The following is a 72,089-nucleotide window of genomic DNA, read 5'->3' as shown; positions in this document are numbered from 1 at the left end:
GTTTGCTATAGGTTTGTCGTATATGGCCTTTATTATGTTGAGGTAGGTTCTCTCTGTGCCCACTTTCTGGAGAGTTTTTATCATAAATGGGTGTTGAATTTTGTCAAAAGCTTTTTTCTGCATCTACTGAGATTATCATATGTTTTTTCTTCTTCAGTTTGTTAATACAGTGTATCACATTGATTGATTTGTGTATAATGAAGAATCCTTGCATCTCTGGGATAAATCCCACTTCATCATGGTGTATGATCCTTTTAAAGTGTTGTTGGATTCTGTTTGCTAGTATTTTGTTGAGGATTTTTGCATCTATATTCATCAGTGATGTTCGTCTGTAATTTTCTTTTTTTGTGGTATGTTTGACTGGTTTTGGGGTCAGGCTGATGCTGGATTCGTATAATGAGTTTGTGAGTGTTCCTTTCTCTGCAATTTTTTGGAAGAGTTTGAGAAGAATGGGTGTTAGCTCTTCTCTAAATGTTTGATAAAAATTCACCTGTGAAGCCATCTAGTCCTGGGCTTTTGTTTGTTGGAAGATTTTTTTTTTTTTTTTTTTTTTTTTTTTTTGCGGTACGCGGGCCTCTCACTGTTGTGGCCTCTCCCGCTGCGGAGCACAGGCCCTGGACGCGCAGGCTCAGCGGCCATGGCTCACGGGCCCAGCCGCTCCGCGGCATGTGGGATCTTCCCAGACCGGGGCACGAACCGGCATCCCCTGCATCGGCAGGCGGACTCCCAACCACTGCGCCACCAGGGAAGCCCCTTGTTGGAAGATTTTTAATCACAGTTTCAATTTCATTACTTGTGATTGGTCTGTTTATATTTTCTATTTCTTCCTGGTTCAGTTTCGGAAGGTTGTGCTTTTCTAAGAATTTGTCCATTTCTTCCAAGTTATCCATTTTACTGGCATGGAGTTGCTTGTAGTAGTCTCTTAAGATGCTTTGTATTCCTGAGGTGTCCATTGTAGCTTCTTTTTCATTTCTAATTTTATTGATTTGAGTCCTCTGCCTCTTTTTCTTGATGAGTCTGACTAAAGGTTTATCACTTTTGTTTATCCTCTCAAGAACCAGTTTTTAGTTTTATTGATCTTTGCTATTGTTTGTTTTGTTTCTATTTCGTTTATTTCTGCTCTGACCTTATGGTTTCTTTCCTTCTACTAACTTTGGGTTTTCTTTGTTCTTCTTTCTCTAGTTCCTTTAGGTGTAAGGTTAGATTGTTTATTTGAGATTTTTCTTGTTTCTTGAGGTAGGATTGTATTGCTGTAAACTTGCTTCTTAGAACTGCTTTTGCTGCATGCCATAGGTTTTGGATCATTGTGTTTTCACTGTCATTTGTCTCTAGGTATTTTTTAATTTCCTCTTTGATTTCTTCAGTGATTTCTTGGTTATTTAGTAGTGTATTGTTTAGCCTCCATGTGTTTGTGTTTTTAAGTTTTTTTCCCTGTACTTGATTTCTAATCTCACAGCCTGTGGTCGGAAAAGAGGCTTGATATGATATCAATTTTCTTAAATTTACCCAGGCTTGATTTATCACCCAAGATGTGATCTATCCTGAAGAATGTTCCATGTGCACTTAAGAAAGTGTAATCTCCTGTTTTCAGATGGAATGTCTTATAAATATCAATTAACTCTGTCTGGTCTATTGTGTCATTTAAGGCTTGTGTTTCCTTATTAATTTTCTGTCTAGATGATCTGTCCATTGGTGTGAGGTGTTAAATTCCTCCACTATTATTGTATTCCTGTTGATTTCCTCTTTTATAGCTGTTAGCATTTGCCTTATGTATTGAGGTGCCCTTAAGTTGGGTGCATATATATTTATAATTGTTATATCTTCTTCTTGGATTGATCCCTTGATCATTATGTAGTGTCCTTCTTTGTCTGTTGTAACATTCTTTATTTTAAAGTCTATTTTGCCTCATATGAGTATTGCTAGTCCAGGTTTCTGTTGATTTCCATTTACATGGAATATCTTTTTCCATCCCCTTACTTTCAGTCTGTTTGTGTCCCTTGGTCTTAAGTTGATCTCTTGTAGACACGTATGTATGGGTCATGTTTTTGTATCCATTCAGTGAGCCTGTGTCTTTTGGTTGGAGCATTTAATCCTTTCACATTTAAGGTAATTATTGATATGTATGTTCCTATTACCATTTTCTTAACTGTTTTGGGTTTGTTTTTGTAGGTCCTTTTCTTTTGTGTTTCCCTCTTAGAGAAGTTCCTTTAGCATTTATTGTAGAGCTGGTTTGGTGGTGCTGTATTCTCTTAGCTTTTGCTTGTCTGTAAAGGGTTTAATTTCTCCATGGAATCTGAATGAGATCCTTGCTGGGCAATCTTGATTGTAAGTTTTTCTCTTTCATCACTTTAAGTATATCCTGCCACTCCCTATGGCCTGCAGAGTTTCTACTGAAAGATCATCTGATAACTTTATGGGGATTCCTTTGTATGTTATGTTTTGCTTTTCCCTTGGTGCTTTTAATATTTTTTCTTTGAATTTAATTTTTGTTAGTTTGATTAATATGTGTCTTGGCATGTTTCTCCTAGGGTTTATCCTGTATGGGACTCCCTGTGCTTCCTGGACTTGGGTGATTATTTCCTTTCCCATGTTACGGAAGTTTTCCACTACAATCTCTTCAAATATTTTCTCAGACCCTTTTTTTTTCTCTTCTTCTTTTGGGACCCCTATAATTTGAATATTGGTGCTTTTAACGTTGTCCCAGTGGTCTCTGAGATTGTCTTCAATTCTTTTCATCCTTTGTTCTTCATTCTGCTCCTCAGCAGCTATTCCCACCATTCTTTCAACTCATTTGTTCATTCTTCTGCCTCAGTTATTCTATTATTGTTTCCTTCTGGTGTATTTTTCATTTCAGTTATTGTTTTTGTTCATCTTTGTTTGTTCTTTAATTTTTCTAGGTCTTTGTTAAACATTTCTTGCATCTTTTCAATCTTTGCCTCCATTCTTTTCCTGAGGTCCTGGATCCTCTTCACTGTCATTATTCTGAATTCTTTTTCTGGAAGGTTGCCTATCTCCACTTCATTTAGTTGTTTTTCTGGTGTTTTATCTTGTTCCTTCATCTGAAAAATAGTCCTCTGCCTTTTCATCTTGTCTATCTTTCTGTGAATGTGGTTTTTGTCACAGGCTGCAGGATTGTAGTTCTTTTTGCTTCTGCTGTTTGCCCTCTGGCAGGTGGATTCTTAACCACTGCACCACCCAGGGAGTCCCTGTAAGGGACTTTTAGAAGTCTATCTGCATATTGATGTCATCTTTGTTCTTTGAATACGTGCTTTCCTTAAGCTTTGAATATTAGAGAAATCGAGTTCTTTCCTTAAGTAATAGAGCAATGAATTATTTGCTATTAGCATGTTGAAAGGGGTAACTGTATTTAGAAGACATTTTGCTACTTCCACCTTTCTCCATCATTTCCCATTGTAATTAAATGAGACAAGCTATTGGAAGAGTTCTTCATAAGGTGTAATGAGTTATTACAAATTCACCCATTTGTTTGCCCATTTAGTATATATCTATCAAGTATGGATGAGGTATCACGTATTCAGTTAAGGACTGGAACGGTTATTTAATGGTCTAGTCATAGGTTTTTCCATCATGCAACACCAATTCTAGTGACAGATTACAGACAAGGACACAGTTTTGTAATCTATTGTGCTGCCCTGAAGGAATGTACAAAGCAGTATGGAAATAGAAGAAAATGACAAATGATTTTATTGCTAAAATGCCTTTTCCTTCTTTCAGAATAATTGATCCTAAATCTAAATTTTACTCCAATTAAATTTCAAGGTCAGGATAAAGAGATTATTATCACTCTCTAAAATTATAATAATGTTTACAGCAGGAAACAAAATCTAGGTTTTCTCAATATCAAGATTTATTACCTGAGGTAAAATATTGGCTTAGGCTTTACTTGGGTCAATATTTACCCAGTGCAACTCTGTTTCATGGGTGTCATCACAAAAATGTCTGTTTTTTTAACCTCACATTAACAAACAGCTGTTACAGAAACTTGAATTCTCTCTTTGGAATTCGTTGAAGGGTAGTAAGTAGACCCCATTAGTTGTAGCACAAAGTTGGGAGTTCATACAGGAATCTTTGTAAAGCTCAGGTTTCCTCTGCCCCAGAGGGAGCTGTGTGAGTCAGAGCTGTGTGTGACTTGGTGCCCTACCTTCTCCTGACCTGTTCACACTGAGGCACACTGTGTCTGCCAGGGGGAGGACAAGGTCCTCACACCGAGCACAGAGTGGTGCAGCCAGAAAGGTCCATGGCCAGAAGATATTGGAGGCAGAGAAGTCCTGAGGATGTTTTCTTCCCTGTTGACTAGTCTACTTGCTGCCTAGAGTCTATGACTAATAGCACTAGGATCATGGATGCATTTTGAGAAAGATTTGCCAGCATTACACCTTTATGTTTTATTTAATAACTGTTTATTATACAAGAATATGTGCTCACTATGGAAAAGATAAACTATAGATGAATGAAAAGAATAACAAAAATTATCCAATTCCTACCAACGGTGGCCTCCCCTTTGCAGGCTTTTTCTATGCATATGTACACATATATATTATTCACATTGTTTTGTAACTCTCATATTATTAGGAACATTGAGGAAAGACTTAGAACTAGAACATTCTTAAATTATCAGTGTACCTAGTATGTTTGATGTTCTCAGATATCTTCAATATATATTATGTCAAATATGACATTGAATAATCTCATGGGGGAGATTTACACATAGAGTCTGTCTTCATTGAGTACTGTGAAGCATTATGGTAGAGTGAAAAGACTTGAATTTTGGAAGCAGACAGAAATTGTTCAAATTTTACTTTGTTCACTTAGTGGCTGTGCAACCTTGGCAAAATTATATAGGTTAAACATTATGAAACTGCCAACATTTGACCTTTTTTGACTTACAAGACTGGCAATTTCATATGGTTCAGTCTAATTCCTAAACTCTTCGAGTATAGCTTTTTCAAGTATTAAATGTAGGATAATACTCTCTAGCAGAGTTGATGTGGGAATTAATTTAAATTAGATAATATTTGTAAATTAGTTGGCATATACTTGATATTCAACAAATGTTAACTGCTTATCCTAAAATTTTCATTGGGAATACAGAATACGCTTGGTGGGTGAGTGAATGGGGGTCTTTCAAGAAGTGGATCCCAAGATGGAATAAATACATAAGAGACTTCTTAAGGAAAATGCTTCTCAGAGGAGATGGAGTGGGTACAGGCTGGTGGAACCATCAGACCATGATGGAGGTCTGACCTCAAAGAAGGAGAGAAGGAAGGAAGGAAGGAAGGCTGGATGGAAGAATTTTAGAACATCTTGCAGTTTTGAGGAAAGTTTGTTGGGGCTATCAAGAGCTGTGGAGCCAAGGTTGCCCATTTGAGGAGTCCCATGTCTCCTAGGAGCTGGTTTGCCTGAGTCTCCCTGCCAAGCTTTATTGTTGGCTGGGAGTAATGTGGGAAGCAGAGCCTTAGCGCCTGGGAAGGTGCGATTTTCAGAGGTCAACCCCTGGGGCCTCCCACTCAGAGATCAGAGTGGCACCTTCTTATAGCCACCACTTGTGAATATCAGGCATTAATCAGTGTAATGTGTTACTCATTAATCTTGGAAGATTGAAATGAGAATTTTGGGAATAATTAGTCTATAAGTTAAATTTTTCCAGCATCCTTTATGCCTTCTTTCCCGTATCTACCCCACATTCCACTCCCAGTTAAATCTTTACTGACTTGACCCTTAGTCCGCTCTTAGTCATGCCCTGAATCTCTTTTCTTCTGGCCTCTCTTCCCACTTAAATGCCTTGAGTTCTATTAATCCCTTAGAATAACATTAGGTTTTTCATAACCATTGACAAACTATCTCTTCTGTTTTTGTTTTCTTTGGTTCTTCTACTGATAATATAAGATTCCTGACATGAGATAATCATCCTTTTGTCTCTGAGTAAGGGAGTCCCAGAAAAAGAAACCAGGAGAGAGCTGATGGGGATGTTATCCAGGGACAAGAATCATCGTGACTCTTTCATTTTTGCCAAAAATATTCTTGCCTGTAGTTATGATAATAATGTTGTAGGTTCTGAGTATTAATAAGCTGATGAGATGGTATGATGTTTCAAGATGTAGCCACTGGGCTTTTTTTTTTTTTTTTTGGTCATTATAGAAAGACACAGGAAGAACATATAAAGAGTCACAGAATGTTTTAGTGTGGGGCCATTATGAAACATTATACTGTCATTTTTCTAGTTAACAAAAATCACATGCTAATGTCACATAACCAGAGCAAAAGATGATTGACAAACCTGTCACGCGTACACATTTTTCTACCTTCTTTGTAGATTTAATACATTTCAGCAGTCATTGTAATTGTGAGAATTTATTCTTTGCAAAACCGTCAGAGTCAATGAGCTAATAATATCAAAGTTTATATTAACAACTCAAAATAGTTCCAACCTTTAAATTGTTGACATGGAAACACATCTTTCTTCACCTTATCAGAACTCTGCACATGTGCTGATGTGGACTGGGCCCTGGATTAATCAGAAATATACTATTCGATTGTGCCTTCAAGTCAGAAAGTTAAGAAGGAAAGCATTATTATTCATATATTCCGTGTATCTACAGAAAACAATCAGTCTAATGGTGCCGCCATGTTGGCTGTTTTTCAGTCCTGTTTTATTAAACTGGAACAATCTTCACACAATCTGAATTTTTTCAGCTCCAGCACCAGAGTAATTAACAGATGTTTACTTTGAAGAAGAGATGCAAAGCTTTTTCTGTCAAAGTTATTCCTGAAAGTTGAAAATGTTTTTTGAATTCAGTTTACAGTATTATAAAGAAAGTAAGATGAGGAAAAAACTATATTCCAAACAGCTGATTCTTAATCCATGTTAGAGAAAGGCAGTTAAGGGGTTGGGGTTAACCATGTAGCATCAAGAACACAAACATCCTGAACCATTGTGGTTCATTTTGCTTTGTTTGAACTGTTAGACCGGTCATTTGGGAGAAGGTGAATCAGTTCATCTGGTTGGGTGCTTGGCTCTGATGGCCAGAGCGAGGATCCTAATGCCCATATGTTACTCACCTGGATTGCTTCATCAAGATAATATTTTGGTACAAAACCATGTTTGAGAAATAATCTGATATAACTCAGTTGTACCAGTGTTTGGCCGTTTCCAGATACCAATAAAGAAAGATAGGATACCTTCCCCCAAAGGAGAAGGGCAGATCAGGGTTGGCTAATCTATTTACATATATCAAAATTCATTTTTCTCTTTAGTACTGCACCCAGGTGAGTATGAAATTTAAAACAGCATGGAGGAAACTTCTGGCATACTGCAGTGAAAAATAAACGAATTAATATTGTCCCCTTTGCAGATTTTTAGAAATTTTGAATATTAGACTCACTGTGAGTCTAACTCTAAGAATCTCATTTTTTTTCAGAACAGAATGTAATTTTTCTTTCTTTGAATTCATAATACCATCAGGGGATTAGGTATTATGGTGCCGACAATCCAAGTCAATGAACAAAAGAAAAGAGGATGGATGATTTTACACAGGGTCCTAGGTGGGAGTGTGGTCCAGGACAACCTGTTTGAGCCTTGGGGTAAAGCATGTCACAGGGCCTGCCAATTGCATCATTAATCCCCTTGGGTTTCAATCTTTACTCATAAGTAAAAAGCTTCCTCATCTGTATTTTGGTAGCATGTAGTTTCACAGTCATTCATTTATTCATTCACACGTCCATCTCTCCATTCACTCCTTCGGTCAACCAATGCATAGTTATGGAGCAGTTGCTATGTGTCAGGCACTATGTATACACTGGGGGTGCAACCGTTCCTGCTTTCATGGATCATAGATGCTAATGGTAAGGGATCTAGGGACAAGAGAGTGATGAATCTCTCTGTCCCCTCTAACTGTATTGCCTCGTTTTAGAAGACAAGGTTCATGTGTCCTCGGTGCCTGGCATAGGGGTAGGCATAGCAAAACCGTTGACTGGGAGGTACTTGAAGCACTGCCATCTGTAGGTACTATTCCTTTCATTTGGAGCATGGAAAGTCTATTTATTTAGATTCTTGCTAGCAGTCATAAGACAATCAATGTTATAGTATTGATGGGGTATTTACACACTTCCCCCGTCACATTCCATCAACTCCTTCACACATCCACAGAGCTGGTGGCTAATTCAGAATTCATTCCTTATAAGCCCTTCTGCGTGAGCCCAAAGAGTCAAATATACCCATGATGTGCTCCCACCAGCATTTTAGCAACTGGAACAAATCTGAGACGTTATTGTCAACTCTGGTAACAGCTCCTAGATTTTAATTAATTACATTAAGAATAAATCCCCATATAATTATCTTGATTCCCACGGCATTTATTAAATTTGGGGGAAAGTGTGTAAATACCCCATCTTAGGCACATTTTCCCCCACTGGATTTGTGTCATAATTTCATACTAATTAGTTCTCTCTTTGTGGTAAATTTTGTTTTTGACATCAGAATTGTTGCTGGCCAACTAAAATATGGCTGTCTGATTTTGTATTGTGGGGTAGAACTGAAGAAGTAAAAGCATGTGAAGCGTCAAAGTAGAAGTCATTTTGTATTTGATGCTGGCTTTAAACCCTTCTGATGATTATTGCTGATAAGTAATATGGGTGAATATGGTTATATCTGTTCTATCAGAGATGCAATGCCATGAAAATCACCTTCTTTAGCAGGATGGCATGACTCACAGGTCCTATTCCCTTAGCTAAGTCATCTCCATTTTCCTGGATATACCTTCTTTGAGTTTGTTCCTAAATGGCTTTAGTTCTGAGCTAGGAGGAGCAATGTGCATCAGAGAACTGTTAGTGCACCTGGGCAGAGAAGGGCTCAGGGAAAGGAGTAAATGTACATGTAAGAGAAGATTTTTAGTGCTTCAGATATTCCTGAAGATATGTGCACACATCCAGGTGATAGAATATTATGCCTTGTGAGATGAGTTAAGGTCCAAGTACAGCTCAGGGGCCCTTCATACTTTGATGCTCAGGGATTCAGTCTCCTGGCTTCCCATCCAGGAGCACATGGATTTCAATGAGCCAGACAGGGAAGCCTGAGAGTTGAATGGCCTGACATTGCTACAGATAGTTCCCATCACTTTGGAGCAACTTACGGCGAACTCAGAAGTCACAGAAGGGTCAGGGCTTGGTAAGTCAAATGGCTATAGCTATAGCAAATGAGTGAGTGGAGCCTGAGAATGAGTATTGTGGTACCTGGGACCCAGATACCAATGTTCATTTATAGTAGAGTATTGTCCACCATATTGGCAACGAGATTGAGGGTTGCTAGGTCTGATTTTTCAGGATGTAAGAAATTCCGATTTTTATGTGAATCTCTGTTATTAGATGTTGGCCATAATTTTTAAAAACACACTGTTGTGGCACAAATAAAATACATATTTGAAATACCAGGTTACAGACTTGGTTTAAGAATTCACATATATTTATAACCTTAGTGGTGTTGGCTCTTTGTTTTCTGGGAACATATATTTGATGGAACCAAGTACCTGGACCTCAATGATTATCTGAAGGGCAAAGACCACTCTTTCCTTTGGCAAAGGGAAAGCCAGATGCTGGTGCCAAAGATTCACATCCTACTTGAAGTAAAGCTACATTAGATTCCTAAAATATAATCGAATTTAACATGAAATCTTTTTAATCTCTGAGAAATTGGGGATCACAGAATTGTCTGAACCTGAACTTGGCAGATCACAGGTGACTGTAGACTGCCAGTCTTCCACTGAGATGCCAGTTAGCCACCTACCCATGCATGGCCTTAATAGTTCATAAAATCCTTCCGTATGTGTCATTTTATTAGTTTCTCATCTACAAGGGTAAACATTTTTTCTTTACTACAAATAAGTAAACTGAAGCTCACAAAAGTGAAGTGATGAAGTAAGTTGATATGGCTGGTAAGTAACAACTTGGAAAGCCAAGGGGCTTTCCATCAAAGCAACCAACCTCTTCCTGCAGGGCCATACTTACGTGGTTTAGTTCTCTTCTGCCAAATCCCTACTAGGTTTTGCAAAGGAAAACCATGCAGTGACATAGCTCCAGAGACCCTGACTTATGAAACATGAGTATTTCTCCTAGCCAAATTACTATTTTTGACAACTATTACCATATGTGTCCATTGGCAGAGTATAAAATTAAGTTAGATTATTAATAAAAAGCAAAGTCAGTCAATGACAGACCCTAATTTTACTAATGTTTCACAGAATATATGATGTTGAAATTACACTGATATAAACACTGATATTAATATCATCATTAATTAGGGAGCCATTTCATAGTTGTCAATATATCATTTTGGCAAAAAGGTAATTAAATGATAAGATCTTCTACTAGAGAAATTTCTTACTTTATATCTTTTAAGTTTCTTCAAGATTCCAAAGGCATATTAGCACTACCATTTTCTTCTAGCTGTTTTCAAACCTTAACGTGCGTGTATATCAACAAGGGATCTTGTTGAAATAAAGAATCTGATGAGTAGATCTGAGGTGGGACCTGAGAGGCTACATTTCTTTCTTTTTTAAATTTTAATTTAAAACATTTTTTTAGATTTAATTTTTACTTTATATTGGGGTATAGTTGATTTACAATATAGTGTTAGTTTCAGGTGTACAGCAAAGTCATTCAGTTATATATCTATATATATCTATATACATATATCTATTCTTTTTCAGATTTTTTCCCATATAGGTTATTACAGAATATTGAGTAGAGTTCCTTCTGCTATACAGTAGGTCCTTGTTTATCTATTTTACATATAGTAGTGTGTATAAGTTAATCCCAAGCTCGTAATTTATTCCCCCCCCCACCTTTCCCCTTTGGTAACCATAAGTTCGTTTTCAAAGTCTGTGATTCTATTTCTGTTTTGTAAATACGTTCATTTGTACCATTTTTTTTTTAGATTACACATATAAGTGATATCATATGATATTTGTCTTTCTCTGACTTACTTCACTCAGCATGAAAATCTCTAGGTCCATCCATGTTGCCGCAAATGGCATTATTTCATTCTTTCTTATGGCTGACTAATATTCCATTGTATATATGTACTGCATCTTCTTTATCCATTCCTCTGCCAGTAGACATTTAGGTTGCTTCCATGCCTTGGCTATCGTAAATCATGATGCAATGAACATTGGGATACATGTGTCTTTTCATAGTATGGTGTTCTCTGGATATGTGCTCAGGAGTGGGATTGCTGGATCATATTTTAGCTCTTTTTTAATTAACTTCCATACTGTTCTCCATAGTGGTTGTACCAATTTACATCCCCACATATAGGAGGGAACATATAGGAGGGTTCCCTTTTGAGAGGCTTCATTTCTAATAAGCCTCTGAGTATTGCTACTGCTGCCACTGGAAAGACCACACCAGGAATGACAGAGTGTCATAGCTTTCTAGGGCAGGCTTATAACTTTTGAGGTACCTTCTCTCACATTGCATGTGGAAATTTACCACCTCTTTTAAGTAAATGGTTGAAAATGAAGTCCTCTCAAGGGTTTTTGTTTTGTTTTGTTTGCATGTTTATTGTAATAATGCATAACTTCAATGAAAATGTGTTTGTAGCATTTATACTTGTTATACACCAAATCAGCTGACAGCTCATCTCACCATTTCTATGAATGTCTTAAGTGGCATGTGACTCACATTCTCTAAGTCACATTCCTGGCTTCTTAGTGGCCAGAGGTATAGGTCATGGCAACAGGTAAAACCATGAAACCGGAGATGTTTCTCAGACCTTAGTCACCTTTGTATAATCGTCATGATTTTTAAAAGTCTACATGCCATTACTATTTATTTCCAAATACATTATCTTTCCAGTTTGGGCAACATGGCAGATTGAGGTATTGTGGAACATCATCTCACTAAAAAAGTTCAAAATTACATTGAAAAATAACCAGATTTGAAAGAAACAAAGGGTTTCATGGCCTGAGCATCGAGCATGTGACTTGATGCTGGGGAAGTTCAGAGTACACTAACTCTAACTATGAGTTCTACGAGCAAGAGACTGAGGACTTATCCTTAGAGGGACAGCAGATGTGGTTTTGGATTGGCAGGAGGCAGAAAGCTTGACTGAGACCCTTTTCTAAAGATGGAATCCTAGAAGAGCTGCCCATTTAGTATAAGAAAAAGGTCTCCAACAGGCTAAGGGAAGGAACAAGAAAGCTGCAGGAAAAAAAGATGGAGAAAAAAAATCTCCCACGGGAAATCAAAACTCAAGCTCTTTGTTACATATAGACATGGAGTTCAAACGTATATATTTCACACGATACGACCAGTGTAAAATCTGGTCCCACATTGATGAAATGTGGAACATGGTGAAAGCAAAGACAGAACCACTCTGGAAGGACACTTTTACAACACAGGGCACACAGGAATTTTCTGGTGGGAGTGTGAGTCCGGGAGCACATAACAATGAAGATGACCTCACAATGGGAACAAAAGGTACATACAAGCCATGTGAGGAATGCATGCTATGAAGAAGATTCAGAAGACAAAACATCCCAAGAGCTTGAGTAAAGCAATCTAACACTTCAAAATAAGTTAAATTGATTACAGAGATAAAAGTAGGAATACAAACCATATTGAAAAGAACTATAGACTGTTGGGGGAAAAACAGGTTTGTGAAAGATATGTAAAGAACTCCCAGAAACTAAAAACGGGCATTAAAATTACTGGGTAATTAAAAGTTGCCAAGATTTTAATGTTCCAGTGGTTTTCCTGTGTAGAGTGGGGATATTTACTACTACTTTTTTCTTGTTTAATGTTCAAAATACGATTGTAAATCAGTCACGCACCGAAACCTAAATATTTAAACTCTGCTAATGATCGAAATGGGGACATTTGAAAAATTCTTAGACATGCAAACATCAGTTTCAATCAAATTTTGCAAACCTTAAAAAAAAATTCACAAATGAAATATGTCACGTTCCCTTCGGTGCTTCAGACACTTTATAAACAACACATAGACATACTCTTGACTAATGATTACAGAACATAGTGAGTATCTTGGAACTTCAGTCGCGTGATTAAGTTATGTTATATGACAAAGGTGAAGGGCTTTTGCAGTTGTAATTGGGCCCTAAATCAGTTGCTTTTGAGTTAATGAAAAAAGAGTTTATCCTGGGTGGGCTAGACTTAATTAAGTGAAAGCCCATAAAAGAGGAACAGTGCCCTTCCTGAAGAGCGAGAAATTTTCCTGCTAGAGGCAAATGGCTAAGTTGTGAACTCTCTGCATTTGTCATGGAAATATGAACAGCCTTGGGACCTACAGGTGGACTCTAGCTGAAAGCTAGTAAGAAAATGAGGACTCAGCTATATAGCTGTAGGAGAGGAATTCTAGCAACCAACGGAGCGAGCTTGGGAGTAGATCTTCCCATCAAGCCTTTAAGGAGACCTGAGTCAGTCACACCTGGATTGCAGCCTGGAAAGAACCCAGTAAAGCCATGCCTGGACTCCTGAACCAGAGAAACTGTAGGATAATAAAAATATGCTGTTTTAAGCCACTGAACTTGTGACAGTGTGTTACACAACAGTGGTAAACTAATACACCCTCAGTGATAGTGTTTATGTCAGTCAGATGGGCACAGTGGGACATCCCCTCTAAAGTAAACAACAAGTTGTTAGGTCTTCTACCTTTTGGCACTCTTTGGGTGTTGGAGTCAGCATATTGCCGTACTTGAGATTGCTGCTCTAATCCATTCCTGTGTGACTCTCAAGGCTAACAGATTAGAGTAGGGGTCAAGGTGCAAGTTGATTGCTCTGCTGCTCAGTTTGTATCACCCAGCAGATCTAATGGCATGGAAGTTCAAGGTATGCACTATGCATAAAAATGCCATGAGGCATCTCTGGAAAATGTCCATAGAAAAATTCTGGAGCACGTTCGTGCCTTCTGCAGAAAATAAGTACTCTGGGTTAAAAACACTGTTCCTGGGCTTCCCTGGTGGCGCAGTGGTTGAGAGTCCGCCTGCTGATGCAGGGGACACGGGTTCGTGCCCCGGCCTGGGAGGATCCCACATGCCGCGGAGCGGCTGGGCCTGTGAGCCATGGCCGCTGAGCCTGTGCGTCCAGAGCCTGTGCTCCACAACGGGAGAGGCCACAACAGTGAGAGGCCTGCATACCGCAAAAAAAAAAAAAAAAACACTGTTCCTGGTATGCTTCACCCTAGTAGAGACTGAGAGCCTGACTAGAGGGCACCCATTGTCTATGCAACCAGAACTACCCATCAGGAACTGTGTATTATCAGATGCACCACGTCATGAGATCAGGCAAGGCAATGGCAATCCAATGCATGATGAAAATGGCATACTTGGGATCAAGCCTGGGTAGAATCAGAAGATACTAACAAGCCCCATAAATAGCTGAGCCAGAGCTGTATGTTCCCCACTTCTATTAGACCAACCCCTCTTTATCAGCCCACAATATGGCTTTATAAGGGTTTTTCTATAACCAACTCATAAAGGGGAAACCTCAGGACTGGTGCCAGCCTGGAATGAACCACTGCTGCATCCAGTTCCTCCTTAAGGCCAGTGCCGTAGGACAGTGTAAATGAAAATCGCTGTTTTTTCTTTTTTCTTTTGCCCTACCCAGGTACGTGGGGAGTTTCTTGCCTTTTGGGAGGTCTGAGGTCTTCTGCCAGCTTTCAGTGGGTGTTCTGTAGGAGTTGTTCCATGTGTAGATGTATTTCTGATGTATTTGTGGGGAGGAAGGTGATCTCCACATCTTACTCTTCTGCCATCTTACCACAGCTTCTTTATCCATTCATCTATTCATGGCGACTTAGGTTGCTTCCATACCTTGACTATTGTAAATAATGCTGCTATGCACATTGGAATGCATATATCTTTTCAAATTACTGTTTTAATTTTTTTTAGATATGTACTCAATAGTAGACTTGCTGGATCATATGGTAGTTTTTTTTTTGTTTTTTTTTTTGCTGTACGTGGGCCTCTCACTGTTGTGGCCTCCCCCGTTGCGGAGCACAGGCTCCGGACGCACAGGCCCAGTGGCCATGGCTCACGGGCCCAGCCGCTCCGCGGCATGTGGGATCTTCCCGGACCGGGGCACGAACCCGCGTCCCATGCATCGGCAGGTGGACTCTCAGCCACTGCACCACCAGGGGAGCCCCATATGGTAGTTTTATTTTCACTTTTTTGAGAAACCTGAATATAGTTTTCCATAGTAGGCTATAAAAATTTACATTCATAAGAACAGTATACTAGGATTTTCATTTCTCCACATCCTGGCCAACATTTATTATTTGTTGTCTTTTGATGATAGCACCTTACACCTGTCAGAATGGCTATCTCATTGCAGTTTTGATTTGCATTTCCCTGATGATTAGTGATGGACAGCATTTTTCTTAGGCCTGCTGGTCATCTGTATGTCTTCTTTGGAAAAATGTCTATTCAGATTTTCTTTCCATTTTTTCATCATGTTGTTGGTTTTTTTCTGTCTTGACTTGTATCAGCTCTTTATATATTTTGGGTATTAATGCTTTATCATTTTCAAATGTCTTCTTCCATTCAGTAGGTTGACTTTTCGTTTTGTCTGTGTTTTCCTTTGCTGTGTAAAAGCTTTTAAGTTTAATTAAGTCCCATTTGTTTATTTTTCCTTTTGTTTTCATTGCCTGAGGAGATAGATTTAAAAAAATATATTGCTAAGACTTAAGTCAAAGAGTGTACTGCTTATGTTTTCATCTAGAAGTTTTGTTGTTTCAGGTCTTATATGTAAGTCTGTAATCCAATTTGAGTTTTTTTTTAATGTGGTGTAAAAAATGTTTTGATTTCATTCCTTTACATGTAGCTGTCCACTTTTCCCAGCACTACTTATTGAAGAGACTGTCTTTTCCCCATTGTGTATTTTTGCCCTGTTATCTGAGATTACTTGACCATTTGTGCCTAGGTTTATTTCTGGGTTCTCCATTCTGTTCTGTTGATCTATGTGTCTATTTTTGTGCCAGTACGCTAGTGTTTTGATGACTGTAGTATAGTCTGAAGGCAGAAAGCATGATGCCTCCAGCTTTCTTCTTTTTTTCTTAGTATTTCTTTGGCTATTCAGAATCTTTTGTGTTTCATACAGATTTTAGGATTACTTGTTCTAGTTCCTGGAAAATGTCATGGGTAGTTGATAGGGCTTCCATTAAATCTGTACATTGCTTTGGGAAGTATGGCCTAAAATTTTAACAGTATTAATTCTTCCAATCCATGAATGGGTGTTGAATTTTGTCAAATGCTTTTTCTTTCTTTTCTTTTTTTTTTGTGGTACACGGGCCTCTCACTGTTGTGGCCTCTCCCGTTTTGGTGCACAGGCTCCAGACGCACAGGCTCAGTGGCCATGGCTCACGGGCCCAGCCGCTCCGTGGCATGTGGGATCTTCCCGGACCGGGGCACGAACCCGTGTCCCCTGCATCGGCAGGCGGACTCTCAACCACTGTGCCACCAGGGAAGCCCCAAATGCTTTTTCTTGTGTCTATATTGAAATGATCATGTGATTTTTATTCTTCATTTTATTAATATGGTGTATCACATTGATTGATTTGCATATATTGAACCATCTTTGCACCCTGGAATAAATCCCACTTTATCATGGTGTCTGATCCTTTAGATGTATTATTAAATTCAGTTGATAATATTTTATCAGGACTTTGTGTCTGCATTCATTAGATTCATTAGATTTGTTTTTTTTTTTTTTTTGTAGTGTCTTTGTCTGGTTTTGTTATCAGAGTAATGGTGGCCTCATACCATGAATATGGTAATGTTCCCTCCTCTTAAATTTTTTGGAATAGTTTGAGAAGCATAGGTATTAACTCTTCTTTATATATTTGGTAGAATTCCCCCACGAAGCCATCTGGTACTGAACTTTGGTTTATTGGAAGTTCCTTAATTACTGATTCAATTTCAATAGTAATAATCAGTCTGTTCAATTTATTTCTTCCTGATTCCCTTTTGGAAGATGGTATCTTTCTAGGAATTTATCCATTTTTTTCTAGCTTGTCCAATTTGTTTTCATATAACTGTTCATCATATTCTCTTATCATGGTTTGTATTTTTGTGATATTGGTTGTGATTTTCCTTCTTCATTTCTTAGTTGGTTTATTTGGGTCCTCTCTCTTGTGTTCTTGATGAGGTTGGCTAAAGGCTTACAAATTTTGTGTATCTTTTCAAAAAACCAGCTTGTGGTTTTTTTGATCTTTTCTACAGTTGTGTTTTTTTTTTTTTTTTGACTTTGTTTTATTTTTTTCTCTCTCATCTTTATTGTTTCCTTCCTTTTCCTGATTTTGGACTTGTTTTTTTCTTCTTTTTCTGCTTCCTATAGATGGTAAGTTAGGCTGTTTGAAATTTTTCTTATTTCTTGAGGTAGGCCTGTATTGCTATTAACTTCCCTCTTAGAACTGCTTTTGCTTCATCCCATACATTTTGGAAAGGTGTGTTTTTATTTTCATTTGTCTTGAGTTATTTTCTGATTTCTTCTTTGATTTCTTTGTTGACCCATTGTTTTTTTAGTAGCATGTTGTTTAATCTCTCCTTGTTTGTGTTTTTCCCATTTTTCTTCCTATAATTGATGTCTAGTTTTGTACCCTTGTGGTCAGAAAAGATTCTTGATTTAATTCCTGTTCTCTTGAATATGCTGAGACTTGTTTTGTGTCCTAGCATGTGATCTATACTGGAGGATGTTCCATGCTCACTTGAAAAGATTGTTCATTCTACTGTTTGGGTATGGAAAGTCCTGTAGATATCTAATAAATCCAACTGATCTAATGTGTCATTTAAGATTACTGTTTCCATACTGATTTTCTGTCTAGATGATCTGTCCATTGATGTAAGTGGGGTGTACTATTATTATTGTACTACTATCCTGTACTATTATTGTAATTCTGTCAATTGTTCCCTTTATGTCTGTTAGTATTTGCTTTATATATTTAGGCAATCATATATTAAGTGCATATATGTTTACAAATGTTATATCCTCTTCTTCTATTGATCCCTTTATCATTATATGATGTCCTTATTTGTCTTTTATTATATACTCTGTTTTAAAGCCTACTGTGTCTGATATGAGTATTTCTACCCCTGCTTTCTTTTCATTTCCTTTTGTATGGAATATCTTTTGCCATCCCTTTACTTTCAGTCTGTCTGTATATTTAGCTCTGAAGTGAATATCTTGCAGGCAGCATACAGATGGGTCTTCTTTTCTTATCCAATCAGCTACCTATGTATTTTGACTGGAACATTATTCCATTGACATTTGAAGTGATTACTGATAGGTATGTACTTATTGCCATTTTATTATTGGTTTTCTGGTTGTTTTTGTAGTTTGTCTCTGTTCTTCATGTTTTAGTTTTTTCCTGTGTAGTTTGATGTTTTTCTTTGGTCTTATATTTGTGTTCCTTACTGACTAGTTTTTGTATATATATTGTAGGTTTTTGATTTGTGGTTACCATTTAGTTCATACATGTTGAGTTATAACTATATCTACTTAACTTTAAACTGTATTCATTTTACTTCTGACTCAGTCTTAAAGCTCTACATTTTTTATTCCATCCCGCCGACATATCTCTGTCTTCTTATTTTATCCTTCTCTCTCTCTATGAAATTAGGTGAAACAGTTACCTATCTTTGTCTTGAAGGCATGTCCTTGTGTGGGAGCATCCCTATGCAGTCTGTGTGTGCCTAATGCCTTTGGTAGGAGAGCTGGATCTGAAGTGAGCAATGGGCTGTTTCTTCCTCCAGGGAGTGCTGGCATTAGCTGCCTTGGTGAGAAGTAGGGCTAGAGTTGGAGGGGCTAGAACCAGAACTAGGTGCATAGGGTTTCTCCTGTGTTTAATGTCCATCACTGCCCAACTGCAAGTGGTGGGGGGCCAAGGGGCTAGAGCAGAAGCCCTGAGGGAATTGGGTTTTCCTGGGTGTGATGGCGGTCTCCACCTTGGTGACTGGTTTGGGACATGGCCAGGTTCTGAGGGCTTGGGGCTACATTTCTGTGGTGATTTCACTTGTCCCCCAATGTGTGTACCTTGATTAAAGGTTGCTTCAGGGCTGAAGTGTTGGTGACATACCACTGAGCTGGCCTCATTCCCTCCCAAGTGTGCACCAGGATGCATGCTCAGGCAATGGTCATCTCCACCCTGGATCTAGCCTCACTCCCTTCTAAGTGTGTGCCTACACACTGGCCAGAGGCTGTGGTCTGAGCCTGCTCTATTCCCTCCATGTGTGCACACTCTTATTGGCAGTGACAGACTGCCTTTGTGGGGAGCAGTGACAGAGCAAGAGGGGTTGGAGCAGAAACATGGTGTGGGCTGGGGGCTGTGCTGAGGTGGTCCTGGCAAGTCTCCCAGAGCCTCAGGTTCTTTTAAATCTGATGTCTCTGCTGTGACCAGGAATGAGCAATTCTGGGTGCTTGCTCTTTGAAAGCAGAGTCTCAGTTTCTTATGGCCCTCAGGTAAGCTCCACTTGTTTTCACCAGCTAAAGGAGCTCATTTTCCTGGTGTCAGACCCCAGGGCTGGGGTAACTAATATGTAGCTTGAACGCCTCAGGGAGGATCTCTGAGCCTCTGATATCTCCTTCCTCTTCTGTGTCCCCTGCTAAGGATGTGGGTTCCAACCAGATTGCTTTCCATCCCTTCTCACCAGACTCCATGTGGATCATTTTTACAGCCTTGGTTGTAGAAGAGTTGCTCTGCTAGTCCCTGGTCAATTTCAGTGAGTGTTATTCTATATGTAGCTGTGGTTTGATGTGTTCACAAGGGGATGTGAGCCCAGCATCCTCCTAATTCAGCATCTTCATCTCCTCCTCTTTATCCATTATTCAAAAAAAAGTCTTGACTAACTAAAAACAGAATAAAATTTCTTTAGTCTGAGGTAAGATATCTACCAACAATGTCTAGTTAACATCATTTGAATGGTAAAAAAAAAAAAAAAAAATAGAAGTATTCTCTTTTCAGTTGGAAGCACTCTAAGAATGCCTGCTATTCCAATTCCTATTCAACATTGTCTTGTAGGTCCTCTCTAGCACAGGAAGAAAAGTCAAATGAGATAAGGAGTAAATGTCAGGAATCCCTGTGAGATGGGGTGGTTTCAGCAGAATGATGGGGAAGGAAGTGAAATTTAAGTGGCCTAAGGGTGTGGAGTGTCAGAGTGGAAAGTCAAGAGTGTAGTTGACTCACGAAATCTGACTTCGATGAAGAAAGAAGGGTGTGCCTTGAGATGGGCATGGAGTTTAGGGAGATTTAAACATTAAGGTAGGAAAGACTAAAATATGTTCAAATATGGATAAGAAAAAGCCAGGAAAACAATGCAATATGCTCAGGACCCAGGAAGAGGGATATATTGCTTTTCTGATTTTTCAGCAGAGTCAAAAGTCTCATCTGTTTCAATATGCAATAAGATTTTGCTTATTTGGATTTACTAATTTATAATTAGACTACATCAGAATTTGGGATTATTCACATAGGGACAGAGCTAAAGTTTATCTTTGACAGGTTTTATTATTATATTTTAATTGGTTTTACCAATGAAATCAGTAGTGTAAAGAGAATTTGAGAGGGATGTTTATCCCACTGAAGAAGTCTTAAAAGATAAAAGAAAAGCATTCTATTTGAATACTAGCAGTGATGTGCTAATTACAAATTGCTCTTTTGGACTGTGGATATTAAATAGGCTCTTTGGTTAATAACAATTGTTAGCCTGACTCTATAAAGTAATACAATGGCAGTGGTCCAAAAATATTATATAATTCCTTATTTTAACTTGGAGAGCCTAACACTTTCCTTCTCCCAATTATTCCAAATTAATGAGGTTTTGCTGTAATGCAGAGAGCGAACCCAGAGAACATTGCCCAATTTGCTGACCAGGACTTGAAACTTTAAGCTGTGTTTTTCTTTTTCTTTCTTTATTTTAACTGAAAGCACTTTTCCAGAGATGATTCAAGCTGAGTTCCTTTCACTCACACCTGGTATAAGTGTTGGTTTCTGCTCTGCACCGTTAAATGGAAGTCGCCTGACAGTACAATGTCCTCCCAGACTTAGGGCCTCTGGATGCAGAAAGCCAATTTACTTCTTGCTGCTTTGTCTTGGGCACCTCACAATGTGCTCTAATGACAGCACAGCAGTTTTAATAGCCCTTTTTAATGGCTAAAAACAGACCCAGTCTGTCCAAACATAGCCTATTCACCAACTCTCGTCAAAACAATTCAGTTTTGCTATATGATGATGCAGCAGACCATGGAAGCCAGCCACACAGACTCTATTCAAGTCCAAAGTTGGACCCTGGGGCTAAAGCAAGTCAACCCAAGCTGTGGTCATACTTTTAATTTTTTTTTTTACTGTCTGTTTCTGAAACAGGGCTTCTGTTTCAGTGGGACAAAGCAGGCTCCATTTGCAAAAGCAACTCAGCACAATTAAAAAAAACCATTGGAGAAACTTCTCCCTTGAAGGGGTGAGGGATTATCCTTTTGAGTATAGTGTATTATTTATACTTAAACACCTTTGTTTCACAGCACAAAAGGAGAGAATCTGAAGCTTGCTTGTGGGTAATTTCTCACCCAAGTTAAATATCTCTGTCCTTCCTGGAACTTTTTGACTTTTATATCTTTGTTATCAGGTGGTTTGCATCTCAAGTTCTTTATGGTGTCCTGACCTACAAAGGGATAGCAATAAAGGGAATACCAAATGACACTCAAAATAAAAAATAACTAGTTTCTCCAGGCTCCCTCAGGGAAGTAATTTTAAAATGTAAATGTGTTAATGATCCTTCAGTAAAAAAGCATCTTTCCCTGTAGTCTTCATTTTTTTTAAAAAGGTGGATTTCTAGGCAGTATTTAACAAAGGCACGTTTAATGATGCTGCCATAAACCGATTCATTCAGCTGTTCTTTCCATGTACACAAAAATTATAAAACTGTTTGCTTGATGCTGATTGTTTATCACGGTCAGTGTGCGGGGCTAGAATTTTTGCTTCAGAATGAACTGTATACATGATAAAAAACATGTGGCTACATAGTTAGTGGAACCATATTTCAAATCGCTGCCTCCTCCATTGGGACTTTGTGTAGCAGGAACAAAGACCTTCAGACCCAGAGGACAGTGTGTGAACTCAGGACCACTCCCAATGTGACCTTCAGGGAAATGATGGAACAGTGGTTCAAAGTCTTGGGAAAGGTTGTAGAAGGAGCATCCATTAATTTTTAAGAGTACAATCGTCTTAGGTGACCTAAAGCTGTTCCTTTGCCGCTAAATATATGGGAATGATTGTTGAGGTCAGGGAAAAAGAAAGAATCCCTTTGGCGGGAGTAGATAATAAATGAAATCTGGAGGAAACATTAAGCCCTGTGAACAGAAAGTTGTGGCAAATGGGATAGTTGAGTATAAGCCACTGCTGGAAATGGGCCCCAGCTGAGCATGACTGCTCAAGGGGAGTGTGTTCCAGGAATAGTCAGTGGTGGGTCCTTGACCTCAAGTCGCATGCTCATGTGATCATGCTCTTCTGTGGGGTCTCCTTGTTGGACCAGGATGCCTGAGACTTGTAGGGACCAGCAGTACAAGGCAAAGAACAACTGTGATAGTCAAGAGAGGAGCACAGACCACTGCTTCCCTAGTGAAGCAGAGGGAAATGGCTCAGAGTTCAAATATGAAGGTTTGAGACAGCATAGCAGATGGACACAGCAGTTAAAGCTAAAATCCTTGTGTAGCCTGAGTACACATAGGGCGTTCTAGCCTGTGGCACAATCAGCAGACCCTCACAACTACAAAGTAAGCCCACCTAATGAGGCCTAAACCCCAAATATGAAGGACCTGACCGATGTCTAGTAACCCAACTTGAGCACATGCGCCTGATTTAAAATCTACAGATCCAACATAGCCTGAGCTTCTGAATCATTTCTGCCCTTTCTGCAATCTGGATATGTGAACCCATGATTTCATACCCAAGCTTGACATGGCCTACACTGGCTTCAAGGAATAAAGATGCAAATATTTCCCCTATATCTTGTTGCAGTTATGCATGTGTCTAGTTTAGAAACAGCTACGGGCCAGTGCATTAATGCGTTAGGTTATGTTAAGTTATTTTGGGAGGAGGGCAGTGGAGTGGAGGCAGGTTATTCTTCTTTGTCTTGCCTTGAGTCTGCTGTCTTTTGCTCTGAAAGGGGGACAGCTCTCAGTTTCCCCAGCATTGTGATACCTCAGGCAATATATCAAGTTCACCTAGAGTTGGTGGCAAAGAGAATCACTTATAATACCTCTGCTTTGTCCTTGGTGGTGAGTTTCACTTCACACTAGTTATAAAATCCAAACAAGAGTGTCCCAAATAGTGCCTAATGGGGAGAGAGCAAGTGGGAGGGATCTGGAGCATATTTTGTGTTTTAGCACCTTTAATGAGGTAGTCAGAGTCTGTCACTCATGTGTTTCACTGGCTGCCTTCAAAATGCTTTCCAAGGCATTTAAGAAGTGCAGTATTTTCTTTTCTCTGCTGCCTATATTACTGACACTAAATATTTAATCACTAACTAGGACTACAGTAGCTGCTCCTCAGAAATGATGAATAATGAGCCCCTGTACACTTGTGAACTCCCTGTTGTTGGCTGATTAGGCTGACTTTGCATGAAGAGATTGAACGCAGATGACTTATTGCTCAGAGTGAAAGAGGAGAATGTAATGCCGAGAACACTGACAAAACTGAACACGGAAAGGCTGCTTTGTCATTGCTGTGAAATTATAACAGTGGCTTGAATAATAATAGTTTTTTCAGTTCACCTAACTTTTTTTTTCAGTTTCATCCAAGTGTCTTTTAAATGTGTTCTGAAATTTACCCTTTTTTATTCCTATGGTTTATTCCTGCCCTGATAGATATGATTTTTTTAATTTTTACAAAAGAAGAAACATCATGGAGAAATGAAGCTATTAACCCTTGACTGTACCTCAGTAATAGTATAAGGATTGCAGTTTAAGTTGCAGTCTCATTGCCTTGCTCTCTTTTTTAGAAGCAGTGGGACTCTGGCAAGTTATCTGTCCTCCTAAAGTTCTTGTTTTCTCATTAGTAAAATGGGGACAATCACACTTCTCTGAAATAAAAATGTGCTACCATGACTATAACTAATACAGCCTCACTGCTGGCACACAATAGCTACTTTGTATATGATAGTTTCTTTATTGTTATTATTATTGTGTATATTTAACTGGTGCTTCTAATACAGTGATAATATCTGAATATAATCAGTTTCTGACTATATTAGTTTGCTTAGGGCTGCCATAGCAAAGTATCACAGACTTCGTGTTTTAAACAGACACTGACTTTCTCACAATTCAGGAGGCTAGAAATTCGAGATCAAGGTGTTGGCTCGGGACTTCTGCTCCTTGGCTTGTGAATGGCTGTCTTCTCCCTCTGTCTTCACATGACCTTGCCTCCACACGTTTGTATCCAACTTTCTTCTTAGAAGGATGTCAGTCATATAGTGTTAGGACCCACCCTAATGACTTCATTTCAACTTAATGACCTCTTTAAAGATCCTGTCTTCAAATATGGTCACATTCAGAGGTACTGGGGCTTAAGACTTCAATACAGGAATTTTGGTGTTGGGAGGGAAGCAGTGGGGACACAATTCAGCCCATGATGTTGGCTTACAGTAGTAAGTAACAGTCTAGTTTACTTCATTATCTTTGGGGGATATATTTACTCTAAGGGAGGAGAGGCAAAGAATATATTTTTGTAGAATATGAAAATGCAGTTGCTGCCTCTTTTTGATATGTAAAACTTATGTCTGATTCCCAAATAGATGACTTCATCTTGTGGAACAATTAAACCTAAGTAGTTTTTGGGAGAAAGGTGATCCCCAGAAATGCCAGTAAGGAAGTGAAGAAGAGGAGGCAGCCAATTCAAGGAGCATTGATGGGCAGGTTCTGCTGTGGGCAGCTGGAGCTTGTTCCCACAGGGACCCTGGGGGCACAGCTTAGGATATGCCCCAGAATTCTCTTGCGCCAGTGATGAGGAAGCTGGATATTTAGATAGGAAGTCCTGTTTCATTCACTAAGGGCTGCTCTGAGGGGCATGAACCACCCTGGGAGTTCTTTTGGCCTGCCTTTTGACTCGGCACGAGGCGTACCAAGTGATTGCAGTGAAAATAATGAGTAATGATGAAGGCACAGGTGATATGGATGGGGCATTGTCTCAGTATTTTTTCTGGATTGACTCTGTGTTATGCTGTGGCTTCATGACTGTGCTCTTTTTGGTCTTAGTTGAGTTTAACTTGGAGATTTTTTTGTTTTTTTTTACATCTTTATTAGAGTATAATTGCTTTACAATGGTGTGTTAGTTTCTGCTTTATAACAAAGTGAATCAGTTATACATATACATATGTTCCCATATCTCTTCCCTCTTGCGTCTTGCTCCCTCCCACCCTCCCTATCCCACCCCTCTAACTTGGAGATTGATCAAAATATCACAATTTTAACAGCCATAGTACGATAGTAAAACCTCTTCAATTGTAAAGTACAATGACCTATATTGTCATGAATGAAAGTACAGGGTACGGGCCATATTGGGTTGAAAGTGAAATGAACTGGTTAACCACAGTATAACATAGTAGTTAAGGATACCAGCTTTGAAACCAAAGCTACCTAGATTCAAATTTTAGATTTGATGCTTATTGGTAGTGAGAACTTGAACAAGACACTCTGTGAGTTTTCTCTTAAGTAAAGGGAGAACACTGATAGTTGACTCATTGAATTATGTGAGGGTAAATGAAGGTCTTGTTATAGTAACTTTCAGATTGTCAATGTTCAATAGAGTGGCTGTCATAAATATTAAGATGGTAAGAGCAATAAACAGGAGGGTTTAGGGGTTTATCTCCAGTATGTTTCGGTAGCCATGACCCATGTGATCAGGAACTTGATTTCCTTATTTAGTGTCAGATAATCTAGTCTGGAGTCCTCAGTAACACAGTCATTAGTCAACTCATGTGCCTTCTTCCTTTGTTGAAAGCAAACAAACATAGAAATCTGTGGGTATTCGCCCTCTCTATTCAAGAGATTTTGTGAGGCTCATCCTGTTAATGAAACTTTTATACTGCAGGGTTATGTACGAATATAAGCATTTTGAAATTCATAGCAGTGGTATGGCAGATTTTTCTTTCATTTCTGAATCAGAATTTAAATATAACATTGAAGCCTTTTCCCCTTTCTAAGAGTGTTTGCCTTCTTTGTCACAGATCCTGAACACATTTCACTCCTAGTTACCCATTTAGGGAGCAAAAGCACTGTTTTTAAATGTGGAAAGAATGGGTGTTGAAACATGTCCAGGTAGATAATGTATAAGTTCAGAAATTTTCCAGACTCTGATTTGATAAATCTTACGTGTAAGTCTGGTTCCCTACATTCATCATCTGTGTTATCTTCCATCTCTGTGGAATCTTATCCTTTTCTCTCTGTGTCTTCCAGGTGTAACCTTGTGATATCAGATGAAAACTTTGTTCTCTTGCAGACGCCAGACTCTAAGCAAGTGTTTGTCATTTGTGAACTGCACCTAGCATTGCTTTAAGAAAACTCCTACTCCAGCTGCTGCTGTTGCTTTCTCTCTCTTTCTTTTTCTTTTTTCCTGGATGCATTTCCTTCTTGCTTGGATAAAAATCATTGTTCTTTTTTGATCTACTTTTATTACACAGCACCTTCTCTTTTTTTTTTTTTTTTTATGACCACCCTCTCTGACCCACATCTTCCCACAAAATTCAGTTTCTTCACAAAAAACTGTCAGTTCAAACACTAAATTAACCTTTCTAAAACCTTCTTTCCTTGTGCTGACTTTGTTTGGTTTGAATATCAAAATAACACTGGATCTTGGCTCAAGTATCACAGATGCTGCCTGTTCTAAGATTAAGTAAATTTTCTTATTTGCTGTATATTTGTTTCCTGTTGCAGATGTAACAAATTACCACAAACCCAGTGGGTTAAAGCAACAGAAATTTATTTTGTTACAGTTATGGAGGCCAAAAGTCTTAAACTAGTGTCATTGGACTGAAATCAAGGCATTGGCAGTTTTGGTCTTTCTGAGTTCTCTAGGGAAGAATCCATTCATTGGATTTTCCAGCTTCAGGTGGTTACCAGCTTTCCTTGGTTTGTGGCCACATCACGTTAATCTCTGTGCCAATGGTCATATTATCTTCTCTGCGTTTGTCATTATTAAATATCCTTCTGAGTCACTATTATAAGGACACTTGTGATTGAATTTCGGGCCCACCTGGTTAATCCAGTTAAACTCCCCATTTTAACACAATCACATCTGGAAGGACACTTTTTCCTTATAATAGTTACAGGTTCCAGGATTTAGGACCTGATCTCTTTTGGTAGCCATTATCCAGCCTACCACATGCTGTATGCTCTTAGGACAGCTTCCAGAGACTTTGGATGGTTTTATACTTTTAGTAATTTTTACACTAATAATTTTAATTACAATTGTTTCTGAGGAGTAGGTCTGCAGATCTCCTCCCACTGCCATTACAGAAGCACATCAATACATCTTCTTAATGTAGTACATCAAAATGTTTTTAGCAGATGAGTTTTCAGTTTACGTTCTCTGTTACATTTGGGGAACTGGAATTGTATAATTTTATAAAACCTCAGAGTCATGCAAACCCAAATTGATATAAAAGAGTCCTCAGTAAATGGTTATTAGACCCCAATGGCTATTCATTTATTCATCTAAAGATACGTTATTACAACTTCTGGTTGTAAAAATTGGTGTTATTTTATCATAGTGGTTCATACACACATCTCACAGAAGAAACTTTTAAAAATGGAGTAGGGGGGTTCCTTATAGATAGGATTTTATAATGGTATTGGGGGGAACATCCCTGAAGTATGCTGTGATGATCAGAAGCTTGAAATCTGAGTTGCAAGAGATCTTAGTTTTTGCATCCCCAATATCCATTCTCCTTTCTTCAGGTAATTGCACCTTGATTTTCCTTTGGGAAGTGATTCCATCACCATTCTATGTTCATGTGGTGCAAGTGGCCTTCCCTCTCTTCTACTTCAAGTTCCAGATGTTGGCACATGAACCAGATAGGCCAATTAGAGCATGCCACCCTTGGCACCGTGACTGGCAAATGACTTAAATGTGGACGGTGACTGTTGTTATTGTTGGTGGTGGTGGTATTGTGGTTTACCTGTGTGTGTTTGTGTGTGTGTGTGCAAGCACATGTGTGTTCACCCCTGAGATTTAAACTTGGGAATTTTTGTTGGAACTATGTGAGAAGAGACGCTCTTTTGCTTTCATGATTGCTCAGGTAAGAGGATGTAAATCTGGAAATTTGAGAGGACATTTTCCTATGATTTGAGGAAATCTGTGTGAGAATAAAGTCAACAAAGAACAAGGTGGACCTAAGAGAGAAGATTCTAGATAACACCATGTGATATGACAGGGCAATGTCTAATAACAGCAAAAGTGTGGGTCTATCATTTACATGAGGTCATACATTTCTCCCCATTTCCAGCCCACTCCTCTCCACATGGCTCTTCTTCTCTTGCAACTCATCCAGTTTGGGTTGAACTTCTATCATTTGCAACTAAAAAGTTTCTGGGAAATACATGCATTAATATTAATTTTCCAAAACTATTTAAGTCATATGTCTCATACAACTTAGGCATTAGGCGATAAAATTAATCATTGGTTACAAGTGGATCTAGCTGCCTTTGACCTCTTAAATATATCAGTTACTAGTTTTCCTGAGAGCTTTAGAGATTGTTGAATTAGGAATTTGAGAAGAGTAGGATGTGATGTTAGCTTCACCACTATTTAGAGGCCAATAATTACGTGTGTGTGTATTTTTTTTTTTGATAGTATCTAGTTCTTCCAGGCAGAACCCCTCAGATTCATACTCAGGCAGGGAAAGCATGCACTTCATAAAACTAGGTACTTAGGGAATTCCTAGGGACACCCAATTACAAAGACCCTTTGTCAGCAAGTCTGTTGCCCTATAACAGCGAAAGCCAAGAATAACCTAAGCCTTCTCTTGAGCCTTCATTATCACCAAGAACTCCAAACTTGTATACCTGAGGGAACAGAAAGAAAGGAACTGAGTCAGAACTCACACGGAGCGTGAGCATATTTTTGAACAAGCTCCAGAGGTTTTCCTGTAAGGGATCACTGGGAAAATGAGACAAACTGCAGGCTTAGAGGCTACAATGGAATTATTTTAAGGCATCTTGATTTTGTGTGTTGTACTTGCCTGTGGTTCTGAAGCTTTGGGAGCAGAGTGTAGGGGGTGGGCTGTTGGGATTTGCAGGGACTCTCACACATCAGTGCAAGCCTACAGTTGCAAGCCCTTGTTAGGGGCCTGCCAGGGAACTGGACCACAGGAACATAAGGCCGGGCCCAGCTGGAACAACTTACTCTCTCCCCCAAGGAAGTATATGAAGTGGGAAGGCTCAGGGGAGTCTGGGCGCCTAAAAGAGCTGGTTGTGGGCAAGGGCTCATTTTTGGAGAGAGGAGGGAATGGTTTTGCTAAATTAGGAAACTGGAGAAAGAAAAGGACAAAACAACCCTTTGGTAACTTTGAATTTTTTTTTCCAGTGGGATACTTCTTTTCTAGTTTGGTGTATAATCTTGGATGGAGGCCATTTGTCTCTACTGTTCGAGGTTTTCTTTTTTCAGTGTCCCTCTCTCATTTCTAGAAAACTTCCCTCAGACCTCGGTTATTACTTGTGTATAAGAAACATTTTCTCCTATTATTTAGAAAGGACGGGACCCACCTTTTCCTCATACAGATCCCCACACTGTTGGCTACCCTCCTACCATCCCACGATCCCCATGGATATTTGCATGTTGAGTTGCCTATGCTTAACCTGGGGCAGGTAGACTCCTTAGAGGCAGATGGGCAAGAGAAAGAAGTTTCAGTCGGTTCACAAAGATTTTATTGCTTTGTGACTTTGAGCTCTCTAAAGACTGGCAATAGGGACAATAAAAGAAAAAACTGAGATTTTAAACAGTGAGATTTAAACTTCATCAGTGAGATTTAAACACCTTTAAAAATAAATGAAAGCTTAGCTTTTAATAGGTCAGCAGCAAAGTTTGAGTCTTACTCTGTAACATTGTTACTTTCCCTTTCCCTTTCGGCATACTTGGTCTCCGAAAAAGCTTTTTAAATAGTTCTTTATTTAGTTTATATGAATCTGCTTAACAAAATATTTCTTTGTGATAGCGTAAAGGTAAACTTCAGCGTAATCTATGGTAAATGATCGCCAATTCCACTACTTGAGCTGAAATTAATGAGCTTTTATGATGGTAGAGTCCATTTTTAATCCCTTTTCTCCCTAATCTTTTCAAACTTCATTATTTTAGGACCTTTTGTTACTTACAGTTATTTCTGAAACCTCTAAATTCTTGGTCACTTGCCTCTTTCAATCCTTTTTTGGTTCTTTATATCTGTCTTTACTCTGTGCCCTAGATCTTGAAATGTAATCTAGAAAAACTCATACCAACCCTAAACAGAGGAAGAGGATGGTTTGAGTTTCTTCTTCTTATTCCACTAATTCTCCAAGAATCTGGGTCATTATTGCTGCCTACAGTGTGATTGCTCTTGCCTTAAGTTCTTCCTTTGGTTTAACCCACACAATTTCTATTATTTTTGTGTCTGGATTATTTATTTTTGTTTCCTAAACACTAAATGTTACAATATTTCCTAAATATTTTTGTATTTGGATTTTTTATTTCCTAAGTACTGTTTTGTCACTTGTATTTTCCTGTTAGTGCTTTTCTGACAATATTTCTGATGTCTATATCACCCCTCATTACAAACCTCCACTCTGCCTCTAAGGAAGGAGGAAGGAGGACCCCAGAGAGAAAGCATCCCAGAAATAGCGACAGAAATATCGACAAGGGCTGCCTTCAGATTCCTCAGTCGGCTACTGTCCTAAAGGGGAGTAGATTCATTTGACAGGAAGAGTCTATATAAGTGGATTGAATCCTGCATTTTCCTGCCAGACAAATGGTCATTCAACAGTGCTTTCATCACATCACTCTTCAGCTCAAAACCCTATGCAGGTTCCATTGTGTATCAGCGTGAGATTCCTGGCTGGCTTCCCTATTCCAGCAGCACATATGCAGGCTCCTGTGTGCCCTCCTGCTACTTGCAACACAGACCTGTCAGCTGGGTTCTGCTCCCTCCATCTCGCCTTTGTTCACATCTGTCCTTTATGTGGCAAGGAAACCCTTTCCTTATCCATCTTGTCTGACCCGACCATTTTTGCCCTTGGATTTTATTCACAATTATTTTATTTTGGAATACTTTTAGACTTGAAAAATTGGAAAAATAGTACACTGAATCCCTGAATACCCTTCCCCAGCTTCCCCTAATGATAACATCTTATGTAGCTATAGTACAACCATCCAAACCAGGGCATAAACTAATCTAAAGACATTCTTTAAATTTTGCAAATCGTCCTTACTGCTGTCTTTTTCCGCCAGTTCAGAGTCCAGGATACCACATTCTATTCAGTTGTCACATCTTTTTAGTCTCCTCAAATCTGGGACAATTTCCTCATTTCAGTCATTTTTTGTCTTTGACAACCTTGACACTTCAAAAGGTGCTGGCCAGTTATTTCATAGAATGTTTCTCAACTTCAATTTGTCTGATTTTCTTCCTACTAGAGTGATGTTATATATTTTTGTCAAGAGTACTGCAAAAGTGCAATTGTGCCCTTCTCGGTACATTGTGTCAGGAGGTACATGCTGTTGACATGTCTTTTTACTAGTGATGTTCCTTTCAATCACTTAAGGTGGTGTCTGCCAGGTCTTTCTACTCTAAAGTTACTATTGTTTTCCTAGGGCTGCCATAACAAAGTACCATAGGCTGGGTGGCTTAAAACAACAGATATTTATTCTCTCACAGTTCTAGAGGCTAGATATCTGAAACCAAGTTTTGCTTAGGGACGTGCCCCATGGAAGCCTCTTGGGGAAGATCCTTCCTTGCCTATTCTAGATTCTGGTAGCCACAGGCATTTTTTGGCTTTTGGCAGTATAAGTCCAATCTCTGCCTCCATGGACATGTGGCGTCCTTGTGTCTGTCTCTGTGTCTTTCTCTTCTTCTAAAATACTAGTCAAATTGGATTAAGGGCCCACCCTACTCTAGGGTAACCTCACTGTGATTTCACTAACTGGATCTACACTGACCCTAAATAAGGCTGCCTTCTGAGGTCAGGAAGGACATAGATTTTGGGGAGGGATACTATCCAGTTCAATGGAGTTACTGTTTTTCTTTTTGTATCTTTGTTACTTTGGGGGGAGTTACTTTGAGATTATGGAAATATCTTGTTTCTCCTTAACACTTTTGCCCACTAATTTTAGGATCCAAAAATGATTCTCACCTGCCACAATTACTACTGTGGGGCAGCAAAAGGATGAGATTCAATTTCCAACATTTCTCCTGCATTTGTCAATTAGAAGTCTGCCATAAAGGACTTCCCTGGTAGCGCAGTGGTTAAGAATCTGCCTGCCAATGCAGGGGACACGGTTTCGATCCCTGGTTCAGGAAGATCCCACATGCCACAGAGCAACTAAGCCCGTGTGCCATAACTACTGAGCCCGTGCGCCACAACTACTGGAGCCCACGTGCCATAGCTACCAAAGCCTGCACAGCTAGAGCCCGTGCTTCACAATAAGAGAAGCCACTGCAATGAGAAGCCCGCACACCGCAACGAAAGTGTAGCCCTCACTCGCTGCAACTAGAGAAAGCTTCTGCGCAGCAGTGAAGATCCAATGCAGCCAAAAATAAATAAAATAAATTTATATAAAAATATTCTGCCATAAAAAATTTGTTCTTGCTCTCTTACACAGTTTTTAAACATTATTTATATTATCATGAACTCATGGATTCCCATTTTGTTCCAGGGGTTAAAATCCATTATTATTATCATCATTATTATTTTTGCTCCAAGTGTCCAAGATTTGGTCCCTGGGGCCCCTTCATCTTGGCTCCCATTCTTGAAGCCTTGCCGTGTGCTGATTGATGAAGCTTTTCTTGATGACTCTGCTTCTAAGTTTGTTGTTCCTTCTGAATTCTTATTGTACTTTGAAGTTAGTAGCACATTATAGCACTAGTTTTAATACTTTTACTTTCACTTAACTATTTTTTATTCTTTAGTATCATCTCCCAGATAAAAAATAACTTCTTGTATTTCTTCAATTTCTCCTTACTTTCAAAATTAAACACTGAATCTCAGGATTAAGCCCATAGTAGTTACTCAAATGATTCCAGCTTGGTTTATTAGTCTATTGATTTACAAAATTATAGTTCTATTCACTCAAAATTCAAGATTCTATAGTTCTCTTTAAGAAATTTGAAAACTGAGAGCATGATGTTTCTTTCTGAATATAGCAAGTCTCTTCTTTCTTCTGGTGTACATTTCTAAGCACCTGGGTTTCTTTGCATTAAATACTAAGTACTACTGACAATGCTTGCTTGGTTTTAAATTTTCTACTAATTTTAATTAAATACACCAAGCAGCTTTTTACCCACATCCCCAAAGCCTTAATATTAAGAGCATATCAGTACACAGAAACAATTACTAGTTCCTTCCTGTGACAGGGTGGAGTAAATGCATCTGGATAAATGTTTGCTGGAGGATTAAACCAAAGAGAGCCAATTCTCATCTAAATGTTTGAGTAAATACACTTGTGAACAGCTTTTGCCAACTTTATTTTAGATTCAATTTGTGAATATGCATATACCAGCAATAACTTGATGAAGGACAGGGGATTGTTTGTAAACCTATTGCATCCCTTTCATGAAGCTGATTAAGAATGGAATAGTAGCATCAATTAATACTGCATATATTATGAAAAGTCAAGTTAAAGCCCAGTGTGCTTCTTATTGCACTTTTGGAATACAGTCCACCTCAGTTAAGGATGAAAAGCGTGCACTAAAAAATATAGAACATTTTGTTTCTTTTACGTCTTCACCCTCTGCGAAGAAGTAATAGCATATGACGTCAATAGAATTAGAGGATTACTTGTCACACATGACAACCTGTTTATCTACACAGATGCACAATTTCATAAACTCTTGACTATGGAGCTAACATACTGTGCCTCACTAGCTGGGACCTGTCTGTGGGCAGTAGACTAATCAGCTTTCAATATCCAACCTTACCATTTTCTATATAGCTACCATAAAGCATGTGTTCAATGTGTGACAAACATTTTACTAAAAATTATCTGAAGATGCTCCTTGTAATGATGTTTGTTTCCTGAAGAAGGCGGCTGTCATTGCATGGGAAGACATTTATATGTTTAGCATATGATAAATTAGGTTATGTGAGTTTGGGAGTCACAGTGCTAAGTTTCTGCTGAATTTGGTGTTTGGAGGGTAACCTGGAAGGAAATAGTCATCAACTATGCGACGTGAGACTGAAATCTGGTTGGGGCAAGAAGTGTCAGGAGAGGACCAATGGAAGTGAAGACAAACCAACCAAGAAACCAACAAGCCAAAACCCAAACAAACAAGGAATTCAGAGGACAAGGGTGTATGATGTGGAATTTGAATTTGCTTCCTTCGAGATATGCCTCGTAGGCCCCGTCTGAAAACCAGCAGCTTTTTGCAAATTCTAAGATTCAAACACTGCACAGAGTTCTGCTCATTTTTAATGCAACTGTAACCACTCATATTTAGAAACAGTTGTTCAAGAGGTAGAAGAGACCATGAGAAAGAAAATTTTCTCATCAGTTTCCTGTCATCTTGGAAATTGTTTTCAACTCTGAGGGTATGGAAATGGGCTGTTGAGGTCATCTTACTTAGTTCCTGAGGGTTAGGGAGAATATGCAATAGCTGATATTTCATTTAACACAAACAATAAAGAGTTAGGCATTATTTTCCCTATTTTACATGTGTAAGGATTGAAACTTGCAAAAATTATGTATAGCAAGTGGCCAAGTCAGGATTTGAATCCAGACTGTCAGACTCCAAAGCCACGCTATCATCCTAATTTCTAGAATTTCGAATTCAGCAAGTTTTCAATAAGTGTGAATAGAGTTGTATGAAAAGTATGTTGAAGTCCTCTTTTAAACCACACATTTTACTGCCGGTAATAGGGGAATGGGGGAGAGAGGCACAAAGTCACAGCTATTAGCTCTTTGCACATATTAACTCATTTATGCCTCAGGAGAGTCCTGTGTGGCGGTTGGTACAGAGGGTTGGAGTAATGTGCCAAGGTTATAGAACCTGAAGTGGTGGATCAGGCAGCCTGGCTCTAGAATCTGTGCTCTAGACTATGTCATATATATTCTGCCCTGGAGACACATAGTTCCATTTGACTGAGGGGCACTAAATCAATAGATGAGTTGCCCTAGTTAGTAGTCAAATGGAACTATTTAATAAGAAAGCCTGTATGTCTTTGTTTGGAGGGGCATAAAAGTAAGTTCCCTGCAGCTCAGGTCGACTCAGAGGAAGTATTCCTTTCTCTGTCCCTCTCTGTATATAGGTCACCTCTACGCTGCCATGCTGGCTTCATGCTCATTAAGATTATGAATCATAGTGGTATTAACTCCAGCTAGGAGAATTACTCTCCACCTGATTCCATTTCAAAAAAGGTTCTGTGTTTAGCAGAAACACAGAGCAGCTCCCCTCGAAGGCTAATTTTCTGCCTTTCCAGCATGCTCCTCTAAATTTGAGAAGTGAGGAAACAACACTAAGTACCCCACCCTAGTTACTGAAGTGGATACATCCCAGCTGTCAGGGAGTCGACCTCTTTTACTCTGGATTCTAACCCTCCTGTGAGTGTGTATCCCAACTGGTCTTTTTTCCATCCTCAGCCTCATTTCCTTATGAGCGCATCAGCCAACACAAAGATTCTCTTTCGAATGAGCTGGCAGGGCCCTGAATCCACTGCTGGCTTTTCTCAGTGACAACTTGCACAATTGAGATTTTGGCCAGATCGACTGCTCCTCCTTACTTCCAACCTAGACAGACTGTGCAGGGACTTTTTTGCAGAGAATAATAGACAGTCACCTCTACTAAAAATGATGGGTGCCTTTTAAGGAGTTGATTAACACCAAATGTTATTGTTCAAAACAATGGTGGGAAGGGTCTTGGTAATGCTAAAAACATAAGCCGCTGGTTCTTGTTCTCTTATTTTACTTGACTGCTGTCATAAGCCATAAAACTTTTCTTTTGTGTGACTGCTTGGCATTCTCATGGGTGAGAACTAGAAAGCTTGTGTCCTCTTCCCAGCTCTGCCCTTGATTTGTCACAGAAGCTTTTGCTTTTCCACTGGGTGCCTCTTTTCCTTTTCCTCTCTAAAAGGGCAAACATGTTGTCCTTACTTGGACGCTTGTGTCCTGTGTTTCCTCTTGTGACCTTAACTGCCTTGCAGATATGGGCTCTAAATTGTGACCTAAAACTGGAAGCCAGTGAGAAACTGGCACTGATGAGGGAGTTCTCTAAATAACTGACTGAATTTAGTATCTCCACTGGGCTATTAGGATTGAATTTGGCCATTCCCAACAGATGGAGGCCTGGATCCTTTGAGAATAGGGTGAGCTCTGAAATCATCTCTTCCATTCACAGCACAAATGGTATCAGCACACCATTGTGTGGTCCATCTGGTCAACTCTTAGACCCAAACAACTCTTCCTCCTCAGGAAGAAAGAGAAATACTAAAAGAACAAGCCGTTTGGACTAGATCATTTATTCATATAACTTATAAATACATAGGTGAAACTGCCTACACAGATTCTGGTTGGATTAGAAAATGTTAATTGTGGAATGCAGGCACTTGAGAAATGCTGCTACATCTGCTCCTTTCCATTTGAGGATGTGGTCCTTAGAATGGTTCACCTCAACCCCCGTCTGTGCTATGCAGGAATGATGCTGGGTGTCGGTGGGGACAGAGGCAGGAGTATGGCACATAATAGACTACACAAAGGTCATACAGAGTGACTCCTCCCTGTACCTTTTCATCCGGTCTGCAAGTGGCCAGCTCGATAGGGCACTCATGCGTAGAATTGGAAGCGTTTAATGACTGGAGTAACTTGAGCAGTGGAAAATGTCAGAATAGAGTGGCAACTCAGGCTACAGCACGCCTGTCCCATTAAGTCCCTCTGCTCATTTCATAGAAGTGCTGTAAGCCTCTCATTATGAATAATGCTACAGGTGTGGATGTTGGTACTAAAGTTGATGAGATAGTAAAACATAAAGTTAATTAAAAGTTTGTATATGTACATACACATATATTTATATGTAATCAAATCCTTCTATATGTTCACTTTTAATATGTGTATATATAGTATATTGAATTAAGTCAATTATATATGTCACAATGGTGTTTCCTCATTATCTATGAAACACATTATAAAATAAAAGAAAGCTTTAAAAATGGACATTGTTCATAGGGAAACCATTGGTTGTGTTCCAAGACTAAAAAAGCTGATAGCGTTAACCTGCTTGCTGTGTGATTTTCTTATGTTTTCATGGTCTAAAAACTCTAAGAAAAGCTTTCATACCATTTTTCAGGATTCCTTCATTAAAGTGATTCTCCTTCAACATATATATATTTTTTTTTTTTAAGAAATAATGCTTCAGAGTTAGATTATCTTCTGGCTCTAAGTGTGGGACCTAGTTAAGGTAACATCTCTCAATTCCTATACAAGCATCATGGCCCTCTGCAAAGTCCCTCTGCCACTGGCAGGAATCAGGACAGACTGTTTACGATGGAACATGTTCAAATGTTCTACCTCTTTTATTTTGGTATTGGTTCCATATTCTGTGAGACGGGGAGACAATCAATATTTTCTCCTATTTTGCTTACTCACATGAGTGTTTGGAATCTTGAACGGTTTTCTTTTTCTCTTGACCTTTCTGGAAGCTCACAGATTCAAACCCAAGCTTTCTTATGTGGTGAGATCAATAAGTATTACTAGCGCGATGAGGTGTACAATCACTGTGCCACCTATTTAAACTCCCATTAGTTACACTTTTAGTTGTTAAGCATCATTAAATAAGCATTCTCTGGGGCTTCCCTGGTGGCGCAGTGGTTGAGCGTCCGCCTGCCGATGCAGGGGACACGGGTTCGTGCCCTGGTCCGGGAAGATCCCACATGCCACGGAGCGGCTAGTCCCGTGAACCATGGCCGCTGAGCCTGCGCGTCCGGAGCCTGTGCTCCACAACAGGAGAGGCCACAACAGTGAGAGGCCCGCGTACCGCAAAAAAAAAAAAAAAAAAAAAGCATTCTCTGGCCTGAGCATCTAACACCTGAAAGTCATGCAAATGCTGGTTCATGAATTCTGATAAATATCTTTCAACAGTTTTGGGCACAGGACACCAAGTTTTTCAATGAGTATGAAAACCTCTCAAAGATAGCTGATTGAAGTCAGGTGTAAGTATTTAAAACAATGCTTTTTTCATTGACAACTGGGAAAAGAAAATATGCCAAATGAAGCTATTGGCAAGCCCTCTTGTAACTATTACGAAGAATGTATCTAGGTGATAGCACATAAAGTTCTGTTGTTAGTCCTTTGGAGCTATTGCTCAAAGATAATAAACACTTGACAAATCACTCACAGTGGCCCCTATCTATTGAGTTAGGTAATCAAGGTGGAGGAGACCAAGAGGTTGAAGAATGAGCTATGTCCTGTAAGGTATGAATAATCTTTAATAGTCCAAGGTACAGTGACAATTTTGGACCCAGGAGAGCAGCAGAAGTGGAAGAATTAGGTGTAGAGAAGCAAGGTAACAGAAGAAAGAAGACCATGGCTTGTACCAGCCCAGGCTAAGGACCTTTAGGGCCTCTTTTCAGGATAGGAGATACCCTCAAGACCATTTGTCTCAGAGCCTGAGAAAAAGATCATTAATTATAATTCTAGTAATCAGCATAGTTTCTATTTCATTCATAGTAAAGATGGGTGGATTATCTTACTTGGTTCTTACCTAGTCCCTTAGAAACCAATTTGCTAAACTAAAGTTTTTATTAGCTAACTACCTTATTTATAATGTTGGAACATCTTATCTTACTAACTTTTATGTTCATATTTAGACAACTAGGGGCTATCATGTTCACCCTCTCAAAAACAGCCTCCATGTCAGTTTTCAAATAATGTCATGGAGGTGTGGAGCTGGAAGACAATTTAGGGATTTGTTATAAATGACAGACTTTGAGTAATTATTTGCATAATTCGATATAGAAACATTTTACCATTAACAATCTGAATATTTTAGGTAAAAGTGACATTTGGGGCTTTTATTATGCAAATAAATTTGCCTCAATCCATTTCACTTGGAATGCAGAGAGTAGCTTACTTATGTAGTCAGGTGGGAGAAGTTTAATTCTTTTAATCAGATATCTTAAATCAGTAATTTCTGACTTTTAATAGTTTCTTTTCTTCCTTTTCCTGTAGTATTATCTTTTAGGATTGAGGCAAGCTTTTGAAATTTCTTTTATTAAAAGTATAAAAGGAAAGAAAGAAGTGAATAGATAGCAAACATCAGTCTATGTAGGACAGTTATCAAGAAAATAAATATAACCAAATGTGCAGCTGTCCTAGAAATCCCTTCATAAACCACAGTATTGCCTCACGTAACTGTAATAAAAACCAATAGATTTACTTTCATTATTTTTTAATGTCCACGCACTGCAAAAGAGTACCCGTGACTCTAATTGTGATTGTGTCTGAAAATGAATAAAATAGGGCTCATTTAGCATTCAATTCCAAGGAGAATTATTACCCATGGATATATCATAGGTACAACGACCCTTTCCTGATATATAAATAAGTGTATGTAGTTGAGATGGTGATTTAAAATTTGATAAATGTTTGCCGTCTCTTCAAACGTGTGATCAAGATTTTTATTGGAATTACATAGTTTAACTTAACAAAATTCCATCACTGGGCAAGTTTCAAATTGAGTTCATCAGATAAGACATTGCAATCATTCACTCTGTCAGAACCACACCCCTCCCAGTGAAACAAAATGTGTAGGTATTTGGATTAAAGGTAACTTTCAAAAGTTACCTATTAAACCCTTAATACTTACTCTCAAAAGTGGTTCCATAGAGTTGTGATTTAAAAACTAATGGTGAAAATGGAAGAGGGAGGGAGTTTCAACAACTTGAAAAGATATAGTTGTTCCCCTTTCCTTAATTTAGAGAGTTCATAAAAAGGCTGTAATTAAAGACAGAGTAGAGTTTATTAACAAGCTGAAAGTGGCAGAGACATGATGCTTACTGGAAAATTATTTTCATGATGTTGAGAATAACAAACTCTTCAACTTGAATGACTACTTACATTTATAAAAATCAAAAGATCTTGAGAGCTCATTTTTTTCTAACTCTTTCTCATCAGGGAAGATTCAAGTTAAACCAGGAAAAGAATCTGTCCTTTCAGATTAAAGCTGAGAAGGAGATGTCACAGAGCCCTTCAGAACCAACTGAAGCATCTAACACCTCATACGGTTGAAGATAGAAAACTCTTTCTTACTCAGGATATGGAAGGAGAGAGGTTTTGAAAGAGGCCTCTCAAATTAGACTTGCTAGAAATTCAGCAGTGTCAAGTTAACCAGGTAGATGAAGAAAATAATAATAATAAAAAATTTCCAGCAGTAATAGTGAATAAAAAAGAAATGTACTGGTGAAGATTTTTCTTTTTAAATCCAGGCTCGCAGGTTCTGAAGCAGAAAAGTGTTTCCTTATGCACAGGTCCCCTTTCCTTCTTCTCTATCAGGTATCGTCTCTGTGAAGCTCTTTCTAGGCAGCATGGCTTGAAGGACCAGTTGTAAACATCGTTTTATCCCTCTCCGTTACCATCCTCAGCTAATAATTAGGTTTCAATCCTATATTTTTTCCATGATGTGAATCTATACACGTTATTACATTATTTTATGGTTATATATGAAGAAATTGTATGTGTATACATAAATCTAAATGCTGAAATGGTCTCTCTGTAATTAGACCAACACAGAAGCAGCTCATAGAACCAGTAAAAGTAGAGAAAAAAATACTTTGAGGAATTTTTAAAAATCAATGAAATTAACTGCTCTGTTTTGCAGAATTAAAACAACAAATGTGTCTTGAAGTTTTATGGAATAAAATCCTCTGGTTCTTAAAATAATATTTAATTCAGTGGCAGCTCTATAACATGGGGATTTAAAAACTAAATTATGTCTTAATTGACTACTTTGAAACTAAATTAAGGAGTGTAAAATGTAATTTTGGTTTTAGGTACTAAGTTGATTCACTTTTCTTTTATTTTTTTTGTACCTGGGCAATATGCAGATGCACTGGACAGAAGGCACCACTTTCTCTTTTCTAATATATGAATACTTTTTTAAAAAAATAAATTTATCTATTTATTTATTTTTAATTTTGGCCGCGTTGGGTCTTCGTTGCTGCGTGCAGGCTTTCGCTAGTTGCAGCGAGTGGGGGCTCCTCTCGTTCTGGAGCACAGGCTCTAGGCGCGCGGGCTTTAGTTGTGGCATGTGGGCTCAGTAGCTGTGGCTCGTGGGCTGCAGAGCGCAGGCTCCATAGCTGTGGCGCCCGGGCTTAGCTGCTCCACAGCATGTGGGATCTTCCCGGACCAGGGCTTGAACCCGTGTCCCCTGCATTGGCAGGCGGATTCTTAACCACTGTGCCACCAGGGAAGTCCCTATATGAATGCTTTTAACACACATTTTCCTCTTTTTATTTGAGCTCCTTAGATTTTAATTTGTATAGGCTTCATAGCTCTTTATTCAATTCAGTTGTGTCTAAATCTTTTCTCATTATGGGTAGCTAGTAAGTCATTGAAAGCTGTGATGACCCTTAGATCAAGTTGACTTCCCTTACTCCTCATGTCACTGTGGCAGGGAGTAGAGAGGCCAACTTTGGATTGAGAATAACATGCAAAGGAAGGAAAGTCGGCACTTTTAAGGTATTTGCACCTGATATCCACAAGGAGAGTGCCTTAGTCAGTTCAGGCTGTCATAACAAAGTACTATGGACTTGGGTAGCTTATAAACAGAAGATTACTTCTCACAGTTCTGGAGGCTAGAAGTCCAAGGATGAGGATGCCAGCATGGTTGGGTTCTGGAAAGAGCCCTCTTCTGGGCTGCAGACGGCCGTCTTCTCATTGTATCCTCACTGGGCAGAGGGAGGGTTAGAGAGCTCTCTGGGTTCCTTTTATAAAGGCATTAATCCTATTCATGAGGTCTCCATCCTCATGACCTAATTAGCTCCCAAAGGCCCCACCTCCTAATATCATCACATCTGAGGTTAGGAATTTAACATATGCATTTTGAGGGGACACAACATTAGGTCCATTGCCGAGAGATTGCATGTTGAGAGGGACGGGATTGAAAGTCGAGTTGAGCCTTTGATGTGGGGATATGATAGAGTGGTTAAGAAAATACGTTTGGAGTCAGACAGACCTAAACAATAATTGTCATTTTGTGTTTTTATTGGTTGTGAAACATTGGGTGGGCAAGTCACTTAATTTCTCTAATAAGACTCAGTTGCCTCATCTGTGATATGGGAACAATAATAGGACTAATTAATTTGAGTATTGTGAATAACAAATGAGGATACTTTATGCCTGTAAAATGCTTCACAGTGCCTTGGACGTAGCAGGTGCTTAATATTTATTACTAGGCTGCTTCATCTTAATGCTGTGTCTAAGTCTGAAGCTTTAGCTTGCTTTTTCCAGTTCTACTTTGTTAGCACATTTTGACCTTGGCATTTCACTTATCTGTGCTTAAGCTCTTGAGAGCAGCCTGCAAAATGGTAAAATAAAGATCTGTAGCTTTGATTCATTTGACCGTGCCTAGCAACAGTTGCAAACTAAATCTGAATAGGTTAATCCAATGAATGCATCCACCTAAGCACGTATCCGTCTTTCCTTCTCTGCAGTTTTAAGGCTGGGTGGCCTTCCTCCTGCGTAAGGCAAAATTCCTCTACATTGGCTCTTGCATTGGTTGCCGCTCCTTCTTAATTATCCTCGTTCCTCTGTATCGTCAATGTGATTTCTCTACAGGTTCTTTCTCCTCACCTTGTGAACATACTCCATTCCTCCCATTCAAAAACATAACGAAACAAAAAGCGTGTGTCCCTTCATGGGAAGGATAGGTGGGAGTGGCATTTTTTGATTATATAGTCTGACTGTGGAATATATATTTTAGATATCATATATATTTTAAAACTGCGTAACGAGTCTCTGTTTGTCTCTACTTCTACTTACACATTACAGTGCAACAAAAGTGCCTCCCCCATCCACCCCCAAAGATCCCCATGCACGTCTAAATCAGTAAAGGAAAAAGTCACAGTTTTTATTTCACCGGAGACAGCCACTCCAGTAACAATTTTGCCTACTCTGTTCTTGAAACTCCCACTTTCCTTTGGCTCCAATAACTCTCTCCTTTCTGGTGTCCCTCTTCATCATTAACAGTCTTCCTTGGTATTTTTTCACCTTGCTACCCTGTAAGTCTCTTTTCTGTGACCATTTCTGGTTTCACTTCTACTCAGCACCCCCTCTTTGATCTCAATCACACTTTTCATTTTAACCACCTTTCATAACAGACTCCTAATTTAGACTTGCTTCATTCTGTGAGATGTATATTGAGAAACCCAACTTCCTCCTGTTCATCTCTAATATAAGGATGGAGTCATCTTCTTGAAGGTTATGTATTATTTTTTTTAATAGTCCCCTTAGTGGATAGGGCTGCCATGCATACACTCTTACACACTCTCTTTGCTGTAGAATTAGTCAGTACTGATATATTTTTTTGTCTTCTAAATTTACATTGACTGTGTCCTCCTCTGTTCATCCCTACTATCTCTACCTTCTTTAGAACCCTATCTTATTTGACGTGTTATTTACCATCTCCTTCACACTAGCATCTGAAGCGTAGCAGAATATGCAACTCTAAAATATGTCTCTTTGGTATAAGGATTCTTTTGAGCTGAAGGCAATTGAGAAGAAGGAGATACAAGAAGAGTTGTCTATGCTTCTCTTATTTGTCTAAAAGCAGAATATAAATTTGTAGAGGTGGCTCCCCTCCTCTCTCTACCAGGAAGGGCAGAAGTTAATCACAGGGACAATTCCAGAGCCTTATCAGCCCAAAGATGGTACCAGGAAAGAGCCTACTTCAACAAAACCTTCCAACCAGCCCTTATTTACTATTATTTTCCCCCATATATTTGCCTCCTCCAATTTACACTCTTGAAGGCTCAAAGTCCTCTCATTTGTCTTGTCACTTCTCTATAAATTTTTTGTTCTTTGCTAAGATGCTGTATAAACCCAAGTTCCAACTACCCCTTTGAGTTCCCCATCACTGAATATACACCCACGTATAGGAACAATGCAATTAATAAACTTCTGTTTCCCTTTTGTTAATCTGTCTTTTGTCAATCTAATTTGCAAGGCCCCAGCCAATAAACCTAAGAGGAGTAGAGAAAAATTATTTTTTTCTCCGCTACATATCTTTGCCTTAGATCTTACTCCCCTAAAATTTGTCTTTGTCACTGATATGATCTATCCAAAATGCATATTTTTTTAAAGATTTATTTATTTTTGGCTGCATCGTGCCTTAGTTGTGGCATGCAGGATCTTTGCTGAGGCACGCGGGATCTTTCGTTGCAGCACGCAGTCTTCTCTCTAGTTGTGGCATGCGGGTTTTCTCTTCTCTAGTGGTGGCACACAGGCTCCAGGGCAGATGGGCTCTGTAGCTGCGGCGCATGGGCTCTGTAGTTTGCCGCAAGCAGGCTCTCTAGTTGAGGCGCACAAACTCAGTAGTTGTGGCGTGCAGGCTTAGTTGCCTCGTGGCATGTGGGATCTTAGTTCCTTGATAAGAGATTGAACCCGTGTCCCCTACATTTTAAGGTGGATTCTTTACCATTGGATCACCAGGGAAGTCCCTGCATATTTGTTTATACGATGATTTCCCTTCATCTACAGCTTCAGGTTCCAATTCCTTAGCATGATGTCCTTGGACCTTTGCTACCAGACCTTACTCATGTCTTCAGTTCCACTGCCTGCCTGAAATTTATACACCACAACTCTGAATTCCAGAAATGCTGACCAGCATAGAGTTTTCTATAAACATTATGCTGTTTCAGAGTTTTGTGCCCATTATTTTTCTCTGGGATACTCTTTCCTTGATAAAAGGAAGAGTTTTCTTTACCTTGATAAAGTCTATTCATTCTTTAGGGCTCAGGTCAGGAGTTATTTCAGAAGAGAGTTCACTGACCTGCCCCCTCACTCCACATAGCCCAGATTGGAGTAAGTCCTTTTCTGTGCTTCTCTAGCACACAGTGGAAATTACAGTTAGAATTATCTGTTGTCAGTGGATTTCTCACGAGAATATTGAGAATGGAACCATTATCTTTTTCTATTTGTATCGATCAGTTCCAGTATAAATCATTGCTGAGGTTATGTGAATTCTAGCCAAATAAAGCATATTTGACTTGTCTTAAAGCAGTTGTCCCAGAGTAAAAGTTGTGAAAGTGTCTTTAAAACAATATGGCAAACAAATCACTGTGGATATTTTTTCCCAAGGTTTTTTTTTTTCTTTTCTTTTCCTTACACTTCTTTGTTCTTCCCACTAATTGTTTTTCTGTGTAGCAGGAACAAAGTACTGATTGGGAAATTCTTAGATTGCTTATGGCATTTTAAGGGTATATGGAATAGATTAGCCCATTTTTGAAGACTGCAAATCTTTCTCAAATAAAAATGACTCGATGACGGAAAAAGTTCTAATCCCGCAGCTGCACTCTTGGGGACAGAATAAACTGTCTGTGACTGAATGAAGTGTCTGTCCAACTGGTCAGTCTGAAACGACAGTGTAGAACTTAAAAGAGGGGCTTTTTTATGTAAGACAGATTTCTGTTCTATAAATGAACTGGGGTACAAATGCAAGGGTTAAAAATAAAGTTCTAAAAGTTTAGAGCTAACAGAGATGGTCTGACCAAAAAAATGCTGTGGGAAAACAACTTGAGAGAGAGGAAAGAAATAAAAAGAGAAATCATAAATATGTGGTGTGGAAGTAACGGAGATCTCTAAACATGAGGAATTCTCTGGAGCAGATTAAGTTTGTCTAAATATACAGTAATACTGTATGTCCTTAAAAGTTTGGGAGTGGCATTAGCAGCAGTGTACATGGATGCCATTAGAAGTTCATTTCCCTATTTGAATCGAGTAAAGGGAATGTTATTTTATAAACCACACTAAGAAGATAACATGATTTATTTTTTTAAGTATTTGTTCGCATGGGCTAAGAAAATGAGGCTAGGAACATAAAATGCCGTACTTATAATGTGCAAAGTAATAGAAGCATCATTATTTAAAACTACTTTCAATTTTTAAAATATAGTAATGGGAAAAGGATTATATAAAAAAATGCAGCAACTAGTGTTCCCAACTTTTTTTTAAAACATGATTCAACAAGACAATTTAGGTGATACCAACGAACTTGATTTAACACTTCATGAAGTGGGCAATCTCATTTTGGAGCACTGTACAGTGGGGCAGTAGGCAGGAAGGTCTTACAGGATGAAGAATAAAGAACAAGGAAGAGAAAAATCGAAACTGATGGGCTGGGGCCATGTAGTCAGCCTTGTTTGAGGTGAGAAGGCCCACAGGTTGTTTGGCTTGGGGATTGGCTGACTGGATATGCTGCTTCCGGTCAAGCAGAGCATTTACAGAGACCTGAGGGTTATCTGACTCTGGGTTTGCTGAAGTGGCCCCCCAGGCAGGAGCAGTTCATCTTGGTCCTGGAAAGTAATTTCAACACTTGAATATCTGGGGATGAAAAGGCATTTTCATACACACGTTTCTAAGATTTGAAGAAAATGAACTTGCACACTTAAATTAAGAATATGGTAATCATTTTTAAAGAAAGTAGGCTGAGAAATCAGGAAAACCGTTTAAAAATACGCTTATCAAATTTTTCACAGATTTAGAGAATTGGGAATTGAATCCCCTGTACAAAGGTAATAATGCTCTCAGGCTTCCTACGTTATGAATGTCAACAGCCCTACTGGGAAACTGAGGCTCTACTCGCAAATCTCACCCTCATTCTACATGGATTTTTCAAGGTTAATTACTTTGCTATCTAATTTAAAAAAATTTGGCCTGTGTTTATTCTTTCTCATTCTATCACTGTTCAGAACCCATATTCTTTTGCTTGGGAAAAAAAAATTGAGATCAGGTTAATGAAGGTGGAGGTGGGTGAAAGCACAGATATTCAGAGAGGAGTTTCAAATGCTACCATGGAAGTTGCCAGAATCGTTAAGCCACCCTTGGCAACTTAAATATAATCTGACAAACAGCCCTGGACTGGTTTCTGTGTATACCCCCTCTCCACACTGAGACTCTGCTGCTTCTGACATTATATTTAGTCTCCCTCTTCCTGGTGCCTCATTTCTCAACCCATCCCCTTCAACTTGGCATTGTTTGTTCTTTCTATTTCTTTCCCCTCTTACATCTTAAAAGTAATAATTTTTAAAAAAAATGGACTCAAGACTGAAGAAATAACTGCATTAATACTCTCTCCCCCATACCACCCTCAAATCATGACTTGTAAGTTAATGAGGTAGCATATAGGAACATTTTTTCCTGACCTTTATTTATTTATTTTTATTGGAGTATAATTGCATTACAATGTTGTGTTAGTTTCTGCTGTACAATGAAGTGAATCAGCTATGTGTATACCTATATACCTCCCTCTTGCACATCCCTCCGCCCTGCCAGCCCACCCATCTAGGTTGTCACAGAGCAACGAGCTGAGCTCCCTGTGCTATATAGCAGGTTCCCACTAGTTATCTATTTTACACATGGTAGTATATTTATGTCAAACCTAATCTCCCAATTCGTCTCACCCCCACTTCCTGCCCTGTGTCCACATGTCCATTATCTACGTCTATGTCTCTATTCCTGCCCTACAAATAGGTTTCTCTGTACCATTTTTCTAGATTCCGCATATATGTGTTAATATACAATATTTGTTTTTCTCTTTCTGGCTTACATCACTCTGTAAGACAGACTCTAGGTTCATCCACATCTCCACAAATGACCCAATTTATTCCTTTTTAGGGCTGAGTAATATTCCATTGTATATATGTACCACATCTTCTTTATCCATTCATCTGTCGTTGGACACTTAGGTTGTTTTCATGTCCTGGCTGTTGTAAATAGTGCTGAAATGAACATTGGGGTACATGTGTCCTTTTGAATTATGGTTTTCTCAGAGTATATGCCCAGTAGTGGGATTGCTGGGTCATATGGTTGCTCTGTTTTTAGTTTTTTAAGGAACCTCCATACTGTTCTCCATAGTGGCTGTATCAATTTACATTCCCATCAACAGTGCAAAAGGGTTCCCTTTTCTCCACACCCTCTCCAGAATTTATTGTTTGCTGATTTTTTGATGATGGCCATTCTGACCAGTGTGAGGTGATAACTCATTGTAGTTTTGATTTGCATTTCTGTAATAATTAGTGATGTTGAGCATCTCTTCATGTGCCTCTTATCCATCTGCATGTCTTCTTTGGTGAAGTGTCTTCCACCCATTTTTAAATTGGGTTGTTTGTTTTTTTTGATACTGAGCCACATGAGCTGTTTGTATATTTTGGAGATTAACCCTTTGTCAGTTTCTTCATTTGCAAATATTTTCTCCCATCCTGAGGGTTGTCTTTTCATCTTGTTTATGGTTTCCGTTGCTGTGCAAAAGCTTTCAAGTTTCATTAGGTCCCATTTGTTTGTTTTTATTTTCATTACTTTAGGAGCTGGGTCAAAAAAGATTTAGGTCTTTAATCCATTTTGAGTTTGTTTTTGTGTATGGTGTTAGGGAGTGTTTTAATTTCATTTTTTTTTACATGTAGCTGTCCAGTTTTCCCAGCACCACATATCGAAGAGGCTGTCTTTTCTCCATTGTATGTTCCTGCCTCCTTTGTCATAAAGTAGGTGATGATATGTGTGTGGGTTTATCTTTGGGTTCTCTGTTCTGTATCATTGATGTTTATTTCTGTTTTTGTGCCAGTACCATATTATCTTGATTACTACAGCTTTGTAGTATAGTTTGAAGTCAGGGAGCCTGATTCCTCCAGCTCTGTTTTTCGTTCTCAAGGTTGCTTTGGCTATTCGGGGTCTTTTGTGTTTCCATACAAATTGTGAAATTTTTTGTTCTAATTCTGTGAAGAATGCCATTGGTAGTTTGATAGGAATGGCATTGAATCTGTAGATTGCTTTGGGTAGTATAGTCATTTTGACAATATTGATTCTTCCAATCCAAGAACAGGGCATATCTCTACATCTGTTTGTGTCATCTTTGATTTCTTTCATCAGTGTCTTATAGTTTTCTGAGTACAAGTCTTTTGCCTCCTTTGGTAGGTGTATTCCTAGGTATTTTATTCTTTTTGTTGAAATGGTAAATGGGAGTGTTTCTTTAATTTCTCTTTTTGATTTTTTATTGTTAGTGTATAGGAATGCAGGAGATTTCTGTGCATTAAATTTGTGTCCCACAACCTTACCAAATTCACTGATTAGTTCTAGTAGTTTTCTGGTGGCATCGTTAGGATTATCTATGAATAGTATCGTGTCATCTGCAAACAGTGACAGTTTTACTTCTTCATTTCCAGTTTGTATTCCTGTTATTTCTTTTTCTTCTCTGCCATGGCTAGGACTTCCAAAACTATGTTGAATAAGAGTGGCGAGGGTGGACATCCTTGTCTTGTTCCTGATCATAGTGGAAATGCTTTCAGTTGTTCACCATTGAGAGTGATGGTTGCTGTGGGTTTGTCATATATGGCCTTTATTATGCTGAGGTAGGTTCCCTCTATGTCCATTTTCTGGAGAGTTTTTATCATAAATCGGTCTTGAATTTTATCAAAAGCTTTTTCTGCATCTATTGAGATGATTATATGGTTTTTGTTCCTTAATTTGTTAATATAGTGTAGCACATTGATTGATTTGCATATATTGCAGAATCCTTGCATTCCTGGGATGAATCCCAGTTGATCATGGTGTATGATCATTTTAATGTGTTTTTGGATTCTGTTTGCTAGTATTTTGTTGAGGATTTTTGCATCTGTGTTCATCAGTGATATTGGTCTGTAATTTTCTTTTTCCATGATATCTTTGTCTGGTTTTGGTATCAGGGTGATGGTGGCCTTGTAGAACAAATTTGGGAGTGTTCCTCCCTCTGCAGTTTTGGAAGAGTTTGAGAGGATGGGTGTTTGCTTTTCTCTAAATGTTTGATAAAATTCACCTGTGAAGCCATCTGGTCCTGGGCTTTTGTTTGTTGGAAGATTTTTAATTGCAGTTTAAATTTCATTACTTGTGATAGGTCTGTTTATATTTTCTAATTCTTCCTGGTTCAGTCTTGGAAAATTGTACCTTTCTAAGAATTTGTCCGTCTATTGATAGTTGTCCATTTGATTGGCATATAGTTGTTTGTGGTAGTCTCATATAATCCTTTGTATTTCTGTAGTGTCAGTTGTGATTTCTCCTTTTTCATTTCTAATTTTATTGATTTACGTCCTCTCCCTTTTTTTCTTGATGTGTCTGGCTAAAGGTTTATCAATTTTGTTTATCATCTTAAAGAACCAACTTTTAGTTTTATTGATCTTTGCTATTGTTTTCTTCATTTTTATTTCATTTATTTCTGCTCTGATCTTTATAATTTCTTTCATTCTACTGACTTTGGGGTTCTTTGTTCTTCTTTCTCTAGTTGCTTTAGGTGTAATGTTAGATTGTTTATTTGTGATCTTTCTTGTTTCTTGAGGTGAGATTGAATTGCTATAAACTTCCCTCTAAGATCTGCTTTTGCTGCGTCCCATAGGTTTTGTGTCGTCGTGTTTTTGTTGTCATTGTTTCTATGTATTTTTTAATTTCTTCTTTAATTTCTCCAGTGATCTCTTGGTTATTTAGTAGTGAACTGTTTAGCCTCCATGTATTTGGGTTTTTTACAGTTTTTTTCATGTAATTGGTTTCCAGTCTCATAGTGTTGTGGTCAGAAAAGATGCTTGATATGATTTCAGTTTTCTTAAATTTTCCGAGCCTTTACTTGTGACCCAAGATGTGATCTGTCTTGGAGAATATTCCATGTGCAGTTGAGAAGACAGTGTATTCTGCCACTTTCTGGTGGAATGTCCTGTAAATATCAATTAAATCTATCTGGTCTATTGTGTCATTTAAAGCTTGTGTTTCCTTATTTATTTTGTTTGGATGATCCGTCCATTCGTGTAGGTGGGGTGTTACAGTCCCCTACTATTATTGTGTTACTGTCGCTTTCCCCTTTTATCGTTGTTAGCATTTGCCTTATGTATTGAGGTGCTCCTATGTTGGGTGCATATATATTTATAATTGTTATATCTTCTTCTTGGATTGATACCTTGATCATTATGTAGTATCCTTCTTTGTTTCTTGTAACAGTCTGTATTTTAAAGTCTACTTTATCTGATACAAGTATTGCTACTCCAGCTTTCTTTCAATTTCCATTTGCCTGGAATATCTTTTTCCATCCCTTCACTTTTAGTCTGTATGTGCCCCTAGGTCTGAAGTGGGTCTCTGGTAGACAACATATATATGGGTCTTGTTTTTGTATCCATTCAGTGAGCCTGTGTCTTTTGGTTGGAGCATTTCATCCATTTACCTTCAAGGTTAGTATGTTTCTATTGCCGTTTTCTTAATGGTTTTGGGTTTGTTTTTGTAGGTGTTTTTCTTCTCTTGTTTTTCCCACTTAGAGAAGTTCCTTTAGCATTTGTTGTAAAGCTGATTTGGTGCTGCTGAATTGTCTTAACTTTTGCTTGTCTGTAAAGCTTTTGATTTCTCCATCGAATCTGAATGAGATCCTTGATGGGTAGAGTAATCTTGGTTGTAGGTTTTGCTCTTTCATCACTTTAAGTATATCCTGCCATTCCCTTCTGGCCTGCAGAGTTTCTGCTGAAAAATCAGCTGTTAACCTTATGGGGATTCCTTTGTATGTTTTATTTTGCTTTTCTGTCTCTGCTTTTAATATTTTTTCTTTGAATTTAATTTTTGTTAGTTTGATTAATATGAGTCTTGTTGTGTTTCTCCTAGGGTTTATCCTGTATGGGACTCTCTGTGCTTCCTGGACTTGGGTGACTATTTCCTTTCCCATGTTAGGGAAGTTTTCCATTATAATCTCTTCCAATATTTTCTCAGACCCTTTCTTTTTCTCTTCTCTTCTGGGACCCCTATAATTCGAATGTTGGTGCTTTTAGTGTTGTCCCAGTGGTCTCTGAGATTGTCTTTAATTCTTTTCATTTTTTGTTCTTCATTCTGCTCCTCAGCAACTATTCCGACCATTCTGTCTTTCAACACATTTGTTCATTCTTCTGCCTCAGTTATTCTATTATTGATTCCTTCTAGTGTATTTTTCATTTCATTTATTGTGTTGTTCATCTCTGTTTGTTTGTTCCTTAGTTCTTCTAGGTGTTTGTTAAACATTTGTTTTATTTTCTCCATCCATGCTTCCATTCTATTCTAGCCATTGTGGATCATCTTTACTATCCTTACTCTAAATTCTCTTTCTGGTAGGTTGCCTATTTCCTCTTCATTTATTTGGTCTTTTAGGTTTTTACCTTGCTCCTTCATCTGTGACATATTTTTTTTTGTCTCTTTTTTTTTTTTTTTTCATCAGTGGTATTGTGTTCCTGTCTTACTGGTTGTTTGGCTGGAGGCTTCCAGCACTGGAGTTTGTAGGCTGTTGGGTAGAGCTGGGTCTTGTTGCTGAGATGAAGACCTCCGGGAGACCCCCCCACTCCTATGAATATTCCCTGGGTTCTGAGGTTCTCTGTTAGTCCAGTGGTTCGGATTTGGAGCTCCCACCACAGGAGCTCAGGCCTGACCCCTGACTCTTCAACCAAGATCCTGCAAGCTGCATAGGGCAGTGATAAAGAAACAAATTAGCAGAACAATAACAAAGAGTAAAAAATAAATAAGATTAGAGAACTAGCAGATATATTAGAAAAAATTAAAAAAATAAAAATATAGATGAAACAACCAGAAGGTAAAACAGAACTACAGTAGCAAAAAAGAGGAAAAAAAAAAAGGCCAGAAAAGGCCTTGGCTGTGGGGGCCGGGTCTTAGGCAGGGGCTGGGTTTAGGCCTTGGGCGGGGACTATGCTTAAGACCCACAGGGCGGAAAAGGCCCTGGGGGAGTGGGGGCCTGGGGCTTAGGCTCAGTGCCCCAGGTGGGGCCCAGGAGTGCCTCTGGCCTTGGAGGGTAGAGGATCAGGTCTGGGACCCAATCAGGCTCCCTGGGTCTGAGTGGATGGGGGAAACACTAGGCACGTTTCCCTCCAGTCATCCATACCTGGAGGGTCCCTTCCCATTGGCCTCTCTTCTTCCCCCCCCCCCCCCCGCCCCCGGAATCCCTCCTATGCGCCTAGGACTCATGCGGCCAGAGGGGGCCCCGGAGGGCAGGGGACCAGACCTGGAAGCCCCAACAGTCTTCCTGGAGCCGAGTACATGGAGCAAATGCCCACAGTGCTTCCCCTGATTCCCTGGTCCCGGAGGGTCTCCCCCATCCACCTCTCCTCCTCTTACCCCTCCTCCGTACCATGCCCCTAGGACGCACGAGGCCAGAGGTGGCCCCAGAGAATGGAAGACCAGGCCCAGGAGCCCAGCAGGCTTCCTGGGGCCCAAGTGGGCTGGGGAAATGCTGGGTGCACTCCCCTCTGATCCTCCAAGCCCCCAGGGCCCCTCCAGGTGTGGGAACCCCTCCCCTCTCCCAGTCATCCCTCAGCGGTGCCAGTCCTGTCTGGCCTCCCCTTCTCCTCCCCCCCGTGTCCTGCCCTGTGGTTTGGGGGTTCCTCCCATCTCCCTGGTCTTCAAGTTCCCCCACCAGCGTCTGGCAGGTGCCCTTGTTGTGGGGAGACTCGAACTCAGTGTCTTCCCAGGCCGCCATCTTGACTCCACCTCTGACCCTTAAAGACACATGATTTATCATACATTTTTCTTATCTGACTCTCTTCATTCAAATTCAAGTATCCGTTTCATATCTATTGTCAATACTGTATGATGAGAGTTTAATGATTATTCTTTATGGTATGAGGCTACGGTAACCTTTCCTGGAGCATAAATGTGACATTGAATAAGTCATGCTTTGACACCTGTATCCCCCTCAGCATCCTTTCTTTTTGCTTGCTTACTCTCACTTAAGATCTTCATGAAACTCGTGAAGCCTAAATGCCGATTTACTCAGACTCGCTTTTCCTGGAACCTTGACTCTGCCAAACCAATCTTTGTCTTCTAATACTGCCCCCCCCCCCAAAAAAAAGAGAAACTGCCCTGTACCTCATTCTTATTCATTTCACAAGAAACTGAGTTGATAAAGTATTTTAGGAGTTAGACTTTTCAGAACATGGTATTTGTCCTGTGATAGTACATTCTTAAAAGTCTACAAAGTCTGTAACAAAAGGACTCTTAAATGATAGAAATTCAGACAGTTTCAGGGATGGAGGTGATGAGAATGAGGGAAGGGTAGAAAATCTGGTGTAGAGACATCTTTTCTGATCTCATGTTTTGCCTAGGCTTTGGGAGAGATGTTTAGGGGTCATGAAATTTATGAAGACTAGGAATATCAGATAAACGTGAGTTATGTAAAGCTGGTCATAAATCTTCACTAACCAGCCTTTGGAAACTTGTTGCATTTTAAAGTCTTGATTGCATTCAACCTTCTTAATCCTCTGTTACCCTCTAAAGTATTGATCTTTTATTGGTTTATGCATTTGTCTGTCTCCTGGCAGTCCTCAGTTTATCATTTTCATTATTTTTCTGTACATAGAGAACCTGAAAAGTGATAAACTACCTGCATAGACTGGATAGCCATCATGTTCTCTGTGAAATAAAACTATTGATTTATTTTAGTGAGGCAGTGAGGGTTCCAAGTCCATATTTGCAACATTAACAATACTAACTTCTTTGGGAGGAAGAAGTTTAATAATAATACCATTCTAGCAGAGAATACAGGGAAGAAATATGGTGAAACCTATAAAAATTCATACATTTTCTGTTTCTACAGATAAAACTGAACTGTGGCAGAGTCGTACGCAAAGTATAGGTGTCAAGATAGTTTTTGCCTTTTAATAAAAAGAGAAAAAATGTTAAGGGATCTACTGCTGTGGTACATTCTTCTCTCATGTTTTACTGCAGTTTTACCCCAGTTTTCCTCTTCTTCATTTTACAGAGTTCTAAATCACAATTTCTATGTCATGATGTTTTCTCTAAGCGACACATCTCTCTCTTCCCTACTCATCTGGATAACTGTCATTCAGTTGTCTCTTTTCTTTCAATGTTTCCCTTATGTTTCAATTTGCTTCTTTTCCTGTGTCTTCTTAATTAGAAGCATGCTTTGGGCTTCCAGTTCTCTGCAAATCATAGAAAAAGTACAAGGATTTCTTTTCCTTTCAAGGAAAAATAGTGCTGACATTTCTGTTAAGATCTTTGTCTTGTTTAATAATTTAAAATGTTCAAATCATCTTTACAACATTGTCTAAATTATCATCCTCAGTTACATCAGTTTGTTAGGCGGATGTTGTAATCCTGTCTCTTCACAAGTGGAGAAACTTGGGGCTCTGAGACATTAGGACCTGACTTAAGATCATACACTTAGTCAGTGACAGCATGAAGACAAGAGCTGGCACCTCCCAGCTCTCTGTGTGATGTTCAGCACATGAGCCTAGGCTGGAAGCGGTCATAGAATATACCATTCTAATCTATTTTGAAAATACACTTTGGACAAAGATTTCAGTGTCAAAATCAATGGAAAATGAGTTTAATACTCTCCAGAGGTTTACAAGTGACAAAGTGTTGATCAGTAGAGCTTAAAAACTTGTCACAAAATATATTACTCTCCCACTGACAGCTGATGTCATGAATTTTTCACATTTATACCAGTGAATTCTGCTGCATCTATGATCTAGACATTTAGACCGGACAAGGACATATATTCAAGTCAAGAATATTAGAACAAGATGTAAACTTACCCTCTTAGTTAAGCTTGTGACTCATTATTCGTAGTGAATTTCCTGCTGTACAACAAGCCCACTCAAGCCTAAGGACCTTTGTCCCTGCTATTAACCCAACTGAAATTCTCTTCCTCTAGATTTTGTGTGCTCTGTTTTGTCATGAAACACTCAGTTTGGTTGTCAAGTGTCATTCAGAGAAGACTTTCTTGAACAACTGTCTAAGGTAGTTCCCTACCCTTGGTCATACTCTGTCATATCACCATTTGTAGGACTGTCTCATGGCATTTATCAGTATCATAAATTAAGTTATTCATTATTTGCTTAATTGTTTATTTTTTCACCCTCTCTTCAGAATGGAACTTTATGAGAGAAGGGTCCTGCTTCTTGTTCAACACTGTGTTTTTAATTTTATAATTCCATGTCTCTTGTTCAACATTGCATCCTCAGTATTTAGAAGAGTGCCTGGCTCATAGTAGATGCTCAGTGCATCTCTATTAAAGAAACAAATTAATCCATGACACATATTTCTTCTACAGATTCCCCAAAGTTGACAATCCAGCCACTGTTTAAGATGGAATTCAAAGAAGCTAGGAATATTTTTGAATAGTTTAAATTATGATGTTTGTTTAAGTATTAATGAAAATCAGCCTCCCATAGTTTCCATTTACTCTGCCAGTGGAGGTCAGTTTTTACAGCATGAAAGCATTGAATCTCCTTTGGCTTTCCATCCCTTGAAATGATGGATAAATTGTCCTTGTCCTTTTTGTGTCTCCTCCTTTCAGAGTAAACCTTTTCTACCTCCTTTTGCTGGTGCTCATATTGCATAGTTCTCAAATCTCCAACACCCTCACCCCACCTCTCCCCACTTCCTTCTTTGGCTACACTTCCACTGGTCCATGTTTCTCTTAAAAAGAGTTCTCTCAAGTGCGGGAAGGACCCTTATCTCCCTCCTCTTGGAAGGCTGGAGAAGTGTGGTTAATGGTAAGGGCTTTGGAGTAGATCAGATCCAGGCTCAAGTCCTCCTTTTACTTAGGGGCTGACTTGAGGTAAGTAGGCACATTTCCTAAGCCTCAGTGTTCTCATCTGTAAAATGAGAATGAGAGGGCGAAAAGGTAATCAGGTATGTAAACCACTCATTTGAGTTTGAAAATATCTCTCTCCCCCGTGATTTTTGGTCCAATTGAGAAATTGATGCAGGTATAAACCAGGAATAAAAATATCAGCTTTATTGCTGATGAAGGTGAACTAGAGAGCACAGATGGTGCTGATCCTAAATGGGCTTCCTAGTACTTCCTTCACTTGTCTAGGTGGTAAACTAATAGTTAACTAAGTCCTCTAGTTATTTTTTATCCTAACTGCTCTCAAACCAAGTTACCCTAACTTTTTCCCTTTCACCTATTAAGCAAATAATATTATGAATATTTGTATATATATGTGTGTATTTGTATAAATATACACATACATATACATATATATGTGTTTCCATTTAAAAATGTAGTCTCATTATTCCAGCCTGATTATATTATTGAAATTAGTCTTCTATAATTGAATAAATTGGGCATCCCCCCAAGAGTGCTGTCATGTATTAACTCAATAAGCTGACTTTCCAAGGTTCCTTTTATGCCATTTAACATAAATGTTGATCAAAATATGGTCAGTAGGGCTTCCCTGGTGGCGCAGTGGTTGAGAGTCCGCCTGCCGATGCAGGAGACACGGGTTGGTGCCCCGGTCTGGGAAGATCCCACATGCCGCGGAGCGGCTGGGCCCGTGAGCCATGGCTGCTGAGCCTGCGTGTCTGGAGCCTGTGCTCCGCAATGGGAGAGGCCACAGCAGTGAGAGGCCCGTGTACCGCAAAAAAAAAAAAAAAAAAAAAATCAATAGCAGAATTACATGGCACATCACTGGTGTTTTGCTCTACAGTGACTTCTTGAGTAAGACTGAGGGTATAACTAACCCTGCTTTCATCTCAGCAATGTCTCTTCATCCCGTAAACAAGAATATTATTGGAGGTATCAGATTTCTGTTTTGAATTATAATTCACTGTCTACAGCTTTGCCTTGCTCTGTCAGTTTATTTTTAAAGTCTCATTCCTTATTCATAGCATACCTGTGCAATCCTTTGGTGCTTACTACACCCTTCTCTAAATGCTGAAGAATAATTTTGGAACTTTGCAAGTATCTGTATCAAGTCTATTTGTAAGTCTGAAATCTGTCCTTTGAACTATGGAACACTCACCCATGGAAACTCATTCACTTGATTCCTCAAAGATAATCAAGAGTAGAACAGCCGATTACAACTTCAAAATTTTCTTCTATGCTTAGAAGTAATTTGTAAGGGGCTAGAGACTCAGCTTCATTGAACAGTTGGATGTTTACCTACTATCATTTTCCTTATCTTGGGCTCCAATTTTATTTTACCCCCATCTGTTTTACACTTTGCAGGGCAAAGATTATCCTCTTTAATAGCGTACCTGGAAAAAAGTAATCTGCTTACTACTAGCCTTTAACCCATTTACCCCAAGCAATGGGCCAAACCCTTCTTTTATCTTATCTAGCCTCTTAACATATAGGTGGAAAAGGTCTCTGGAAGTTGTGCCTAACTTTAGCTTAAGACAAAAAGCATCTTTCCTTTTTATTTGCTTTTGCTTTTCATGACAATATCTGTGCTACCCTTGTATTTATTAATATTTGTTCTGGGTGTCCTGTCATAGTCACATAACACCAAACCAAAGCAGGACAAGAAAACAAAATCACAAAAGACTTAGAGCTTTTCCTGTTTGTCAGATTCCTCTTTTGGTAGATAATTGTTATTATATTGACATTACTTTATTATTATTTTATTCAAATTTCTGTCCCTACTAAGTCATACTGCCTTTCAGAATAATAGCAATCTCTCGCTTTGGAGACATCTTGATAGCAAATTGAGCCGGCCAGATTTTAAGGTTTCATGTGTCAGATGATGGTGTGCATGTATGTTGTATACTGAGAATACGTTTCAAGTTCAAAGTGGTAACCCAAGCTAAATTTAATATAACTATAATACCACTATTTCAAAATAGACCCATAATACCTCAACTGCATGGGACCAACAGACAAATGTGACTGAGTGGATCTGTGCTGACGCAGGCAAAATTTTGCTAAACACATTAAGAATTGCTTAAGTTTTATTCCTAATGATGACCAAAAGTTGTGTTCATTTTTATGGTTTGTATTCTAAGACTGAGTAATACAAAATTTCTTAAATTTCAGGAAAGTTGAGACTGGTTTCTTCTCACTGTGAAAATTCATTGTGTGCTAGTTTCCCTGGTATCAGAAATCACCCTACACCATGACAACAGCTCTCATTCTGGGGGATAGTACACTCAGATGCATCTCCTCGTCTATAAAATATGAAGTCAGCAGTTAAACTTGTTCTGCCACGTACTTCATGTGGCGTAGTGGTGGTTATAACTACTGAGCTTGGCTTTGGATGGACATTTGTCTGGATGGACCAGGAAGTTCAGGTGAGACAGTACCATCTCCTGCCCACCCTCATTACCTTATAAAAGAAGAAACCTGAGCTGAGGGACCTCAAGTGACTTTTCAGGTCATAAGAAACGAGTAAATGGCAGTGTCAAACAAAGTAGGCCCTCTGACTTTAAAAACAGCACATTTTTGTTTTGCCACAGATAGAGACAAGCTAACATTTCTTAATTCTTGAGAAAGTTCATTCTAATCCAATAAGACATGTTTAAAAACATTATTCAAATGTAAGGAAGGGAGAGAGGAGTTTATGTAATATTTAAGAAGATGAGAGACCTTTGTGATCAGACAGACCTAAGTTTAAGTTTCATTATCAAGCAGCATGACAACCTTGGGCAAACTACTGAACCTCTCATAACAAGTGTTCCATCTGTAAAATGAGAATAAAATAAGATTATGTATATAAAGTTCTAGAATAGTGTTTGGTACACAGCGTGTGCTCAATAAGCAATCTTATTTTTATATTAAATTCATTATTTTAATTTGATGTTTTATTCTTAAAAGAGTAATCTCAAACTAGTTTATATAAATATTATTGTAGCCAGATATTAATATAATGTATTTTACATAATATTTGTTAGGATTATCACAGTGTTCTAAAAATTACTACTTAGGCTCAGATTTTATTTTCTATTATAATTTAAATGTATAACATCAGATTATTTATATTGTAAAGCTAAGGAGAAATCTTTTAACCTAAGACTGTCTTTCAGTGTCTACTTCAGTGTTGGATGTAGCAAATAATTTTTATGAGGATATTAAGAGGGAGGACTTTAGTCAATCTTTGCTGTCAGGGGTGGGGGTCAGAGCAAAATAAAGATGAGAATTAATGTTTTGTTGAAGAGAATGATGCTAGTGCTAGGGAGGAATTAACAAAACCTGGGACAAAGAGACTAAAAATATCTAAGGATACAACATTTCAACTCTTTACTAGGATTCAGAGCTAATCAGCACAATGAGTAGCCAGTTCTCTTCCATTTTTTTGCCTGAATGTGATGTTTAAAGGGAAGGAGAGGCTAGAGGTGAAGTAAATTTAAAATCCGAGGGATTATAAACTGCAGACCTGAAAATCTTCATGCTCCCTGTCTTTTAGTTCATTCGTTATATGTGATGAACTTTAAAAAGAATTAAGCCAGTTAGTGTTTAAGGTGCCAGTCTACAAAGCTTGAGAGTAGCTGACAGCTCTGGAAGAATTTAGAAAACACTGTAATCAATTCTTAGATTATCCAAGTTTGCTTTTTTTTAATTTCCTTATGCCACATGAGACACCACCCTGCTCACTTCTGGTTTCTTCAAGTCCTTCAGCTTCTGTGGCTGCATATTATACAACCAAAGAAAGAACTTTCTGTTTATAGTGCTCAACTGGTTTTTGTGGCAAAGGTCAAAAAGTAATAAATTGAGAATTTAACTTCTATTGGACTAAAAGGTAAGGAAATGAATTTCTATCTCTATCACCATAAATCTACAGAGGTGCTGGCCACGGAGTCTAAAACAAATGACCACTCTCCATGTCACATGTCAAACATGGATTGTTCACAGGTGGCTGGAGCGAACTTTTGGCTCTTGGCTACATTTATGAGCAATCGGGGGTGCAGTTTTTTTCTCAAGTCTACTTGTTCCCATAGGATACTATCTGGCTTCTATACAGATTTCTTAAAGGTGATCGAACGACAGTTTGATACACAATTTAAAAATCTCTTAGTGAAAGTTTTACATGTATATTGCAATAGTTCCCATGGCACAATATTTCTTTGTCATATATCACTCAAAATGGGAAAACAAAATCACACATGATTTATTCTGTAAGGATTGCCCCTTATTGCAATGGTTCTTAAACATAACTGAATTTAGAATCACCTGGGACTTTTACTAAAAAGTCAAATTTCCCTTCACCTAGATTCAAAATTATTAATTCTTGAACAGCACTAAGAATCTGGACTTTAACAAGAAGCACAGGGACTCCTTTGGTTGGACAAGTTTGAGCCGTATCTTCAGTTGACAGGCAAGGAGATCTGGAAGGTGGATAGCTGATGAAAGTCAGTCACTTTTCCAGATCAGAAAGCATACCACTGACCTCTTGAGCTCAGACCTGCTCACATTGCTTTTGGGGATGATGACAGAGTTGAAACCATCATGTAACTACAAAGCTTAAGGAAAGTGACACCAACATGTTTAGCACCTCTTTCTTTGTTTTTGTCTGAGTAAGAAAACCAACAAACTCTGAAGCAATTACTTTAAAAAATGTATGGACTTTTTGGTTGCACTAGGAAATACTCACTTTTTCTTTTTAAAAATACCTACGTGTAGGGACTTCCCTGGTGGCACAGTAGTTAAGAATCCACCTGCCAATGCAGGGGACATGGGTTTGAGCCCTGGTCCAGGAAGATCCTGCATGCCGCGGATCAACTAAGCCCGTGCACCATAACTATTGAGCCTGCACTCTAGAGCTACGAGCCATAACTACTGAGCCCACGTGCTACAACCACTGAAGCCTACGTGCCTAGAGCCCGTGCTCCACAACAAGAGAAGCCACTGCAATGAGAAGCTTGTGCACCACAAGAATAGTAGGCCCCGCTCACTGCAACTAGAGAAAGCCCGCACACAGCAATGAAGACCCAAGGCAGCCAAAAATTATAAATAAATAAATAAATTTATTAAAAAAAAAAAAAACCTATGTGTAAATGAAGCTTGGATTTCCATTGTGCTTTTCCTTAAGCTCTAAAGCAGTATAGATAAAAATTGAGTAATTCCCCAAGCCAGGAGAAGACTATGAAATAGTAATGGGATCAGGTGAGAATAGAAGTGGTTTTAGACATTTCTTTTCATTAAATATTTGAGAATATTCTCAAATATTTGAGAATCTAATAATTAAATTAGATTAATGTTACAATTGACTAAAGATGACATTTCTTTTTAACTTGCTTTACTTTAAGAAAAAGTTTTAAATTTTCTCATATTTTTTAGTTTCTCTTTGAAACTAAATTTGGACTGTATTATACTCCATCTTTCATCCTTATTTCTCTCCTTGTTCTTTTTTTCTTTACAATTCCTTATACTTCCCCTCTTGCTTCATACTTCCCTTTTCTTCCTCACCTAGGCACTCTTTCCATCTGTTCCTTCATCAACTTTGTCTTCTCTTTCAGTTTACGTCAGCATATGGCACTAACCAGCTAATCCGCTAGAGACCACCATTCATTCTGAAGATCAGTCTATGTTCATAGGGATATGGTTATAAAAACTATTCAGGAGACCTGACCTTGAGGATGCTTTCTTTTAACTATGTTCACTAGAGTTGTAGTTATTGAATGGATTGAAAGTATCTCTCACAGCTCTCTTTTTATCTCCTCTAAGTTCAAGTCTGGGTCATCCCAACAGAAATCTCTTCTTAGCTCCTAATCGTCCATGGGCTTTGTGTCACCCTCAGAGGGTGCTTTATTCTTGGTGGATGGAGTGGGTGGTGGGTGGTCCAGGGGTATTTGGGAGTTAAATTCCCATCCCCATACTTTCCAGTGTTCAGGCAGTAACTCTGTCATCACTCGCCTCCCTCTTTCTTCAGTATCTTATTTTTCAGGTGTGCATTAAAAATATCCTTTTATGGAAGAATTAGCTAATCCTTTGTAAACTAAATGCTAAGCCATCTTCTGCCATTGATGTTTCTACCTTGGAGCTTTCATGCCAGATGTCGTCTCCTTTTTTCTCTGGGCTTTTCAATGTTGGTCATTCTAAGATTCGTAGATAAACATTGGGCTGTTAGCTGACCTGATTTAATTTCTTTATTATAAGCTCTGGAGTGCTCTCTTTATTATGCAGAATCTCATGCCAAACAGTCTGTCCTACAGAGGAAAGAAACTATTTGTGAGCAAAGCAGATGGTTCTAAAATACAGCAGGGAGGAGCACACAAACTCTTCAGAAGTCGTCCATCAGTAAACGTACTATGACCCAGTCAGAATTATTTTCAAAGGGAAAGAATGAAAAGCAAAGTCTTTAGTGGTGTTTACTTCATTGGTGAAAAGATGCCTAGAAAACAAAGAATTTCAAGGAACTGAACAGTATTTGGAGGATGAAATTATTCAACAGGTAGTAACAATTTAAGATTTGTTTTGAGGTTTAAATACTACATGGACCTTAACTGAATCTTTGAAGCTTCAAGGCCAGAATATTAGGAGTATTTTAGAGCTTTCAGCTAGTTGCTCTCAGCTTAAATCTAAGAGCCTAGATGAGCCCAAACTGTTTACGTGGCTCGTAAAGTGTTTTATGGATGAATGGTCTGATCTGCTGCAAGACGAGGCCATATTCACTATTGTATATTTTGCCTATTTAACATTTTTTGTAAGTCTTCAGACAGAAAGTGTTGGTGTTAAAAGATGTTAATTACAGAGGGCTATAAAGTTATCCAGCTGTTCTGAGAAACGCTTCATGTTGAGTGGATATTTGTTTCTTTAATCATGTAGAAAAAGTTGACATCATCGTGGTCAACCAACTTTCCTTTGTCTTTCTTATGACTGACTACTGACCTGTTGAAGGCTGTAAGATGCATGAGTATTTATTTTTATTATTTGGTGAGCAATACTCAAGTTTAGTGTCTAAAAAATATAGTCATATATACCTTTAACATATCCCGTTGCAACAATTTTACTACCAACTTTTCCTTTTGTGGGCCGCTTCACAATTTTTCCTGTAAATTCCAAGATACAAAGTATTAATCCATTTTTTTTCTCACCCTTAGGAAGAACTAGCATTTGCTATCATACTCGGTAGAACAAAGATTCCACGATGCTCTTATTTTCTCCATTTACAAACTATGGGCTACCTTTCTTTCCTCTTCCCAAAACCTTTCTTTTTATCTTCCTTTAAACAAGCACTATTCTCTGACTTTTGCTTTCCTTACCACTTTTTATTTTTGTTATTTATTATTTTTTTTGCGGTACGCGGGCCTCTCACCGCCGTGGCCTCTCCCGTTGCGGAGCACAGGCTCCGGACGCGCAGGCTCAGCAGCCATGGCTCACGGGCCCATCTGCTCCGCGTAATGTGGGATCTTCCCGGATCGGGGCACGAACCCGTGTCCCCTGCATCGGCAGGAGGACTCTCAACCACTGCACCACCAGCGAAGCCCCCTTACCACTTTTTAACCAGAAATTCAACAAAAACTATATTAAAGAGAGGAGCAAATATATGATGTGTTATCGGTTAGTAAACTGAGTCCACCAAGTCTAAATTATATTGGATCACCTTAAACATAGCACAACAAATTCTGTAGCTAGCATTTATATTTCCTGTCTTTAAATACACAGGTTATATAAAAAGTAGAATAATTAAATTATAAATTCTTTAGAGGAAGGGAAAAAAACCTAAATACTGTCATCAGTGAAACCATAAAACTGCAAAGAGCAAAGACTATATAGAGGTCAGGGGAAATGGAGCGTGGGTCATGGAGAGAAAATTCCCCAAAGGATCATATTTCAGACGACTGCTGTTTGAGTAAAATCACTTCTGGGCATATGCTTAAAGTTTACCTCTACTTACGATTTCGTACAAGAGCCAGTATTGAGAAGGCTGCAGCACATAATAACAATAATAGTAGTGATAATAACAATAATGCTATTATCTCCATTTTACAGAATCAAAAATTTCAGTATCTTCTTATCAATCCTGTGATATCAAGTCTTTCAAAAATGCTCAGGAAAATACAGTGCAGATCCATACACATTCCCAGAAGGGGATGTTTCTCTTAATTCTCTCATTTTACAAATAGGGAAATCAAGGCACAATAAGATGAAATGGAGCTGAAAGGGGAAGCCAATGAGATGAGGGCTCCCCTTCCTGGCAGTGTCTGAACACGCATGTGCCTCAAGCCCTGTTGCTTTCCTGAGGTATGCTTTGCAGGTTAGATTCATTCTAATTCAGATGATTTTGCCAGACGTTCTGGCCTGTCGGCAAAATTGCAGGGGGAATTTGTAATAAGACAGTTGCCCAAATGGTCATTACAATATTGCTTTTCTGACCTCAGAGGGGTATTATACACAGAAGGATCTTTACCAAAAATACTGTGTGAGGTTGAATGAAACCGAGAGGCACTGGAAAGGAATGTGGCATTAAAACAAAAGGACTTTCAGTGACTCTCACTGCTTTCTGACTTGTAATCGTTTTTCTGTGGCTTCCAGACAGCTGCAAGAGGCCCCAGTAGCTTTACTGTGTGGCTGCGACGTGTGTGAATGGATTTCATGTCGTTCTGTGTATGAAATTTGTGCTTGCTCTGTGCCCATGGAAAGCTACGCTTCTCTTGTATAATATCAGTGATTTTGTAAGTTTGGCTTCATGTTTTGTAACTTTAGAAAAAACTGCTAATAGAGTTTACACCTTTTGGGAGAGTTTGCATTCTTACCGAACTCTGTACCGTAAGGTTATTTACTGAACATTCTTTATTACTAACTGAAATAAACATCTGTAACCACAGTTTGGCATCATGGCAGTGTTTAAAAATGGCATCAAGTTTTAAGAGGTGGAATGGAAGTTATAAACTCTCAAAGAATTGAAAATCACTCAGCTGCCCTTTTAAATCTTCCTTATTAGATTAAGTTTCTTGTTTTATAAACCTCTAACTTTTAAAACTTTCGGGCTATTTTTAGTAATTTCAAAATCAGCTAAATCAATAAAATTCCTATACAATTTGTACAAAATGTGTGGTAGAATGGCAGAACTTCCCCCCCACCCAAATCTTTTAGATTTTTTGTAATTATAAAGACAATCAAGATCATTTCAGGGAATTTGTAAAACATATAATGTAAACAAGCAGAAGAAAAAGAACCATAACTCATTTCCTACTCCACTTCCCATTGTCAAACATTTGGATATAATGGTGTAGTTCCTTCAATTTTGTGTTTTTGTAATGCTTGATATTATGGTATGTATTTCTTTTCTTTTTTGCATCGTATATATTTTCAAATCAGATAAAAAATTTTTTGTAAATAAATATTCCCTGGTGTTTGCAAAGTAGTGCATAATTGAGCTCAATTACTGTGAACACAGTTAAAATGGAAAACAGTTTGGTGTGTGTGTTGTTAACCTGCCAAACAGTATAGCATAATGGTTTGCAGCAGAGTATGTAGTTAGAAAGTCCCAAGTTTGAATCTAGCTTCTGTCACTTATTGTTAATTTGCCAAGTTCTTCTACATCTCTGAATGCCACCTATCCAGCCTGAAAAGTGGCAAAAGCACTGTACCCACTTCACTTTTTTCCTGAGGATTCAATAATAATAAAGGGTCCTGTAGAAGCAGAAGTTTTATGAGTACAAATATAAGGTTTAATTTTTCTCCATTCTCTATCCCCAGCTATGCTAGGCTGAATCTTTCTTTATTTCTCTTCAATATATGAGGCAGTTTTAACTCCTCTGTGGTTATTTTTAGCCATTAAAATGTCCATATAGTTCTGCTGAAAACTTCAGTCAACTTTTTCTGCCCAAGTTCAGGCTTGCCAATGATGGGGAATGTTCTACATCTTCAGTAGTCTAGTCTGGGAGCAAGGAGAAAAGACTAGGGCAAAGAACACAAGTCATTTTACTTAGCTTGGCTTTGAAATAGTCTTCTCATGCTCTTTCTCTGGCTAAAACTGGTTGACCACCATCAATGCCTTCATTGTGACAGTAATTCAAACACTCGCTTCCTCACTGGGTACTCGTGCACCCTGACTGTGTCTGCAGATTTTCCCACTGCACAGTTTCTCTAACACCATTTCAACTTCCTTCATTCCCTTTCAGTTCCTACCAATAGCTGACTGTTGAAAGTTTTTGGCTACTGGGTTTCCCTTGCCTGGTAGACAAGACTCTTAGTGGGGTTGGAAGGGAAGGTGTTGAGAAGACACTAGCAGATACCTTCTTTGGTGTTTCTTGATCAGTGTTACCCCCAAATAATACTGCTGGCTGCTCCTCTGCCTGATAGCAATGTCACACAAACTTGCAGAGATGTGCCTATGTGGTTCTTCAAATTAGACAGAATTCTTCACACTTTCCTTTGCAAATGGAAACATCCCCAGGAAGATAGATTGAAAATGTTTGGGGCTTGGAATCTATCAGATCTGACCCTCAGCCTTGGTCCTTCCACTTCCTACTTTCTAGGGATGTGACCTTTGGCATATTGCACAAACACTCTGGTAATCAATTTCCTAAATTCCTCAACTGTAACAAGTAAATAAGAAAGGCCAGAGGGTTGGTATAACGATCAAAGGATACTTAGTATCCTAATTCCATTAGGGTGTCTGTAGTTTACTTCTTCCATCTCCTTGTTCATTCTGCAAAAAGGTGTGCAACCTGTTTTTCTTGTCTTTTTTCTCCTCTCCTCTCATTTTTCCTTTCTTTCCCTTTTCCTTTCTTTCTTTTCCCTCCCTTCCTTCTTTCCTTCTCTCTCTCTCTCTCTATTTCATCTGTTGTTGGGAAGTAGAAATAGAAAGGTGCTTGGGTATGTGTATAAATGAAATGAGTTGGGGGATGCCAGGAGGGCAGTGAGAATACCATTACACTATGTTAGTCAGTTGTCTACACTTGATGGGCCCCAGTCACAAAAATGTCCATGCCTTGACTGGAGTCAGGAGCTTTCTGGTTTTCTTCCCTTGATGAAGTGTAATGATTGTAGAGGTGTACAGAAAGGGCAGTTCTGTCTCATTTAATTTGTAAGGGCATGACTTCAAGATCAAAGAACATGGTGGCATAGGCTAAAAATTTATTTCAAGTATAAAATTCATATGAATAAATTCATAGACAGTCATATATAGTTTTCACACAATTCTTGAAGTTTACAATTTCTCTGGTTTTACACAATTCAGAACCCTATCTATGTTCATTCACATTAATTTTTATAAGAAATATGTATGGAAGAAGTTTGAAAATGAAGAGTGATAGTAAGTCCCCAATATTCCTAGATACACATTAAGACTTGTATTAATTAGCTTCAAAATTCATTTTTGATAGAAAAATCCAAGCTGGAAGTTATTTTAAGTTCCCAGAATAACTGTACAGGCACTAAACTTTAGCATTGTTTCCTCTGAGGGAAAATGATGCTTAGTGGGTTTAATACAATTGTGTATTGAGAAATGAGAAAGCAGGGAAGTGGGTGGGCAGAATGCAAAGTGGGAAGGGGGATGATAAAGAGAAGAGAGAATTAACACATAGCAGAAGCATTGAAGCTTTAACTTAAATACAAATGATTTTCAGCCTGTTCTAGAATACAAGGGTGATAGTCATAATTGCCCAGCTGTTGTTTGGAGAGTTCAGCGGCTGCACATAAGTGACTATACAGATATGGAGTATTTTTGTCTTTTCTTATGTGACTCTGGGTAGTGCGTGATATTATCTTACCCCAGAATGGACGGAGGAAAAACAATGTTCTGTGAAAGAGATTTAGATAAATCAAAGGAGCAAGAGAATTGTAACTTTTTTTTTTTTTTTCGGTACGCGGGCCTCTCACTGTTGTGGCCTCTTCGGTTGCGGAGCACAGGCTCCGGATGCGCAGGCTCAGCGGCCATGGCTCACGGGCCCAGCCGCTCCGCGGCATGTGGGATCTTCCCGGACCGGGACACGAACCCGTGTCCCCTGCATTGGCAGGCGGACTCCCAACCACCGCGCCACCAGGGAAGCCCCTGAACTCCTTCTTGACCTCATTTTGTTGAAATGTTTATTCAAAATGCAATTAACTATACCTGTCTCATTAACACCATTTAGAGTATTCCAAGTCTTGATTTTTTAACTGCCTTAAGCCATGTACATTTTGAAGGAAATATTCAGTTGTAAGTGGTTATTTTTCCCTCCAGTGACCTAGTGAAAAAAATGAAAATGTAGTAAGAATTTTTTTCTTTTATTTAAGGTAATCAGTGCTTTATTTCTTGCAGTCTGCACAGTTTTAAAAATTAAGATGTAGTGAAGGGATGCTTTATTAAGAAAGTACAATGGAAATTGTAAAATAAGCCTCATGTCTGAATTTTGGAGCTACATGGCAAGCATGTATCATGGGCTAAGTGCTACATGGAGGTATAATAATTAATGTAGAGTGCTGCTCTGGGGCAGAGAGCCTAACTTCTCTGTTGTCCAAGCCTTTAAGATACCATCTAGTTACATTCTGAGGTCCTTTTCCACTGAACTGCTTTTGGATTTTCTCCCTTATAATTTTCTTTAATTCTTTAGTTGGAACCAAACCAATATGATTTTATTTCTTCTAGTAGCTTTCAGTTGCTAAGTAGTAATTTCATACCAACTTAGAATTATTTCTATTTTTTTCTCAATTTGCATATAATTTTGTTTTCACTGATTATTAAAAAAAATTTATTTCTTGTAAATAATTTAGGTTGCTTCTACTCCTTTGCTGTTAAATCTGTGGGCATCTGTGCCTTGAAACATAGAATAAGCAATTATTGAGCACTTACTGTGTGTTGGAGATGATGCTGTGTACTTCTCTTATAGTTATCTCCATTAATCCTCCAAGAGACCTTGGGAATTTTTATTATGATTATCCCCATTTTACAGATGATGAAACTGAGGAGCAGAGTGGATAATGTGGATATAATTTTAAAGCTTGGAAGATTGCAGAAGTAGGATTCAGACTCTCTTCTCCTCACCTGGTCAATGCTTAATGTTGGCCTAAGATTCACTTCTGTCCTCCTCTCCTTGCTTCCTTGGTTATCACATTCTGGTTCTTGGTCTAAAATTAATTATGTTATTCCAAAATACATTTTTCCAGATCTGTCTTCTCCTGGAGTTCTAACATCATACATGCACTTGCCTGGTTGATACCTCTACTTGGATATGGATTAGGCAGCTACGCATAACTAGCCAAAGCAGAAGCATTTTTTACTAGTTCCCTATATCCCACAAAGAACTTCTGTCTTTCCCATCTAAGTCACAATCTTCCTTACACTTGCTCAGATCAAAATGATTGGTATTTGTTTTTATCCCTGTCTTTTTCTCATCCCCATATTTAATAAATCAGCCAGCACTATCAATTTTACTCCAGTATATTCCAAATCCCCTTACTTTCTCCAGATTTGGTATTGCCACTTTAGTCTAAGATTTCATTGTGTTTCACCTAGCCTAGAGCAAGAGTCCTCACATAGGTCTCTTGATTCTACTACTGCCCCCAATATATCTGTTATTTTCAATTCATCAGTTACAGTGATGATTCTAGTACGGAAATTACATTATTAAACATCTCTACAGTGAATTTTCATTACAATTAGGATAAAATAAAAAATTCGTATTCATGATCTTCTGGTCTGAATTACTCTTGTTATCATTCAGATCTTAGCTTAAATGACACTTACTCGGGAATACTGTTCCTGACCATTCAGGATAAAAGTAGTCACCCTGTTACTTGCAGGTGACTGCATTTCCTGATAATTTTTCATATGCTTTTGCTTTTTCTTGTGTTTTTGCTCAGCGTAGTAGAGCTTCTATGAGTCATGAGTCTTTTATCTTGGTTATATCTGCACCCATATGTACTTAATGAATATTTGTAACAGACACACACATCCAAACAGAAAAAACTTATGTCATCACATTCTAAAATCCAATCATTTAGTCAATATGCCCTATTGTGAACTGTACACATCTTTGCATATTTTCTTGGAAATATACTTTTAGATGTGGAATTGAAGCAAAAGGTAACCGTATTTTAAGTTTTGGTAGATATTTAAGAATTGTTTCTCAGAAATATTTATGAGTGCTTACCAACAGTGGATGAGACTTTCCATCGCTCTATTCTCTCATCAACCCTTGGTATTGTTTATTTTTTTTCCAATTTGTGCTAATCTGAAAGGTAAAAAGTGGCATTTCAGTATTGCAGAAATTTGCATTTATTTCATTAGTAGTTAAATTGAACATCATTTTAGAATTTAAATGCCATTAACATTTCTACTGTTATGAATTCCCTGTCGTATTATGGTACCTATTGTTCAATGTTTCTTTTTACTATTGATGTGTAAGAGCCCTTTTATGTATTGCAAATTAAAAGTTTTAACCGCTTTTAATTTTGATTTTACTCTTATTAATGTTGCTTTTGTGCTATATAGAATTTTAATTTTTATGTAATGATGTTTACAAAGTTTTATTTAATTTTTTTTCTTAGTGTTTGGTCTAGAAAGCTTTTCCCAATGCTTTAAACATATCAACAAAAATTCTGTTGTATTTATTTTAAAGGTATAGTTTTTATGTTTAAAATTTTTATTTGCCTGAAATTTATTTTGGTATAAAAAATAAGGTAGAGAATTGGCTTCTTTTATTTTAAAAAATTAAAAATAAAGTCAGTTTTTCCAGTATCAGTTTTCTTCCCACCATCTTTCACTGACAAATTTTTCTCTCATTTTTTTTCACATTCTATATTCCCATGCCTACTTGGGTCAATTAGTATATTTCTTATTCCAGCATATTCCAAATAATGTTCTTTGGAATATAATTTTAGGAATTCTCTTTAGAACGATTTCATGATCATGTGAATTTGGCAAATTTAGGTTATGTAAATTTCAATAGGTTTCTATAGAGCAGTACTCCTCAGATTCTTTAATACGCTGAAATTCATTGTAAATCTCTAAGAGGTGAATAAAGAAGGTCGCATTTTTGATGA

This window comes from Delphinus delphis, chromosome 3, assembly GCF_949987515.2.
Source record: "Delphinus delphis chromosome 3, mDelDel1.2, whole genome shotgun sequence".
NCBI lineage: Eukaryota > Metazoa > Chordata > Mammalia > Artiodactyla > Delphinidae > Delphinus > Delphinus delphis.
Note: the sequence above shows the minus strand (reverse complement) of the source record.